Source organism: Lepidochelys olivacea (genome assembly GCF_965140295.1).
Source record: "Lepidochelys olivacea isolate rLepOli2 genome assembly, chromosome: 1".
Lineage (NCBI taxonomy): Eukaryota > Metazoa > Chordata > Testudines > Cheloniidae > Lepidochelys > Lepidochelys olivacea.
In genome coordinates this window covers 252,161,166-252,220,245 of record NC_140411.1, presented here as the reverse complement: position 1 = coordinate 252,220,245, position 59,080 = coordinate 252,161,166, and the positions used below count along the sequence as shown (strand labels likewise).

Below are 59,080 nucleotides of genomic sequence, written 5' to 3'. Positions count from 1 at the left end.
CTATTTTAGATATCTATTTTTCTATTTTAGAAGATTAAATGAGGTGTGATACAAAAAATAGGGAAGGGGGAATCTTGATCTATCCAGTAAGTTAGAAAGCAACTATCTGGCACATAAGTTAAGAATTGGATCAGTGCCCACAGCACTACACAACTGGAATAGACTGTGATGAAATTACAGGACCAGATCAAAGATTTAAGCAAGAATAGAGAAAAAAATGGCTTATCCCACAACTAAAAGATATGGAAGATAAAGGCCTAGTTTAGCCTGATGAAATGTTGATCCCTGAAAATTTAAATTTATTTGGAAAAAATAAAATTAAAACAAGCTCATCACATACTTTCTCCTTGGCTGGACAGTTCCCAGAATATGAGAGATGTTAACAGTTCACTTCTGTAACCTCAAAGACTTATATAGACAGTGCTGAGGACTGCTTGGAAAATGAACATAATTAAATATCAGGACTGGAGAATTTTATTTTTCCAAGATTTTTCACAGCAAAAATTCATAGATTTTTTGAGGCCAGAATGGGTCATTATGATAATCTAGTCTGACCACCTGCATAAGAAAGGCCATAGAATGTCACCCCAAAATTTCTGCATGAAACCCATAACTTCTGCTTGAGCTAGACCAGTGTTTCTCAAGCCTTTCAGGGTGTCAATCCCTTATTTGATGTTAAACATTGTTGTGACCTCCTTACATTTACTATAAAAGTAAGAGTAAAAATGTACCAATGATAACCATAATAAGCCTATATAATTTATTTGTGTGCAGATTTCGACAGGTTGACAGAGAATACTTGACGTTAGAGGGGAAAAGGACATAAGAAGTGGGAGAGTGAGATTTTCTTTGCTTTAGATTGCATTAAAATTTGCAGCACCTTGTGATTTCTCTGAGTGTCTTTCTTGAGCCCTATGGGGGACATAGCCCACCAGTTGAGAAACAGTAAGCCATAACATATCTTTTAAAGAGACATCCAATCCTCATTTAAAGACTTCAAGTGATGGAAGAGCTACTGCATTCTTAGGTAAATTGTTCCAAGGGTTAGTTACCACCACTCTTTAATGGTGGTGTTCCTTATTTCATTTGAATTTGTCTATCTTTAGCTTCCATTGGATCTTAGTATAACTTTGCTAGATTAAAAAACCATCCACTATCAGAAATCTCTTACTCATGTAGGTACTGGTAGACCAAGATTAAGTCACTGCTTAACCATCTTTTAGATAAACTAAACAGATTGAACTTCTTAAGTCTCTTATTGTAAGGCAGGTTTTCCAGGCTTTAGATCATTCTTATTGCTCTTTTCTGAACCCTTTTCAATATCCTTATATAGACACCAAAATTGGATGGACTTTTCCAGTAATGGTCTCACCAATGCCATACATAGAGGTAATGCCTCTTCTCTGCTTCTACTCAATACTTCCTTGTTCAAATATCAAAGGATTGTGTTAGCCACAGTGTTACACTAGGAGCTCATGTTCAGCTGGGTATCTAAATCCTTTACAAAGTCACTGCTTTTCAGGACCTAACCTCAACCCTCTTTGCTCCAGTTTCTGTAGAAGTTCTATGGGGAAAAAATTAATCAATAGTCTACAATTTCAAGCTTCCAGCATTTGGAGATGCCAAACCCTTGAGCATTCATAATCATTTTTGAAAGACACACTGGGTACGTAACACAAAAGTAGCTCAATATATTTGACAAATATAAACACTGGGTGACTAGTCTCATATAAAGAAAAACTTATCAAGGGTGAGTCTTTATTTTTAAAATCTGTACAGTCTTATAACTATTTCTAGAAGTGGGGTCAGCTCACCTGAATGTCCTATACTGTGCATCATTAAACATTAATCTTGAGATAGTAAAGTCAATCTTCTGAATTTGTGGGTGTGGTCAGACGCAAAGAGTTTGTATAGAGGTATGCTGCTGCTATTCCCAATGCACCAAAACATTTACATATGTGCTTAAGTCCTTTCTATTCAGCAAAGCAACTGAGCAACTTAATCTTAAAAGTGTGATTGTATCCTGTTGAGGTCAATGGGATTTAAACATGGGCCTACAGTTTATTATGTGATTAAGTGCTTTGCTGAATAGGGATGGACTGCTGCATAGGGGCCTGGGTGCCTTTCCCCCACCCCACTTCACTTAAAAAAGCCTACTGTGCAGAATTACTCAGTCCCTTGTACTTGTGTGGTATTTACGTAGCTGGAGTTATAGCTCTGTGAAGGACTATGGGATTTTATTTATTTGGTTTATGCTCTTAAAGTTAATGTTATGGTTTTCAAAAAGTTATTATTCAGTCAAGATAATTAACAGTAAGCATCAGAATGGTCTTGCTCGATTATGGAGGTGTCATATATCTGTTATCAGTCCAAGATTTCAGAGAAATGCTGAAGAAACTAAGTATCTCTCTTGGAACGTTTGTGGGTAGTCCATCAGTTTGACAATGACATTTTCATGCTCTCTCTTTTTGTGGATTCTGGAGTGATTCCGAAGTCCAAAGCATGACACACAGGCTTGTGAGCAGATCGAGTAAAGTCCTTGGTGAGCATCTTGGTAGCTATAGCAGTAGTATGACACCTTTCCCTTGCAGCTATCAATTATTTCTGTCCTCTTCAAAGGTTTGGAGAGCTTGGAGTGTTGTATGTCACCATGCTGATCTATTTAACGCAGCCTTCTCAAGATCATCTGGTTTTATTGCACCGAAGTGTGTGCTCTTCTTGATGCTGTCCTTGTTGCGCTTTCTGGGGCAGCCTCGATTCCGATGTCCTTGTGCCAATTCTTCATAGAAAATTTTCCTGGGGAGTTAATATTCAGGCATCCTAATGATGTGTCCAACCCAGCATAGTTAGGCTTTTATCAGCATGACCTTGATGCTTATTGCATTTGACTTTTGGAGAACCTCCAGGTTCGTAATTTTGTCCTGCCAGCGGATCCTCATAATGGCACGCAGAGATCGCATATGGAAGGTCTCTAGATGTTTGATATACCATTTGTATGGTGTCCAGGTCTCACAGCCATAGAAGAGAGATGTGAGCACAAAAGCATTATAAAGTTTTATTTTTGTTGAGAGGGTTATGTTGTGGGATTTCAGGACTTTGTTACGTAGCTTTCCTAATAACTGAGAAGCTTTCTGTATCCTGTTTGTGATCTCTTTGTTAAGAGATCCATCACTGGATCCATCCATTCCACTAATGGATATTTGAGGGGATATGGCACAAAGCAGTGAAGATGATTGGTGCAACACCACAGTTTTCTCCAGGCTGATTGTGAGGCCAAACAATTTTGATGCTTCAGCGAAGTAATCTACGATGCACTGATGATCTCCCTTAGGAGGGCACAATCATCCGCAAAGAGTGCTTCTCATATTAGTAGTTCTGTTACTTTTGTTTTTGCATTAAGCTTTGTAAGATTGAACACTGAGCTGTTGTGTCTCTATCTGATGTATATGTCTCAGTTGAGCCCATTTGTAGCATGGGCCAAGATTCTGGAGAAATGCTGAAGAAACCAAGTAAGTCTCTTGGAATATAAAAGTATTAAATAATGCAAGCCTTGTGAAGTGTGATTATCATAGCGTTGCCAGCTTTCTAATCGCACAAAACTGAACACCCTAGCCCCACCCCACCCCAAAGTCATGCCCCTGCCACTCCCATTCCCCGAGGCCCTGCCCCCCCCCACTACATTCCCCCTCCCTCAGTGTCTCATTCTCACCTACCCTCACTCGCTTTCACTGGGCTGGGGCAGGTGGTTGGGGTGCAGGAGGGGGTGAGGACTCTAACTGGGGGTGCAGGCTCCAGGGTGGGGCCGGGGATGAGGGGTTTGGAGTGCAGGAGGGGGCTCCAGGCTGGGGGGTGGAGCAGAGCGGTTCAGGGCATGGGAGGGGGCTCTGGGCTGGGGCAGAGGGGGCAGAGGGCGAGGGTGCAGGCTCAGAGCTGGGGCAGAAGGTTGGGGTGTGGGCTTACCTCAAGTGGCTCCCGGTCAGCAGCACAGCGGGAGAGCTAAGGCAGGCTTCCTGCCTGTCCTGACTCTATGCTGCGCCCCAGAAGCGGCCAGCAGGTCCGGCTCCTAGGAGAAGGCACATCAGGTGGTTCTGTGCGCAGCTCTTGGCCGCAGGCACACCCCTTCCCCCCACAGCTCCCATTGGCCACGGTTCCCAGCCAATGGGAGTGCAGAGATGGTGCTTGGGATGGGGACAGTGCGCAGAGCCCTGTGGCCCCCCCACCTAGGAGACGGACCTGCTGGCCATTTCCAGGGCTCAGCGCAGAGCAAGGACAGGTAGGCGTTAGCCTGCCTTAGCGCCGCAGCACCACTGACCGGACTTTTAACGGCCCGGTCAGCGGTGCTGATCAGAGCCACCAGGATCACAGTGGTCCAGCCAATAACTGGACACTTCGTCACCCTAGGTCATCGCCCCTGTGACAGCTACTCTGGCGGTGTTGGAGGAGGCTTGTTTTGCTACAAAAGGGAACTGGAATAAAATTGGAAGTGGTGGCGGTGCGTCCCCTGGGCTCACGGATCCCCCGCTACCCACAACATGTGCAGGCTAGGGCGTGGGAGGGCCCGGGGGAAGGCCAGAGAGGGTTGGGAGGGGCATGTATCCGAGGCCTCCCCTCCGGCCGGCGCCTCTAGCCACGCCCTGGCCGAGCACGGGCTGAGAAGCCCAACCTAGCGTCAGAGCCGCCCCGCTGGGCGCTGTCTTACAACAGCCACTGCCGCCCCGCCAGGGCCCCATCGAACTACAACTCCCATGATGCACTGGGGCGACCGAGTGTCTTCCGCGTTCTCCCCTTGCCTGTGCACATGCGCCGGAACACCGGTCCACTCTAGCGGCGTCCGGGCGTGCCCCCCCCCCCCCAGAGCCGGTTTTGTATCCGGGGGCAGAGGTTAATTTTGGTACGGAGTGCCGGAGACTTCCGGGCTTGGGTCTGGTGGGGGGAAGTGGTGGTTTTGTTTAGCCATCCCCCTCCCCCCCGGACCGCTGACTCTGGCCGCTGGGGATGGATGAGGATGGGTTGCCCCTCGTGGGCTCTGGCATCGACCTGACCAAGGTACGGCCTCACCCCTCCCCCACTTCCCTGTATGGGGGGCAATTGCTGCCTTCCCCCTTCACCTCAGCTTCCCCGGCGCGGGGGCTGGGAGAGCCCCTCCCCCGGGGCCTGCTCCCCTCTGCCTGGCGTGTGATCCTCGCTAGCCCCCTGCCCAGCCCCACCAGCGGAGCGCTCCGGGGCGGGGGCTGAGTTTGACGGGTCGATGGTGGTTTCTCTTCTCTCACTCCCCGCACACCGAGGAGTGTTTCCCTTTCCGGGGGGAGAGTTGAGCCTTAGTTGTAAAGCAGGAGCCTGCGAGTCACCTCGAGCGAGTCGCTGGTGTTTTCTCTCCTCCCCCCCGCCTCGAGGTGTATGTGAGGTGAAAGTCCGTCATATACGTGAAAGTCTTTGAAATCTTACGTTAGGGAACTGTGTTTGCACTTCTGTGCAGGACTCTTCTGCACACTGTACTTCAGCAGGTATGTAGTGTGCCATGCCAGTGAAGTAATATTGACCTCAAACTATGTATTTCCTGATGGCAATCTCCTGTATTGGTTTGCATCTGGTCATTAAACTCTGTGGCAAATAACTGTAGCAGCAAACTATTTGGGGAGCACAACTTCACAGTGTCCTGTGTCATTGCTCCATGCTCATTCCTAGCTAAAAACTGTGAGGTGAAGCAGATCCTCCCCAACTAGCAGTATCAGGCCATTTCTGTTCTTTTTGCTCCTTCACTTTGGTATCCAGTGTATTTCTGTGTGATATCTAATTCATGTTCTTGGACCATTAATAATGTGTCTAAACAAACTTTGTAAAGCTTAGTTTTGTTATAAACAAATGAAATTCCATTATAAACACTCAGTGTCTTTTTAAGGGCAATTTAAGCCCAGCTGCTGAGTCACATACAGGTGAGGCAGCTTATCTCACTATAGAGATACTGTACACGGGGTCACAATATTGCACTGTCTTAAGACTTGCTATTTTAGGTCCCAAACCCAAGAGAAAACATGGGTGAGAAATCAGTGGCCATTCAAAAAATCTTGTGTGTTGAGTATTCAGGGCTGTAAAGTAGATTCTATACAACCCCATTCAGAAGCCGGGAATGTGTTTCTAATGATGTACGTAGCATTTGTTTCTTGCTCTGTGAAATACAGGATGTTAAAATCGCATTGTTCCAATTATCTTCATGCCTCTTTTCCTGCATCTAGTTAGTGTCTAACACGATCTTTAATGTCATGCTATTGGAGCTAAAGCTAATGCTGGATACCATCTCAAATCTAAACACTTAGCTTTCTCTAATGCTAGGAGTTATGAGAACATTGGCCGATCTGTTGAGTATAAAATCATAGAAATGTAGGGCTCGAAGGGACCTCAAAGTCCTCAAGTCTAGTGCCCTGCACTGAAACAGGATCAAGTAAACCAAGACCATCCCTGACAGGTGTTTGTCTATACTGTTCTTAAAAACCTCTTATGATGGGAATTCCACAACCTCCGCTGGAAGCCTATTTCTTAGCTTAACTACCCATATATTTAGAAAGTTTTTCCTACTGTTTAATCCAGTGGTTCTCAAACTTCATTGCATCATGACCCTCTTCTGACAACAAAAATTACTACATGACCCCAGGAGTGGGGACTGAAGCCTGAGCCCTCCCTGGGCAAGGGGGTGGGAGGAGAGGGGCAAAGCTGAAGCCCAAGGGCTTCTGCCTTGGGCAGGGGGCATGTAACCTTAGCCCCCCTTCCCAGGGCTGAAGCCTTTGGGCTTCAGCCCTGGGAGGTGGGGCTCAGGCTTCGGCCTCAGCCTCGCATCTAGGCCCCAGCAAGTCTAACACCAGCCGTGGCCCACTTTGGGGTCCTGATCCACAGTTTGAGACTACCTAATCTAAGGTTTCAGAGTAACAGCCGTGTTAGTCTGTATTCGCAAAAAGAAAAGGAGGACTTGTGGCACCTTAGAGACTAACCAATTTATTAGAGCATAAGCTTTCGTGAGCTACAGCTCACTTCCTCAGATGCATATCGTGGAAACTGCAGCAGGCTTTATATATACACAGAGAATATGAAACAATACCTATTCCCACCCCACTGTCCTGCTGGTAATAGCTTATCTAAAGTGATTTCCAGCACAAATCCAGGTTTTCTCACCCTCCACCCCCCCACACACAAATTCACTCTCCTGCTGGTAATAGCTCATCCAAACTGACCACTCTTCAAGTTAAAATCCAAGTTAAACCAGAACATCTGGGGGGGGGGTAGGAAAAAACATCTGGGGGGGGGTAGCCTGTTTCCTCTTGTTTTTTCCTACCCCCCCCCCCAGATGTTCTGGTTTAACTTGGATTTTAACTTGAAGAGTGGTCAGTTTGGATGAGCTATTACCAGCAGGAGAGTGAGTTTGTGTGTGTATGGGGGTGGGGGGGATGTGAGAACCTGGATTTATGCAGGAAATAGCCCAGCTTGATTGTCATGCACATTGTGTAAAGAGTTGTCACTTTGGATGGGCTATCACCAGCAGGAGAGTGAATTTGTGTGGGGGGGTGGAGGGTGAGAAAACCTGGATTTGTGCTGGAAATCACTTTAGATAAGCTATTACCAGCAGGACAGTGGGGTGGGAATAGGTATTGTTTCATATTCTCTGTGTATATATAAAGCCTGCTGCAGTTTCCACGATATGCATCTGAGGAAGTCAGCTGTAGCTCACGAAAGCTTATGCTCTAATAAATTGGTTAGTCTCTAAGGTGCCACAAGTCCTCCTTTTCTTTTTACCTAATCTAAATCTCCCTTGCTGCAGATTAAGCCCATGACTTTTTTTGTCCTGTCTTCAGTGTACACAACAAGCAATTGATCAGTTCTGTTGTAACAGCCCTTAACAGTCTTCAAATATGTTATCATGTCCCCCCTCGCTCTTCTTTTCTCAAGACTCAACATGTCCCATTTTTTTAATCTTTCCTCATAGGTCAGGTTTTCTAAACGTTTTATCACTTTTGGTCCTGTCCTCTGGACTCTCTCCGATTTGTCCACATCCCCTAAAGCTGATACCCAGATTTGGATGCAGTACTCAAGTTGAGTGTGTGTTCCCAGTGCCAAGTAGAGTGGGACAGTTACCTCCTGTGTCTTCCATACAACATTCCTGTTAATGTTAGCTTTTTCATAACTGCATCACTTTGACTCATTCAGTTGGCAATCCACTATAACCTGCACATCTTTCAGCAGTACTACCACCTACCCAGTTATTTCCCACTTCGTAATTTTGCATTTAATTATTCCTTACAAAGTGAAGTACTTTGCACTTGTCGTCTTTGAATTTCATCTTCTTGTTACAGGTTCCAGCTATTCAGCAGAAAAGAACTGTGGCATTTCTAAACCAGTTTGTGGTTCACACAGTGCAGTTTCTCAACCGCTTTTCTACTGTTTGTGAAGAGGTATGTTCATATTGCATCACTTTGCATCTGTCTTCACATGGATGAACATATACTAGTATAGTATTCTGATTTCGGCATCTTTCAGTGCCAGTTGACCATGCATATTAGTTGGAGTTAAAAGAATTAGTTCACTGTCCACTTAAGGTTTCGGCTGAGTAAGTGGACTAGTGCAGATTTCTTCATCTGTGTATGAGAAACCTCTAATTTTACTAAGCCAATAGCCCATTTTTATTAAGTCTTGAAGTTTGGACATTTTACATGATTTGACAGTCTTAGAGACTGTTGTCTTCCACAAAGCAGGTATGATATAAATGGCAGCAGTGCAAGTTCTCCTACCTTATCAATGTGTTTCAACCATGAAGTAGAGAGACCAGCACAGGTTGAGAGGGTACTTCATTCTCCATGCCGATTCAGTTCCATTTTCTTTTGGCAGAAACTGCCAGCAGAATTACCTGTTAAACATTGGTGGTGGTGGTTGTGTGGAGTTGTGAAATAAATATCTCAGTCCATTTAATCTCAATCAAAAGTCTAATAAAAAGCCATCAGATTAGGTTTTTTTGGTGTCATTATATGCTTTACTGGGGGCTTGTTTTGGTTTTTTTTGGTCTTCCAAGTACTGGGAGTTTGAGGATAGTGTAGGATTAGACGTACGCATAGTACATTACCAAGAAACTGGGAGTAAGGAGGAAGGTGATAACGTTTCAGCATTACCTCCTTCAGCATGGCTCAGCCATTAAACATTTGCTGTGGCTTATTTGAAGCTGGGGAACTGGGTCCATTTCATAAATCTGATCCTACTTCATAGCTGGATAATGTAACTATCCAGTATCAACAAACTATCCAACTTTTGACTTCTCTCTCTTGCTCCTTCTGACTCTTTTTTTAAAGAGGGTAATGATTTAAGATGCTTTTTTGTCCTATAGCTTTAAAATGAGTAATGATGAAAAAAATTGACATGTAGTTCATAATGTGAGCCAGTTTTTAGTTTCTGTTCTTTCAAACTGCTAAAGTCAGCCGACAGTGACGGGTTTTCAAAGTGAATTTAGTGCCTATGAAAATGTTGTATATTGACAGCACAAGAAAGTCTTCTGGTTAGCCACAAGCAGCACCATGCAAGCTGTCTTCCTTCTGAAAGGGCTTCTTCTGAAGTTGGGCTGTTAGTTTGGTCTCAGTGTACTTTCTTGCCTCATCATTTTTGCTGAGGGTGTCAGTAGTAGCTTTTTTGTGATTGTCCTTTAGCTTGCTTTAGAATACCAAACGGTCATATCCAGTGCTAACGATTTAGTCAAATTGTATTTGACAATATAGATATGAAAGATTCTGTTATCTGTTAATGCTGCCTTGAGTCATCCTCCTGACTCTTAAATGTAATATTTGGCTATTGTGCCAGCATAAAGGGTTGAGGAGGAGAAACTAAACATAATTCTGGATTTTTAGCAGAGGAAGATCTTGGTATTTGTGTCAGCTTGACTACCTCACTAGAATTTTTGTCAGTACTCCAAAATCTGGGAGACTTCTGTGAAGCCATAGGACCGCAATATCTCCTTAGGAAGCCTATTAAACACACACTTTCCAAAACAGAACTATATATTTAATCAGAACACACAAACACTGTTAAGTCTCATGCTCAAACTACATATTTTAAACCATGGGTAAATATTAATTTTGTGAAACATAATAAAATGAATTTAAGTACAAAAACTATATTAAATGTAAAGCCCCTGACTTAAATTGACAAAAGCCAGGAAATTCAGAGTTGAGTCTGACACGGACCTCATTTTGAATTTCCTGGCTTTTGTCAAATTAAACAAGACATATAATATTATGCAGCTGAATTTGTATGTACCCCCAAGTGGCGCTTTTTTTTTTTATAAACAACAACAAAAACACACCAGCAGATTAACTTATTGTAAAGGACAAATCATGTCTTACTAATTTGAGTTCTTTGAAGGGGTCAACAAACATGTGGACAAGGGGGATCCAGTGGACATAGTGTACTTAGATTTCCAGAAAGCCTTTGACAAGGTCCCTCACCAAAGGCTCTTATGTAAATTAAGTTGTCATGGGATAAGAGGGAAGATCCTTTCATGGATCGAGAACTGGTTAAAAGACAGGGAACAAAGGATAGGAATAACTGGTAAATTTTCAGAATGGAGAGGGGTAACTAGTGGTGTTCCCCAAGGGTTAGTCCTAGGACCAATCCTATTTAACTTAATCATAAATGATCTGGAGAAAGGGGTAAACAGTGAGGTAGCAAAGTTTGCAGATGATACTAAACTGCTCAAGATAGTTAAGAGCAAAGCAGACTGTGAAGAATTTCAAAAAGATCTCACAAAAACTAGGTGATTGGGCAACAAAATGGCAAACGAAATGTAATGTGGATAAATGTAAAGTAATGCACACTGGAAAAAATAACCCCAGCTATACATACAATATGATGGGGGCTAATTTAACTACAACTAATCAGGAGAAAGATCTTGGAGTCATCATGGATAGTTCTCTGTAAATGTCCATGGAGTGTGCAGTGGCGGTCAAAAAAGCAAATGGGATGTTGGGAATCATTAAAAAAGGGATAGAGAATAAGATGGAGAATATCTTATTGCTCTTATATAAATCCATGGTACACCTACATCTTGAATACTGTGTACAGATGTGGTCGCCTCACCTCAAAAAAGATATACTGGCATTAGAAAAGGTTCAGAGAAGGGCAACTAAAATGATTAGGGGTTTGGAACGGGTCCCATATGAGGAGAGATTAAAGAGGCTAGGACTTTTCAGCTTGGAAAAGAGGAGACTAAGAGGGCATATGATAGAGGTATATAAAATCATGAGTGGTGTGGAGAAAGTGAATAAGGAAAAGATGTTATGGGAACAAGTAAATAAAAGAACTAGGGGTCACCAAATGAAATTAATGGGCAGCAGGTTTAAAACAAATAAAAGGAAGAAGTTCTCCACACAGCGCACAGTCAACCTGTAGAACTCCTTGCTTGAGGAGGTTGTGAAGGCTAGGACTGTAACAGGGTTTAAAAGAGAACCTCCATGAATTTATCTAGTTAAGTCCATTAATAGCTATTAGCCAGGATGGGTAAGGAATGGTGTCCCTAGCCTCTGTTTGTCAGAGGGTGGAGATGGACAGCAGGAGAGAGATCACTTGATCGTTACCTATTAGGTTCACTCCCTCTGGGGCACCTGGCATTGACCACGGTCGGCAGACAGGATACTGGGCTGGATGGACCTTTGGTCTGACCCAGTATGGCCATTCTTGTCTTCTTACAAAGACTCCTCTGTAAACAAGTCCAAAGACTGTAATTTTTGTGATACTCTGTCCCTCTTATTTCTCTAAAATGTTGGCAAGGATTGCCATTTTCTGAGGTTTTAAAGTTCTGCTTATGAGCTGGGCAGAATCTTGCTAGCATGCCAGAAGGCAGTCAAAATGCTACATACTGCTACCCGACTTTACTGGGATGGTCTGGCTAGATATAGCAATGGTTAGATAAAGCAGTGACAGTTCCTGTGGATTAATTTTTTTAAAATATGTTACATTTTAAAAGAACTTTATACAAAATTTGCTTGTGAGATGGAACTGGAGCATGGTAAGGTTTTAGTTTGTTCTGGCTTACCAACAGTTTTGACTGTAAATGACTCCCATTCACTTTCCTGTATTCTTTCTGATTTGTGTCTCCTCCTCTAGTCCCTCCTCATATGTCATTTACTTCTCACCTTTCATCTTTCACATTTTTTGATAGAAGTTCTTTGAAACAGGTAACTCCGAGGATACAGTATGTCTAACTTCATTACCCAATACCTTGAGTAAGATTCATTAACTGTTGTACTCATTTGCGTGTAGTCTCTCTCTATACCCATTACTGCCTTTTGGCAGCATTGCTATTAATGAAGAAAGAGCTGTAGGTAATGAAATTACTTTAAATGCCAACAAATGCTATATAGGAATCAACATGAAGCAGTGTCTCTTGGTGTATAGTTAGCACACTTTGGTCTTGTTCTAACAAGGGTTGCCATGTCACTTATTTTGCATCTTCAATAGGCTGAGGACATAAGTATATTTCTTGTTTGTCTACATGTTCCTTGATTTACCATTGCCAGTTTTGGATTTTAAAAGGGCACTGAACAGTGCTGTCATGTCTTAATTCTTTTTCTCTCCTAGAAGTTGTCAGCTCTATCTCTCCGTATCCAACAAATTGAAACAACGCTTAACATTTTGGATGCAAAGGTGTGTATGTATATATAGATGTGTTTTGGTGGTTTTTGTTTACAATGCTCAAAGTCAGATTTCCTTATAATTAGCAGACTTTTGCACTGAAGTACAATTGTCATCAGAACTGTGCTGTAATGGAATTTAATGTATTAAAATAAACTGTCAGTATGACAACTTTAAATTACAGCTCAGGCTAAATCAAAACTTGCTGCAAACTCTTCTTTCTCATGCTTTACCACTTAATGTACAGTTTAAACAGCCATGGAGCATGGAACAAAGGAGCAGGCAGCATGTAGTAGAAGGTGATGTTGGTTTTATCCTTAGTATTGTCTTCTGTTAAGTTTTTTGTTTGGAGGAGGGAAAGATTAAATACAGCTTTATCCTTATTACAATACGTAATTTGCTCCAAAACTGCATGTACCACACTAACTCTGTTAACTGTTATATCTACTTTAAAGTAAAGGTCTTGGGGTTAATGTCACTAGACCTTGGTGGATTAATTTGTTTATGGTTGGGTGTGTTTCCACCAACTTCCACATAAAGTAAAAAGTTATTTTTAAGAACTAGATGGCTTATACAGCTTTAATTAAAAGTATAGCCTAAACTATGTCAAATTGAAGACAGATATATAATTTGGATGAAAAAATGTATCCTGTATGACCAAAAGATACAGCTTTGAAGTCATCTACTTACAAATATATTTTAATTAATTAGAAAAAAACAATATAAAACTTAGACCCAATCTTGCTTCCGGTGACATTAGTAACAACACCCCCTTGATTTCACTAGAAGCAGGCCCTCTGTTTGGAATTAACTCAAACTTTGGAGTGCAAAAGTTTAAGTATAATCAGAAGGTTTCCATATGTGTGTGTATCTATCTATCATCTAGCTAGCTAGCTAATCTTTCTTGAAGGTTGTAAAATAGAAGCATTGAAAAATCCTGCTTATACAGACTGAATAGGAGGATTGTCCTGGATGAATATCCAATGCTGTCAACATCTGCAGAATCTAAGCAATCATGAATGACTACAAATTGCGATTTATAAATGATACTGAGTAGTTATTGGTCCAAGGAAAGAGAACCAGAATGACTCTGTAGCCTGGCAATTAGTGTATTCACTTAGGATGTTCAAGTCCTTTCTTCAGTGTGTGTTTATACATAGTGGAACAGTTTCAATAGGAGACACAGAGACTGGCCTCAGAATATCTTGTAGCATAGTGGCTCAGGCACTCTCCTGTAATGGAGAATCCTGTTCAAATCCTCTCTCCCCATCGGGCAGAGGGGCAAATTGAACTTGAGTCTCCCACATTTCAGATGACTACTTTAACCACTAAGTCCTGAAAAATATTTTTGGGGCCAAAACAATCGTGAACTTGATATGGATTCACCATAATTTTGAGTCAAGTGAAACACACTTTTTGCGAATTAACTATTTGCCTAAAAAATTTCACGCAACTCTAGTAGACCAGGCCTGAATGAGGAAACGGCAAACTATTGTCTTCCTTACATGGGTACTATCAATTGATTTCCTTGCTAGACTGGTATATGTGCTGACTTCTAGGTGATAGGAATGCATGTTATCGGTTAAACTTAAGATGTTACACTCAGAGTTTACTTGAAAATTGTCTTCTGCATTCAGTTGTCATCTATTCCCGGCTTAGAAGATGTCAAATTTGAAGTGTCCAGTGCAAATATGAACAGTGTTACAAATGGTCCAGTTCCACAAGCCACTACAGATCAGCACTCAGTATCTGTATCTCCTCAGTCAGAAGTAAGTATCAAAGTTTAAAAAATATACTTCTTCCCAGAAAGTGTTTCCTCTTGGTTGAACAAGATGGAGTGAACAAGCATGTGTAAGGAAAAAATCAGACCAAACTTTAACACTATAATACATTTTCCATTTCATGTTTGTGTTTTTTTTTTAAAAAAAAGCTTCTTACACTTTTTTGTTAAATTATGTTTGAATAAAAATATTATACTGAAAAATTATTTCCTACATTTTATTAAATTCCACTGAAAGGTCAGCTTGAACTAGGTAGGTAAGGGGGTCAGGGACATAAAGTCATGCATGAGATTAAAATTTCAAATCCCACCATTCCAGTTCTACTGGTGTTTTTAGAATCTGAGCTTTCAGCTGAAACCAACAAATTTCTAGCACTTTCTATTGCAAATGCATGCTTGCTCTATTAAATCCTCTGTTTATTAGAGGAGCACTTTTATACTAAATGATTATCAGCATAAAGGAGGCTAGATATGCTTTAAACACACTCTCAGTTTATTAAGAATTAGCATTCCTGTTGGCCACTTCACAAAGCAAGACTCTCTTGCCTTATTTTTGAGATAGAGAAGTGATGTATTTTCCTGATCATTTCACCCTCAGTCTCCCACTCTTCTCTGTTTTATAGCAATTATAGTGTAATAGTTTACCTCAGCCCAGAGCATGGGTAAAGTCTGAAACTTGGCAGGAGTTGCTGTGAAGTGACAATGGCTGCACTATTGAAAATCCAACAGATTGTTGCTCTTCCTGGCTTATTAATGCTTGGTAACTGTAGATTCATCTGCAGAATTATGATATGAAAAAAAATCTGTCTCACTTTTAGACACATTCTGCTCATTTACACTGACCCCAAAGGGGAATAGCAAAGTAGAAGCAAAGGTGGAGAGTTTCTTAGGCAGTACTGTACAATGTCAGTCATATCAGTCAATAATTAGCAGTTCTTCTTTTTAACTTTTCTCTGAAAACTTCCACTGGCTCTGCATTTTAAAGCAATATTACATATTTCTGAAAGTGGGCTTCAGGTTCATATCTTCAGATGGACAATTTAACAACAAAGCCTGGTAGAATGAGTTTAATAGCTTAAACTTTTTCTGTCCTCCCAAGTCCAAATATTGGAGATCAAAATGGTAGATGATGGAAACATTAGTGCAAAAAGATAATGTTCTAATTATATTAGCAAAAGTACTTCCTGTAATCTTTTGTATTTTTTCATAACTTTAAGTGAGAACGCTCAGTTTATATGGGGAATAAGTTAGGACTAACATGAGTCATTTGGGAGTTATTGGTGTGTTAGTATAAAAGAATATTTTTAATTTGTGCCAATGTTCATGATTTTAAAATCTAGTCAAATATAATTGAAATTCGTTCTCTCTACATATTCTGCCTACAAACAAAACAATCTGCTTGACTCAAGCTTTTTTTTTTAAGATTTTGAATTTAGTATTGTGGGTTTTGTATTCATCTCAGTATGTGTAGTGGATATTATTGTTAAGATTCCTTATGTTTAACTGAAGCAATACATATTAAATGTTGAACAGATATATCAATGAAATTTTACAAACAGTTTTAAAATTTCTGACACAACTAATTAAATTTCTTTAAAAGCTAGTTTTGTCCAGTGTCTATAACTGACAACATAAGAGAATCTTTGATTCTCTAGTATGTAGGGTCTCTTGCTGATAACATGACTTTGGAACACTTGGCACAGGGCTTGAAAAAAGGAAAAGGTAGTTTATACAGGTTTCAGAGTAACAGCCGTGTTAGTCTGTATTCGCAAAAAGAAAAGGAGTACTTGTGGCACCTTAGAGACTAACCAATTTATTAGAGCATAAGCTTTCGTGAGCTACAGCTCACTTCCTCAGATGGATATCGTGGAAACTGCAGCAGGCTTTATATATACACAGAGAATATGAAACAATACCTCCTCCTACCCCACTGTCCTGCTGGTAATAGCTTATCTAAAGTGATCATCAGGTGGGCCATTTCCAGCACAAATCCAGGTTTTCTCACCCTCCACCCCACCACACAAATTCACTCTCCTGCTGGTGATAGCCCATCCAAAGTGACAACTCTTTACCCATAACTACTTCACATTTGGGGGCAATGTATACCTTCAGATCAGCGGCACTGCTATGGGTACCCGCATGGCCCCACAGTATGCCAACATTTTTATGGCTGATTTAGAACAACGCTTCCTCAGCTCTCGTCCCCTAAAGCCCCTACTCTACTTGCGCTATATTGATGACATCTTCATCATCTGGACCCATGGAAAAGAAGCCCTTGAGGAATTCCACCATGATTTCAACAACTTCCATCCCACCACCAACCTCAGCCTGGTCCAGTCCACACAAGAGATCCACTTCCTGGACACTACAGTGCTAATAAACAATGGTCACATAAACACCACCCTATACCGGAAACCTACTGACCGCTATTCCTACCTGCATGCCTCCAGCTTTCACCCTGACCACACCACACGATCCATCGTCTACAGCCAAGCTCTGCGATACAACCGCATTTGCTCCAACCCCTCAGACAGAGACAAACACCTACAAGATCTCTGTCAAGCTTTCTTACAACTACAATACCCACCTGCAGAAGTAAAGAAACAGATTGATAGAGCCAGAAGAGTTCCCAGAAGTTACCTACTACAGGACAGGCCTAACAAAGAAAATAACAGAACACCACTAGCCGTCACCTTCAGCCCCCAACTAAAACCCCTCCAACGCATTATTAAGGATCTACAACCTATCCTAAAGGATGACCCAACACTCTCACAAATCTTGGGAGACAGGCCAGTCCTTGCCTACAGACAGCCCCGCAACCTGAAGCAAATACTCACCAACAACCACATACCACACAACAGAACCACTAACCCAGGAACTTGTCCTTGCAACAAAGCCCGTTGCCAATTGTGCCCACATATCTATTCAGGGGACACCATCACAGGGCCTAATAACATCAGCCACACTATCAGAGGCTCGTTCACCTGCACATCCACCAATGTGATATATGCCATCATGTGCCAGCAATGCCCCTCTGCCATATACATTGGTCAAACTGGACAGTCTCTACGTAAAAGAATAAATGCACACAAATCAGATGTCAAGAATTATAACATTCATAAACCAGTCGGAGAACACTTCAATCTCTCTGGTCACGCAATCACAGACATGAAGGTCACTATCTTAAAACAAAAAAACTTCAAATCCAGACTCCAGCGAGAAACTGCTGAATTGGAATTCATTTGCAAATTGGATACTATTAATTTAGGCTTAAATAGAGACTGGGAGTGGCTAAGTCATTATGCAAGGTAGCCTGTTTCCTCTTGTTTTTTCCTAGCCCCCGCCCCCAGATGTTCTGGTTTAACTTGGATTTAAACTTGAAGAGTGGTCAGTTTGGATGAGCTATTACCAGCAGGAGAGTGAGTTTGTGTGTGTATGGGGGTGGGGGGGATGTGAGAAAACCTGGATTTGTGCAGGAAATAGCCCAACTTGATTGTCATGCACATTGTGTAAAGAGTTGTCACTTTGGATGGGCTATCACCAGCAGGAGAGTGAATTTGTGTGGTGGGGTGGAGGGTGAGAAAACCTGGATTTGTGCTGGAAATGGCCCACCTGATGATCACTTTAGATAAGCTATTACCAGCAGGACAGTGGGGTAGGAGGAGGTATTGTTTCATATTCTCTGTGTATTTATAAAGCCTGCTGCAGTTGCCACGATATGCATCTGAGGAAGTGAGCTGTAGCTCACGAAAGCTTATGCTCTAATAAATTGGTTAGTCTCTAAGGTGCCACAAGTACTCCTTTTCTTTTTGTAGTTTATACATTTTACCACTAGAGGGTGCTATGCAGATTACTCAAATAGCAATTAAAATGTTTTACCTAAGGTAAAAATTTACTATGTTAGTCTTATCCATTAAAGGTAAAAAGTACAACATGGGGAAATTATGAGCTAGATAAATATCTCAGGATTCTGATTATGAGCCACTGCCACTTTGGCGGTGGTATCAGAGCCAAGTAATAAAAGTTCAAGGGGTAGCATCAAGTAGGCATCTGGCAACTGAAAATGTCATCTTAATGCCCTGTAATTAGAGCTAAGGATGGAATGAATTTTACAAGTAACCTTAGTCCAAATTGACTGACATTACTTGTAAAATTTGTTCTGTGCTTGAAATTGACTAGCCAAGTTTATTTTTTGTACTAAAAAGTTTGTAGACATTTGCTTTTAAATTATTTTTTAAAGATGATAGTTTGGGGTCATTTTCACAATTTCTGTGCCACCTGTGAAATTGTGATTTCTATAATGTAAAAAGAAAAGGAGGACTTGTGGCACCTTAGAGACTAACCAATTTATTAGAGCATAAGCTTTCGTGAGCTACAGCTGACTTCCTCAGATGCATATCGTGGAAACTGCAGCAGGCTTTATATATACACAGAGAATATGAAACAATACCTATTCCCACCCCACTGTCCTGCTGGTAATAGCTTATCTAAAGTGATTTCCAGCACAAATCCAGGTTTTCTCACCCTCCACCCCCCCACACAAATTCACTCTCCTGCTGGTGATAGCCCATCCAAAGTGACAACTCTTTACACAATGTGCATGACAATCAAGCTGGGCTATTTCCTGCATAAATCCAGGTTCTCACATCCCCCCCACCCCCATACACACACAAACTCACTCTCCTGCTGGTAATAGCTCATCCAAACTGACCACTCTTCAAGTTAAAATCCAAGTTAAACCAGAACATCTGGGGGGGGGGGTAGGAAAAAACAAGAGGAAACAGGCTACCTTGCATAATGACTTAGCCACTCCAAGTCTCTATTTAAGCCTAAATTAATAGTATCCAATTTGCAAATGAATTCCAATTCAGCAGTTTCTCGCTGGAGTCTGGATTTGTAGTTTTTTTGTTTTAAGATAGCGACCTTCATGTCTGTGATTGCGTGACCAGAGAGATTGAAGTGTTCTCCGACTGGTTTATGAATGTTATAATTCTTGACATCTGATTTGTGTCCATTTATTCTTTTACGTAGAGACTGTCCAGTTTGACCAATGTACATGGCAGAGGGGCATTGCTGGCACATGATGGCATATATCACATTGGTGGATGTGCAGGTGAACGAGCCTCTGATAGTGTGGCTGATGTTATTAGGCCCTGTGATGGTGTCCCCTGAATAGATATGTGGGCACAATTGGCAACGGGCTTTGTTGCAAGGATAAGTTCCTGGGTTAGTGGTTCTGTTGTGTGGTATGTGGTTGTTGGTGAGTATTTGCTTCAGGTTGCGGGGCTGTCTGTAGGCAAGGACTGGCCTGTCTCCCAAGATTTGTGAGAGTGTTGGGTCATCCTTTAGGATAGGTTGTAGATCCTTAATAATGCGTTGGAGGGGTTTTAGTTGGGGGCTGAAGGTGACGGCTAGTGGCGTTCTGTTATTTTCTTTGTTAGGCCTGTCCTGTAGTAGGTAACTTCTGGGAACTCTTCTGGCTCTATCAATCTGTTTCTTTACTTCTGCAGGTGGGTATTGTAGTTGTAAGAAAGCTTGACAGAGATCTTGTAGGTGTTTGTCTCTGTCTGAGGGGTTGGAGCAAATGCGGTTGTATCGCAGAGCTTGGCTGTAGACGATGGATCGTGTGGTGTGGTCAGGGTGAAAGCTGGAGGCATGCAGGTAGGAATAGCGGTCAGTAGGTTTCCGGTATAGGGTGGTGTTTATGTGACCATTGTTTATTAGCACTGTAGTGTCCAGGAAGTGGATCTCTTGTGTGGACTGGACCAGGCTGAGGTTGGTGGTGGGATGGAAATTGTTGAAATCATGGTGGAATTCCTCAAGGGCTTCTTTTCCATGGGTCCAGATGATGAAGATGTCATCAATATAGCGCAAGTAGAGTAGGGGCTTTAGGGGACGAGAGCTGAGGAAGCGTTGTTCTAAATCAGCCATAAAAATGTTGGCATACTGTGGGGCCATGCGGGTACCCATAGCAGTGCCGCTGATCTGAAGGTATACATTGTCCCCAAATGTGAAGTAGTTATGGGTAAGGACAAAGTCACAAAGTCACAAAACTACAAATCCAGACTCCAGCGAGAAACTGCTGAATTGGAATTCATTTGCAAATTGGATACTATTAATTTAGGCTTAAATAGAGACTTGGAGTGGCTAAGTCATTATGCAAGGTAGCCTGTTTCCTCTTGTTTTTTCCTACCCCCCCCCCCCCAGATGTTCTGGTTTAACTTGGATTTTAACTTGAAGAGTGGTCAGTTTGGATGAGCTATTACCAGCAGGAGAGTGAGTTTGTGTGTGTATGGGGGTGGGGGGGATGTGAGAACCTGGATTTATGCAGGAAATAGCCCAGCTTGATTGTCATGCACATTGTGTAAAGAGTTGTCACTTTGGATGGGCTATCACCAGCAGGAGAGTGAATTTGTGTGGGGGGGTGGAGGGTGAGAAAACCTGGATTTGTGCTGGAAATCACTTTAGATAAGCTATTACCAGCAGGACAGTGGGGTGGGAATAGGTATTGTTTCATATTCTCTGTGTATATATAAAGCCTGCTGCAGTTTCCACGATATGCATCTGAGGAAGTGAGCTGTAGCTCACGAAAGCTTATGCTCTAATAAATTGGTTAGTCTCTAAGGTGCCACAAGTCCTCCTTTTCTTTTTGCGAATACAGACTAACACGGCTGTTACTCTGAAATCTATAATGTAAGCTTCTCAGAAACTTGTGTAGCTTTGTTCTTGATTCAGACTGTGACAAAGTGACTCATCAGCCAGTGCACCCATCTTGTGGCTGGATGTGGTGGTGTCAAGGTTTTCCTCTCCATAGCCTTGTTGACCCACCCACCGTTCAGGTCTTCATAGGGATTTAAAAAACCCATGACTTGTCTGGGTCAGCTGCCGTTAGGTCCCAAGCCTCAGGTTCTGGAGCTGTGAAGCTGAGGTTTAGACGTTCGGGATCAAACTGGAGCCCAAGCTCTGGGACTATGTCGGGTGGTTGGTCCAAGAGTTCAGGCTCAAGCCTGAACATGTACACAGCAATCTTTAGCCCTGCGAGTCAGTTAGCTGACCTGGGCCAGCCGTGCCCATGCCGTGCATCTTTCATCCCTGTGCAGATATACCCCCAGTCAGCCTGCTTTGTTTTGTGACTCTGCCCTCCAGCCAGGTCACTTATTAGTCTCATCCCTTTGAGGTAGAATTGAGTCCAGTTCAGTAATAGTCCAGCAGCTACGTGCTAGGACTAAAGTGAGATTCTAGACCCACTAGATCTCATGAACCTTGCCTAGTGAAAGCCCTGGACCTTTTGTTGTTGGCCTGAAGGGGAACCCAGTCTCCTCCTACCCTGGGTTCCAGAGTTTTCCCTAATTTTTCCCACCCATGGGAATTTTGTTATGTGCACTAATATGGAGGTGATGTGATTCATCACCTCCATATTAGTGCCCATAATAAAATTAATGTGGCAGGCTGAGGCCAAGGGATGTGGAGTATGGGAGGGGACTCAGGGCTGGAGCAGAGGGTTAGGGTGTGGGGCGTGGTGAGGGTTCTGGCTGGGGTGCAGGCTTGTGTGGAGCCAGGGATGAGGGGCTCAGGAATGCGACAGAGGGTTGGGGTGCAGGGGGTGAGGGCTCCAGCTGGGGGTGCAGGCTCTGGGATGGGGCTGGGGATGAGGGGTTTGGGGTGCAGTGGGACTCCCTGGGGCTACGGTGGACAGTTCTCTCTCTCCCTGCAGCAGCACCTGGGCACCCCAGCCTCAGTAGATCCCGGACAGGGGAGGGGTGCCTGTCCCCTGGCTGCGGCAGGTTTTGGACTGGGCTGCGGGAGGGGCACTTGTCCCCCGGCCGTGTACATCACACGGATGCAACACAGGTACTACTACATGGTATACTTTATAGGAAGGCAAGTTTGAAAATACAATCAAATTGCAAAACAGTAGAAAATAGACATAAATACCTAAAAAGTAGTTAATAGATAATGTCCTTTATGAATGACCTGTTCAGGATAAGTGTACAATTTAAAGCAACACGATCAGTCTTTTTTAAGACTTTGTTTTTAGAAATGTGAGTATTACTCTGACATAGGCAAATGAAACACTTGAAAAATCATAGCTTTTTTGGTATAGTACTTTGAATCAACTGAATGATATGTAATAAAGCTGTCTGAGTGAAGCAGAATTGCTTTTGATCATCAGCCTGACAGCTTTTTCATGACTTCTTTAACACACAAACTTTGAATATAATTAAATTATTTATGCTATTCAAAATAGTTTCTCTTACAAAAATATATTGTGACAAACACTAATGAAAGTAATTCCAAGTGGCAATGTGTGTACATGCAGACGTCTATAGTCTGTCCATTGGGGCAAAGAGGAGCTAATTTTACCCTACTCCCAAATCTTATTAGCTGAACTCTCCTTATGTACTCCTGGTCCATGTTGTTACTCAAGATTTACATACAGTGTTCTCTGTATACAGCAGAATAGCATACATGAGGTAGGACAACAGAAAACAGAAGCAGCAGCAGAAAATGTCATGACTGTAGCCAAGGATCCAAGATATGCCAGATATCTCAAAATGGTTCAAGTGGTAAGTCTGTTTGTTCTTTCTCTAGTTTCATTTGAAATTCCTTTACATTTTTTATGATGAAACTGTTTTGTAGCCATATATGAATATAACTGATTTCCTAATTTACACAAACTTATTATTATGGTAAGTTCTGACTGTTGCACCTATCTGAAGGGCAGATAAGATATCACAAATTAAGTTGGGAAAATATGCAGCACTTCAGACTGAGGGTTCTCAAACATTGTTTTAAGGTGGGCCGCTTCTAAATAGAGTATCTTGTAGACCATCACCTCTGTTATTCACTTCTCCCATTCATGCAAGATCTGATAGCTACAGTAGCATTAAGTGTGAAGGTAATAGGAAAATGTATATCTTTTAACTATTATGATATCTTTTTGGGGAGGGGGGAGGGGAATCAGTCTACTTTTGCTCTTTCTGTCCCTCACCCATTCCGTTCCTCTCTTCTCTTGTTTGTTTTTCCTTCTCCCTTTACCGTGGACATACATACTGCTTTGCAGCTGGGTTCTCTTTATCCTGGGGTATTTCTCTCAACATGTGGCAGCTCCTGTCTCACTGATAGCTCCAGTTTCCTCTTCCCCTTAAGTAGCATTGATTCCATGTGAAGGCAACTAGACTGGCTGTTGCTCCATGTTTTCAGCCCCATCTATCAAGTGGTCTGTCCAGGCTGTTCTTAGTAATGAAAAGACTTGAAACAAAGAGGAGCCAGCACTATTTGACCTGTAAGTGATCCACTGAGCACCAGTGGCCCCATTTGAAAACCACCATCTTAGATTATTTATATAATAGATTAATTATTCTTAAATTTAAGAAAATGATGCTATAGTGAAAGGAAAAGTATATTCCTGTTCTTACATTCCTCCCTCCCAGAGAACACTTCACTGGTCTCCATTATTTTTCTAACAATTGTAACTCAAGTGCTCCTCATGACTTTAACTTGCAGAAAACTGTTATAATTAATTGAATATTCATATGTATTACATTTGCTGTGACATAAGCCTCTTAGCTCAATTTATACCTTTATAAAAGCTAGAGTAAATCTTATGATCTCAGGCAAAGTAAAGTGTAACACTAGATCTAGTTATGGATCCAAAACTGCTAGACTATTTACTTGTCTATTCAGATATCAGCCATGTGCACGGGAGCACATTTCTGCTTAATTTCTTGTTAGTGGTATCATTAATATACCCGATCACACGGATGCAACACAGGTACCACTACATCAGAGATTTTATGGGTAGGCAAGTTTAAAAAAATCAATCAAATTGCAAAACTGTAGAAGATCGGCACCCCCAATTTTATATTTTATCGGTGTTAAACCTAAAATCAGAAGCCCTATTTTTGTTGGCACTTCATGTATAAATAGGGCATGAACAACGCTTAGATTTTTTTTTCCTCTACTTATTTACATTTGAAATATCTAATGTAAATCTGGTTTTTTCCTGTTTTGCTGGAGATCCTAGAGATATGAATTACAGAACCAACCACATAATTCATCCCTTCTTCCCTGCAATTGAATTAATGGCAAGCAAAGCACTCAAGGTTCAAACTTGGTGCAGTTTTTGGGATCTACCACCAGACCTCGGTGCTGTCCCAGAAATTTTCTTTTAATTTTTTTTTTGTGTAACAAATTGGCAGCTTATGGCTAGTTTATTACAAACTATTTGGAACACTTTGGGGTCAGTAGTACTGCTGGGAGGAGAACACTACGTTAACTTGTTGCTTTAATGCTTGATTTATTAATAGTAGGGTGCCCAAGTCTTTTATACATAGTTACATTGATTTTAGTAACTGAATGAGATCTCACTTTCCACATTTATCCTTTGTACTGGCAGTCCTGGTGACTCCATTGCCAGCAATAAATGGTGTGGTAGGAAAGTCAAACTTCCATGCTAAAAGTGAACATGCTTTTTATTTGTATTTGCCAAGACATTCTGTTCAAACAAATATTTTTAAAGTTACTCTCTCCTGATTAATGAATTATCTCAGTTCATGTAGCTGTTGCCAGCAGTGATTGTAGTACTAGGTAAGTTCTATCATCGGGTGACCAGATGTCCCAATTTTACAGGGACAGTCCAGATATGTGGGGCTTTTTCTTACATAGGTGCCTATTACCCCTCACCCTCTGTCCTGATTTTTCACACCTTGCTATCTGGTCACCCTATTCTATCATGAGAAGATGATTATAAACTACTAAGCAATATGTTCATTAAGTAGCAAAGCTGTTATGAGGATAGCTGTTCTCTAAAACAATAAAATAGCTAGCTTGTAGGCCTGGTTTGATCAGGTAATGTTTATACATTTACTGGATGTACACTGGTAAAACTGCAGTGATCCCCTGCAAAGCAATGTAATATTGGCTACATTAGATTGTCAAGAGCTTCCTTGTACAATGTGTCACATTTTACGGTTTAATGTGTTCTTACACTGCTTCTAAAGCATTAATATTTCACATAAACTTGTTTTGCAAGGCACAAATACTCTTTTCATGAATTATAAACAGTAAACATGTAATTACAAGATAAATACACTTTATTTCTACCATCCAATTCATTCTACATGTTCAATGGTAATTACCATTTTGACTTAGCATAACTACCCAGTAATATTCTTCTACATGTACAGTGTTAGGCTGGGATTTTCAAAGAAGCTGAAGGAGTTAGGTGCCCAAATTCTGTTGAAAGACACCCAAATCCCATTGAATTTCAATTGCATCTGGATACCTAACTCGCTTTGGTTCCTTTTGAAAATCCCAGTCTAAAACCTGTGAAGAATACAGTAATGTCACAAATACGTAGTATGTGTTACTAAACTTAGAATAAGATACAGGTTTACTTGTTCCCTATAACAGTTTTAATATACAATGTTCATAGTATTTAAAATTAATTAGGTTTAAGACTAGCTTTGTAGATGAAGTAACATTTTGGAGGTGTTGGTTTGCTACAACATTTGTGGTTTACCCTGGAGATTAGCCTAAATAAAATTGATATTTAATCTTAAACATTAAAATGCCTTAATCATATGATTATCGCATGCAATTGCTACTAGGGAGAGTTAGTCATTTGGGTGCCTCAACTGTACATTTCTTGCCTGAACATATTTTGGATTTCTTTTAAATGTAACCTTAACTCTGAATTTCCAAGCATTAAAGAAACCCAGGTTTTGGGAAAATAACATCCCTGTAATGCTTTTACCTTTAAATTACTAATACGTGCACTCAACTATGACTCCATCTTGACATAGTTCTTAGTTTAGGAATTTTCATTAGACTTCAGCAGAACTTAAACACTTGGATAAATAAAATATTTCATACTTTGTATACAATTGCTACATTTGCCTACATGAAGACAATCTTGAAAGTGCCAGATTGAAGGCAATGAAAACTAAGGTACTCTATTCAGTTTAGGTGCCGCATAGTTAGTGCAAGTGCAGATTTCCCTGCCATCTTGTCATAACTGTGTGGAGGGACTGCTTCCTGAGATAGAAAGAATGGTTCATTTCTATGCCTGTTCAGTCATTTACTTTTCTAATGCTGTAAGCAAGTGTGCTACTTGTGTTGGTGATTCTTTCTCATGCTCCTGTGAACATCTGCCCATCAGGTTCTGGACTGAAATCACCAATTTATTTTACCTGGCCCACTAAACATCTCTCGCGGGTAGAGAGACTGGTGGTAAATGCTGACCTGGCCTAGACAAAAATGGATGTAAATAAAAATTCTATCATTCTAAGCCATCCATGCACACTGCAGCTTCTATTTGTATTACATTTCTGTAGTAATGAGGACACTGTTTGAATCATAATTAACCATAAAGTTCCTGTTTATGAACACAGAGGTCATTCACTTATTTTAGGAAACATTTAGCAAATATATTAGAGACAGAAAAAACTCTTGGGCAGAGAATTACTTGGAAAGTTTTGTTGTTTTAAGTTCAAATATGTTTTTACTGATCTATAAAAGAAGCATCTGTAGTGGTGGGTAGATCAAATACAGCACTCGGATTAAAAATAAATTTATCTTAAATTTTAGAAGGAACACAACTACCTTGCAATAAGTCTTAAAAAAAAAAAAAAAAAAACTGGTCGTGAATGGAAATATTTTTCAAATCTGACAACTTATTCACAAAACTCCAAACTAGTAGTTCATATTTTCTGAGGAACACTCAGTTTGGTATGGTCTTAAATTCCCCTCACGTTGGCCATTAGACGCATTGTTTTTACTTGATTTATAAATCTAGTGTTTGGTGTGTTAAATTAGAATATTGGCAAATAAAGACTTTTCACTATATCAAAGGATGTGTGTTTTCATCTTAACCACTTCCAATTTCTCATGAGATTGATGGAAGCTGTGGGTGAAGACTATCCTTAACATTGTTTTTATAATACAGGATTCTTAGAAATTCTGAAACATAAAATTCTGGAAGAAAATATTCTTCCAAATAAGAAATAAAAATGCCTTTACAGAGACAAGGTGGGTGATGCAATATCTCTTATTTGACCAACTTCTCTTGGTGAAAGAGACAGGCTTTCGAACTATGCAGAACTCTTCTTAGAAGTTGGTTCGATAAAAGATATTACCTTACTTACCTTGTCTTTCTAATATCCTGGGACCAACAGAGCTGCAACAACACTACAAACAAAAATTCCTTGGGCACTTATCAGAACCCGTCCTTACTGGATTTATGTACAAAATCTTTGTTGATATATCAAAACAGATAAAATACTATATAGGTTTTGCCATATCTGATCAGACCAGTAAGTCTGGTATTTTTGTTCAGTCTGAGCCAATATTTAAGTATTCAGAAAGTGAGTATGGGTTCCCATTTCACTTGCCTAGGCTAGGAACCCTAGAAGTAGCTGAGCCTACACACAAGGTTTAGGCTAGGGATATTGGTAGTATTTTGGAATTACCTGCTAATAAAAAAAAATCCCAGGATAAGTGAATTTTTTACTTGTGTAAAGCTTTTTGTTTAGAATTGGATAGGAACATCACAGGCTTACACCTTTTATGTATTTTCATCACAGATAACAAATTCATGTAGAAGCTGACAAGTCTGATGTTTTCTGAAACTGCTATAACACAAGTGCAAAAGATTTAATTGTTCTGTTTTTCTAATTTAGTTGTTAAAACAATTAGCTTCCAGGACTTTTGAATTCTAAAATTCAGGAGAGAATTTTAGAGATTTTGTAGTTGTGTATCACTCCAAAGGGTTTATGCATTTAAAAAACCACCACCACCTTTGGGTTGAAGTTTCAATGTGGCAGATGGCAACAGAGCTGTGAGACACCCAGTAATAAAAGTAAATTAATCGATATCTGACACTATATTACAAACTCCTGAGCTTAATTGTTTGTTGAAAGTGATCACTTATATATAAAATTAGAATTGTGATTTTTTTTTTCAGTGCAAGCACACACAGGAAAATACTAATCACAGTAACAAAATTAGCATTGCTATCCTTTCACCAGACTGGGCACTTTATGTTCTGTCTCCTGTGATGGTAGTACAGACATGATTCTCTAATCCATCAGTCATGGCTGCCTGCTCTTTTTTTTTTTTTTTTACTTACCTTGGACAAACAGTATTTGTTCAGTGCCAGAAAATCCCACACTGCTGTTCATTTACCTTTTGAGGTCTCCCATGTCCTTTTTAGACCACCAGAAGCTCAGTCCCTTGGAGATCAGAAACTAGACACTTTCTTTTTGGCATGCAGTCATCCAGATGGTGTTTCTTGACCTCTGCAGCAGAGGATGGCAAAGCAACAAGTTTTCTTTGAGCAGTACTAGTGGAAACACAGGAGCAGATACTGTTGGAACATTCCTTTCAAAATGTTGTGGGCCAAACTGTTCTAGGGTATCCTGTCCAGAAGGAGAATGTTTAGGTGTTGCTGAATAAGCATATAAGCTGTTGAAGGGTTTGCAATGAAAGGAAGGCATTTTTCTCTCTAAATCTTAACATATGTATAATTGACCGCTTACATTCCAGTGCACACTCAGGCTTGAATTTATATATTGCTATTATATTCAGAGGAGTCATTTTAAATTGTGCTTCCATTCTTATGTCCTCTTTCCTGCTGCATCTGTTAACTATTTTCCCATTCTAATTGTTCCTTGAAATGTTCCGGATTAATAGTTATCCTTTCCTGCCTCTCTGGCCATACTTTCAGTGTATCTTTTAGGAGGTCCTCCTTTTCTGCCGGCCTTTCTCATTTTGTCCTCTTCTCAGTAATAACGGCTCACATGACTTCAACTTGCCATCTTACACTGTTGACTTGCAAATCTACCTGTCCACTCCCAACTTTCCTCCTCTCGCTTAGTCTTACTCATCCTCTCTTTTTGGATGTATTGCCATAAGCTTAACATGGCCCAAACTGAACTGATGTTTCCTCCCAAACTCTTTCTGCTCCCTCTTTCTCTGCGACCACTGTCAACACCACAGTCCTCCTTGTCACCCATTCTCACAACTGGCAGGTTTAGGAAGGGAGTCCTCTCCAACAGCCTATTTGGTTTTTCAGATCCTGCCTGTGTCTAAATCTTGCCACTCCTTCTTGTATAATTTCCAACACTTTTTTTTTTCCCCTCCAGTTCCTGCTAAAACTCTCATTCAGACTCTCACTTCTTGCCTTTATGATTGAAATATTCTCCTGTCTGCTCTTCCTGGTAACCTTATTCTGTGCCTCCCAATTCATACAAAACACAACTGCTAAAATAATCTTTCTTACCTGTTATCTGACCAGTGTCGCACACACCCCGCCCCTTGAATCCTTTCACTTCTACTCTCCTCCACTACATCAAGTTTAGGCTTCTTGCCCTTGCTTTCAAGGCCGTATGTAAATCACCCTTTCTTGCTTTCCCACTTTTTCCTGTTGCTTTAGTCACATCCACTCCACTGATGGTGCCTGCCTCAACACATTTCTCTGCTTCTCCCACAACTGTTCCCAAGCTCTCTTACATCTGGAATGCCCTTCATGAGTTGCAGGACTGCATGGTCTCTCTATGCTTTCAGCATTCTAATATTTCCTGAAGACCCACTTCTGCCATGACACACATGAGTAGCCAGTTAATAAATTAGATAATGTGATGGAAAGAACATAAGAATGGCCATACTGGGTCAGATCAATGGTCCATCTAGCCGAGTAGCCTGTCTTCCAACAGTGGCTGGTGTCAAAGGCATTAGAGGGAATGAACAGGACAGTGCAATTTCAAGTGATTCATTCCCTGTCATCCAGTCCCTGGGCTGGACACCCAGAGCATGGAGTTGTGTCCTTGACCATCTTGGCTAATAGCCTTTGATGATGGACCTATCCTCCATGAACCCAGTTACACTTCTGGCCTTCACAACATCTCCTGGCAATGTGTTCAAGTTGACTGTGCTATGTCTGAGGAAGTACTTCCTTATGTTGTTTTAAACCTGCTGCCTATTAATTTCATTGAGTGACTCCTGGTTCATGTGTTATGTGAAGGAGTAAATAATACTTCCTTATTCACTTTTTCCACACCATTCATGATTTTATAGACCTCTCTCATATCCTCCTTTAGTCGTCTCTTTTCTAAACTGAAAAGTGCGAGTCTTTTTAATCTCTCCTCATATGGAAGCTGTTCCATGCCCCTAATCTTTTTTGTTGCCTTTCTCTGCCTTTCCAATTCTAATATCTTTTTTTGAGATGGGGAGATCAGAACTGCACACAATATTCAAGGTTGGACACACTCTGGATTTACATAGTGGGATTGATATTTTTTGTCATATCTGTTCCTTTCAGAATGGTTTCTAACATTGCTAGCTTTTTTGACTGCCACTACAGATTGAGTAGATGTTTTCAGAAAATTGACGATGATTCCAAGATCATTCTTGAGTGGTAACAGCTAATTTAGACCATATCATTTTGTATGTATAGTTGGGATTTTTTTTTCAATGTGCATTACTTTGCATTTATAAACATTGAATTTCATCTGCCAGTTTCTTGCCCAGTTTTCTGAGATCCCTTTGAATGTCATCGCAGTCAGCTTTGGCCTTAACTATCTTGAGTAATTTTGTATCTTCTTTTTACCACCTCACTGTTTACTCCTTTTTTCCAGATCACTTACAGAGGTTGAACAGCACTAGTCCAGTACAAATCCTTAAGGGATCCTGCTATTTACTTCTCTCTCTTGTGAAAACTGACCATTTATTCCTACCTTGTTTCCTATCTTTTAACCATTTACTGATCCATGAGAGGACCTTCCCTCTTAACCCATGATTGCTTAATTTGCTTAAAAGCTGTTGGTGTGGTACTTTGTCAAAGGCTTTCTGAAAGTCTCAAGTGGATCATCCTTGTGCATGTGTTTGCTGACACCATCAAAGAATTCTAATAGATTAGTGAGGCATGATTTCCCCATATAAAAGCCATGTTGACTTTCCCCAGCATGCCATGTTCATCTATGTGTCTGATAATTGTGCTCTTTCCTAGAGTTTCAGCCAACTTGCCTGGTACTGAAGTTAGGCTTACTGGCCTTTAATTGCCAGGATCACCTCTGGAGTCTTTTTTAAAAGTCAGTGTCCTATTAGCTATCCTCCAGTCATAAGGTACAGAGATTGATAAATTAAACAGTAACAAATCACCAGGACCAGATGGTACTCACTTGAGAGTTGTGAAGGAACTCAAATATGAAATTGCAGAACTACTAACTGTGATATGCAACCTGTTGCTTAAATCATTTTGTTCCAAAACCACCTCTATGGACACCTCAGTCTTGGACAGTTCTTCAGATTAGTCACCTGAAAAGAATGCCTCAGGTGTGGGAATCTCCCTCACATCCTCTGCAGTGAGGATCAGTGCAAAGAATTTATTTAGCTTCTCCTCAATGGCCTTCACTTCCTTGAGAGCTCCTTTATCACTTTGTAGCCCTTCTGATTGTTTGGTGGGCTTTCTGCTTCTGAGATACTTGAACATTTTTTTTTTGCTCTTAGTTTGTCTGTTTTGCTCTTTGCTCTTCAAATGCTTTTTTGGCCTGTCTCATTGTACTTTTACACTTGCCAGAGTTTATGTTCCTTTCTGTTTTCTTCAGTATAATTTGACTTCCAATTTTTAAAGGATGCCTTTTTGTCTCTAGCCACCTCTTTTACTCTGTTTAGCCGTGGTGGCCTTTTTTATTTTGTTTGGTCCTCTTGCCCCTCCCCCCCCTTTTTTTTTTAAATTTGGGGTTACATTTAGTTTGAGCCTCTGTTACGGTGTTTTTAAATAGCTTCCATTCATCTTGTGTACATTTCATTTTTGTGACTCTTTTTAATTTCCATTTAACTAGCTTCCTCATTTTTTATGTAGTTGCACTTCTTGAGGTTAAATGATACTGTCGTTGGTTTCACTGGTATTTTTCTGCTCCCATAAGGATGTTAAATTTTATTACATTATGGTTGCTATTACTGAGTGATTCAGCCATTCACCTCTTGAACCAGATCCTGTGGTCCACTTAGGACTAAATCAAGAAGTGCCTCTCCACTTCTGGGTTCCAGGACTAGCTGTTCCAAGAAGCAGTCATTAATGGTGTCAGAATTTTCTCGGCATTCCATCCTGAGGTGACATGAATCCAGTCAACATGAGGATAGTTGAAATCCCCCATTATTATTGGATTTTCTGGTTTTGTAGCCTTCTAATCACCCTGAGCATTTCACAGTCACCATCACTATCCTGGTAAGGAGATCAGTAGTATATTCCTACTGCTATACTCTTATTATTCAAATATGGGATTTCTATCCATAGAGTTTCTGTGGTACAGTTTGATTTATTTAAGATTTTTACTGTATTTGACTCTGTTCTTTCACATACAGTGTCACTCCCCCACAAGCAAGACCTACTCTATCATTCCTATATATTTTGTACCCTGGTATTACTGTGTCCCATTGATGATGATCATCATCATTCCACCAAATTTCTGTGATGCCTATTATATTAATATCCTCATTTAATACCAGGTGCTCAAGTTCATCCATCTTAGTATTTAGACTTCTAGCATTTGTGTACAAGCACTTATAAAATCTGTCAATATTTAGTTGTCTGCCTTCATGTGATGTAATTGAATGGGATACTTTTTTGTTTTTGACTGTTTCACTTTAGTTCCTAACTGTACTTTATCAACTTCTATCCTCTTCTCTTTACAAGGATATAGAGTATCCCCTTTAATAAATCCTTCCCAGAGGGGTGGCTCTGTCCAAACGATGTGCTCCTCTGTATGTCAGCTTTCCCCAACTCTTTTTAGTTTAGAAATTCCTCTACAACTTTTTAATTTTACATGCCAGCAATCTGGTTCTGTTTTGGTTTAGGTAGACCCCATCCTTTCTGTCTAGGCTCCTCCTTTTCCGAAAGGTGTCCCACTTCCTAATAAACCAAAATCCTTCCTCTGAACACCCTTGTCTCATCCATTCATTGCAGCCATGCAGTTCTTCCTGTCTAAGTGGCCCTATGTGGAAATGGAAGCAGTTCGGAGCATGCTTCCCATGGACGTCCTGGACTTGAATCTCTTACCTAGCAGCCTAAATTTGGCCTCCAGGATCTCTCTCCTACCTTTCCCTGTCATTGGTACCTATGTGTGACCATCCATATATGTCTATCAAGACATCTTGAGAGGTCTTCACCATGCAGTTCTCCTGGTCATCTTCTGGAATCCACCATTTCTATTACTTGTCTCTTCCTAATAACTGGGTTCCCCTCCCCTAGGGGGTAGACTTAATGTGAGATGAGACCATGACATCATCTGGAAGAATTGTCCAAACTATGGGATTGTTTCCTTCTGCTCCAGTTTGATGTTCTCCTTCCTCCAGATTTTCATCCTCCTTAACAGCACGGAGACAATCGGACTGCGGGGTGGAACTGCTTTACTGTGTCCCTGAAAGTCTCATCTATATACCTCTGTCTTTCTTAGCTCCTCCAGTTCAGCCATTCTGATTTAAAGAGCCTGTACTTGGTCTCTTAGGCTCATGAGTTGCTTGCACTGAATGCACACGTACACCACCTGTCCATGAGACAGGTAATTATACATGCTGCATTCAGTGCAATAAACTAGAAGCCCCCACATCTGCACCCTGTCTGCTCTAGGGCTTCCTCTATTGACATCCAGTCCAGTTTTCCTGCTTTTTCAACTCCCAATTTGTTTGTTAATTTTGAGTGAACTAGTCATTAAACTGAAATGAAGAAATAAGCTCTCTGTACCTACAGAGGAGGCCACTGCTGTCCAAAGCTGGTTAAACACTTCAGCAAACTCTGGGTGCTTCACCAGTAGCTTCCACCCATTCAGTGGTTTGACTTTCTTTAAAACTTAGGAGCAAATATGTACTAAATATTTAATTTTAATAGATTTTAGTAAATGTAGGTCTTAACATTGACAACCTGTCATATTTAATTTAATAGTTTAAAAAAAAACACCTTTAATTTTAAATAAAAAATCCTTTAAAGTTTGTTCATCTTTTTTTTTTTAATCCCCTCCTGACTGGCTACATAAAGGCAGAAAGGATGTGTGTTCAGTTATCGGGTTCAGTCCCACTTCTTGCACTGTTAAGCAGTCGAATGTTTGTTACTCTTGGCATTGTAACATGTAATTGCTAACTTCACTTTTAAGTCATTAAACACAAACAAATCTAGTTTCATCTTGTGTACCAAATAGTTTGCCCTTTTTTGTAGACTATAACCTATTAGAATACCTCATTTTAAAGCATATGGAAAATATTGATGGAGCAGTGTCTTTATGAATTAAATAACCTTGGATTGTTACTCTCTTCCTGACTTCTTAATTTTTTGTAAGATAGAAAATACTTGAACATCTGCTGTAAATTAAGAATGAATACTGTATTAGGGACTAAAGTTAAACATGCATGTGCATAATTTTATTGTGAGTAGTTACACATATGTAAGGTCAAAGCCTTAGAGTACTAGGCACTTCAGTAATGGTAAAATGACTGACTCTGCCCAAACGGGGTTACAATCTTAAACAGACAATATACAGATGATGAAGGGGATGTGGCAAAAAGCAAATGGTTGAACAATGAAGTTTAGAAAGTGCAACAGTTTTGGTTTTGAACATATATTATATTAATGGTGTCAGCTGTATTGCTGATGCCTACAATTGTAAATACAGATCACCCTCTCTATTCCTTGTTTAAGCAGAGAAATCCCTCCGAAGCTTAAAATGATAAACATTTGCCCTGTTGCTCCAGGTGCCACCATAGCTAAAGAGTTTCCATATACTTATTCAACAGCAGTGATATGGTTCAGTCAGCACAGAAAAGCATTGCACATGATCTGTGCCTAAAAGCAACTGTGGAGTCTATTTGTTCCAGTAGATTTTCACTTTTTGGTTAGTAGTAGTAGTATACCACTTAAACACTTTTTTTTTTCCCCTCCCTCGCAGGGTGTTCCTGTAATGGCAATAAGAAACAAAATGCTTTCTGAGGGGCTAGACCCAGATCTCCTTGAGTAAGTAATACTTCTATCTTTATACTAGAGTTGGAGTGCTATGCACTTAAAGGCTTCAGTTATGCTGTCTGGAGTGGATAATGACCGAGAGTGCCTATTTCAGGGCAGGTACCTCAAACAGGTAGTATGTTCTACAGTTAGATTTTACCAAGCTGGCAATGAATGTGAACTCCTGGATCACTAGAACAGTCTTACCATGGAGTCACAGACAGTCCCCTTGTACTCTCCAGTCTATCGTACCACCCCAACAAACTGGATTTAGTGATAAATGGTCACTTACACCAAAAATTCAGGTTGCTTTCAGTCCCAGGAGACTAGTCACTTACCTCAGATCAATTGGAACCCTAGATCTTACACCAAAGACTATGCATGTAGCCAATCCTATAATAACCTATCTGAAGGTTTATTAACTAGGAAAAATAAATGTGTGTTAAAGCAAGCAAACACATACACCTAAATGAGTTATCTAAATCCTAAGTGACAAAGTTGTTTTCTACTGAAAGGAAGGAACCCATGGTAGTTTTGAATTGGGGGATCTAGATATATTGCCAGCCAGTAGTGCTGCTTCTGATTGATTCGTTGGAGATGGTGATTTTTGCAGAAGAGTAAACAGCATTACTTTCACCAGCGATTTCCCAATGATGTCACCCTGTTCCTGGAAGTTGGTCTACTTCTGTCTCTATTCTCTTGCCAGCAGGCAAAGCAAGGGAATTACTTGGCTGATTCAGTCATCAACCTTCCTTAACACCTTTGTGGCCTCATCCAAGTGCTATAGGATTCTGTTAGCTTCTTCATGAGCAGCCAGTGGAAGGGAGCCAAATGGAGTCTGGTATCTGGCTGTGCTAGCCTGGGCCCAGAGGTGTAGAATGCTACCATTGCTTCTTTCTGGTCATAGAGATTTTCTATCATGTAAAAGGTGGAGTTCCTCTGGTGATCACCTGCTTCATCTAGTGACATGGCATTTTGTGTCTCCTGCAGCTCTCTATGATTGTGGCGTGCTTCACGGGATAGCTGAAGTGGTCATAGAGCTTTCTAGTTGTTGACAGCAGTGCCAGCAACTTTGCATTCCCATCCAGAAATTCCATCACAATCAGCCTGAGGTGGTGAGCAATGCAAGGGACATGTGAAGCCACCATCATGCTCTGCTTTTTTGATGCTCACTCCATTATCTCTTGCCACAAACCCAGCAAAGAGATTGAGGGGCTGTAGGCATCCTAGACAGTACACAGTTTGTCCAAGATGTTTGGGGATTTATGCTGTTTATCAAATCCAGATACGCAAAGCGTGGCATTCCATCGATTGAAGATGTTCATGTTGTTGGTGCTATGGTTAGTCTTTCCATTCTCCTCCAGTGGACTGTAAGACATGTAGTTGTCTGATCACTAGTCCACATATCCATGATTAGGTTCATGCTCCCACCTTCACAATTAACCAGTCCAAGCTGTACTGCACTTCTCACAGCACCACCAAGGTCTGGCGCTGCCTTTTACACAAAATAAGAGCAGCTAGGGATCTGCCACCTGGGGGCAACTGCAGCCACAAAGCATCTGAAGCCCTCACCCTCCATGTGGGAAGAAGGAAGCATGTCCATGGCCAGCATTCTCACACATAATCTGGTCAGTTTCACTGTTGCATTCATATTTTTGCCCCCGTACTCCATTAGGGTCTGTTGAGTGGTACTGCAGGGCTTAGCTGACAAAGTTGTGGAAAGCATTGGTGGTGTCACAGTCAACATCTGCTCTTTCGTAGTTAGAGTGCCTTTTAGCTTTCCTCCAAGTCCTGAGCTTGCTCAATCACAGCTTAGTCTCTCCCTCTTTTTGCAGAGCTGGCAAATAGCACTGGTAATGTCCACAGTGTCAATTTTGGAATGTTCCCAAACCTGCAATGCAGTTGCTTATTTGCATTTTCAGGAAGGGATTGGAGGATTATAGCTCGTGATGACTCTCTTGCTGCTGAGAAAAATGCACAACCTCCCCCCCCCCCCCCGGAGTTTCCACCAGAGCTATATCGAGCAGAGATGGAGGCGGGTTCCTCTTTCCCCATCTCCCCCCTGCCCCCACACTGCACCTGAGAGCTGAGACTACCAATACCAACCACATCCTTTCTGGAAGTGAAATAGTGGAACAGAGTGTTTAGAGGGAGCTGATGGTCTCTGGCCAGTGGCCTGCTGCTGTCTCTCAGCTTTTACAAGAACAACTTCATGTGATGCTGGATTAAGTGGAGGCTTGCCACTAATCTCACCAGCAACAGCACCACCCCCATGCTGAGTGGTCAGCTGTGCCACAGGGAAATATTCCTGTTCAGAGGAGCTGTGTGCCTCGGGCAAAGTGGATATTGGTGGTTCCCATACCTTCACTTCCAGCTGTGTGTGCTGCAGAGCTTCTCCACTCTGGACCACTTTTGGAAGCTTGCTTATTTAGCACTCAAAAGTGCACCATGCAAGAACGCTATTTGCAAGCAGCCACATGCTGCAGTCTCCTGGATCCACTGAAAAAGATTGGTTTCAGAGTAGCAGCCGTGTTAGTCTGTATTTGCAAAAAGAAAAGGAGTACTTGTGGCACCTTAGAGACTAACAAATTTATTTGAGCATAAGCCTTTGTGAGCTAGAGCTCACTTCATCGGATGCATTCAGTGGAAAATACAGTGGGGAGATAGAGAACATGAAACAATGGGTGTTACCATACACACCGTAAGGAGAGTGATCACTTAAGGTGAGCTATTACCAGCAGGAGAGCATGGGGTGGCGGGGCAGGAGCCCTTTGTAGTGATAATCGAGGTGGGCCATTTCCAGCAGTTGACAAGAACGTCTGAGGAACAGTTGGGGGAGCGGGGGGGTGGGGAATAAACATGGGGAAATAGTTGTCCTTTGTGTAATGACCCATCCACTCCCAGTCTTTATTCAAGCCTAAGTTAATTGTATCCAGTTTGCAAATTAATTCCAATTCAGCAGTCTCTCTTTGGAGTCTGTTTTTGAAGTTTTTTTGTTGAAGTATTGCCACTTTTAGGTCTGTAATCGAGTGACCAGAGAGATTGAAGTGTTCTCCAACTGGTTTTTGAATGTTCTAATTCTTGACGTCTGATTTGTGTCCATTTAGTCTTTTACGTAGAGACTGTCCGGTTTGACCAATGTACATGGCAGAGGGGCATTGCTGGCACATGATGGCAGATATCACATTGGTAGATGTGCAGGTGAACGAGCCTCTGATAGGCTTGAACCATGGCAGGGTTAGGTGAAATCAATTAATTAAATAAGGCTGCCTCTTACAGCAATAGAACCACCCCAGGTACAGGGCTCAGAGAGAGAACCTGTAATCTACTAGGCTGGGAGAATCTTCTCAAAAAGATGCTGATGCAGAAAGCAGGCTGCTTTCTCTTCTTGCAGGCATGGCATCACGCAAACAAAATCAAACCCTCGGTCACAAGGGTGAACCAATCTGAAACTGTGTAGTCAGCCAATCAGTGAACACACAGGGCATCATGTGACCAACTACAAGAAAAGTTGGAACAAAATAGAAAACTCAGAATAATGCTCATTGGAACAAAATGGTAAAACCAAAACAAAATGAAATTCTCAACCTTTTAATCATCCTTTTTATGAATTTTTTTCATAAAAATAGTTTCAGAAAATTTTTCAGTTTTAACAAAACTACATGTTTTTTGGCAAAAATTTCAACCAGCTGTAGTACATACCTTGTTTTGAACAGCCTATTCTGAAACAAGCACTTTCTTTTAATAAGATAAAGATTGTGTCTTTAGGAATAACTACTAAAATACTATACACTAGTCTGATCAGTAAGACTGTTTTTAAAAACCCCATACAGTGGAAATGCAAGGTAGAAGGTAGTCAGCAAAACCTTGTTTGAAAATCCTAGGCACTTTTTGTCTCTTAAAATGTTACCATTTGTTACTAATTTTTTGTAAATGTCCCTCTTTTATGTCTAGGTGTATAAGGCAGGATTCTAACAGTGAAACTAAACCAGAAAAGGCTGCTCATTAGAAGTTGAAACATGTTCCTTATTTTAAAATGTCGCAGATATTGGCTTGTAAATGCTGGGAAGGAATTATACGTCATTTGGGATCATCCTCAACCCCTTTTAAGATTCTGCAAAGTACTAACATTCAGGCAGATGGTCTTAAAATTGTTGATATGGAAATCTCTACGTAGATAACTTACCTGTACAATGCAAACTAATTGTTTGGCAAAGTGTGTATTTGCTTTTAAATCTGCAAGCAAAAACTTGAAGGATTCCTCCTGGCGAAAATTTGTTTTGAAAAACAGATACAACTTGAAAGCATTTTGGTACCAAAACAGGCAGTCTTCCCTTCTTTCCCAACCCTTCCATTTGCCCTGCAAAAAGGGGTTAGAGAAGGGAGGCCCATTTCCAGGGCCATAGAAATCTAACTGTCCTCCTGCATGGCAGTCACACTGTCGCTAGATCTTTAGCTTGGCCTGGCCATTCTTCTATTCCCTTTTCCCCTTTTTAAAAAGGTACTATGGCACTTTCTTCAGTTTTCATACCAGAAATCAGGTGATCTAGTCTCTCCCTGGTGCTTCCCAGTGTCTGAAGTGACTTTTCTGAAGGCAGCACTTTCTCTGACTGGAAAGAAATGCTGTTTCTAGTGGAATGTAGTTTCTCTTCCTTCTCTATCGTCTTTCCTCTCCACTATTGGCTTGTGACTTTTAAAATTCCATATTGACCTTAGCTCTGAGTCTTTCCACCCTTCCTTCCCCCATGTTTCCTTATTTTTTATTTTTCTTACACATCCTATTTTGTCCTCACCTGTACTTTTGAACTTCAGGGATTAACCACTGTTGCCCTAATCTTGTCTGCGGGTCTCTACAGATCAAATTGCTGCAGTGCCATGGTAATAAGGAATAATCCTGAAGGGTGCTGTTCGTATGGGATATGCATGGGAAAGCAGAACCTTTGTTGTGTGTTCTCATAGGGCTATAACACATCAAGTGACTCAGTGTAGGCACTTCAGGCATCTAAATCAAACGAATTCAAGTGGATTTAATATGTGCAAAATTGAGGCTGGAAAGCACCTCTGTGGCAGGTATTAGGAGATGACCATTAGATATGGGATACTATGGCATGATTGACTTGGCAGTTATGATATCTGATTCTATATTAATGTATCTTGCAGGTGGTAATTAACTATGAACTGAGAAGTTGGTTTTCATTCATTTGAACCCTCCACTACTCTCAAATATAGGTACCTTCCATCCCTATGTACACACTTAATGTCAAATTGTACCAGGACTGATGTCCCATCCGGCACTTACCTTTGTCACATTTCACAAACTAAGCAGGATTGAGCCTGGGAAATACTTGGCTGGGGGACTTCCAAGAAAAAACAGGTTCTGCAGGAAGTGATACTGGTGATTCATTAGGTGGCACGCTTTCCCCAGAGTTTACACAGAACAAACGTTCTGGCATGGTATTAGCATATCTAAGAATACACTACTTCCTGTATTTCAGAGTAAATGCAAGAAGCTTGACCGCTTGTAGTCATTGAAGACTTTCTGCAAGTCAGATTTTCAGTCCTGGTATCCTAGCCAAATTCCAGTCTGAGTGATTAATTGTTCTTGCCTACCTAAAACTATCCTACTGTTTTAGTTATGTACTGTATTCACTTCCTGTCATGTACTGTTTTCACTGCTTAATGGTGCACAGCATGTTCCATTCTCTAATGGTCCTAGAACTCCTGAAGATTATACAAGAATTTGGATTAATCAATAGTGTCTGCTTTCAGCTTTCTCTTCAGGTGCCAGTCAAACTTCTTTTAGTGACTAAGGAATTTTCTGGTGATCTCTTAATGTGTCTCCAATCTGAACTCTACTGGGTCTTCAGAGCTTGCAGTCCACTGGATTTTAAGTTACACATCAGTTGAAAATGAAGTGGTTCTAACCCAATATATTTTTATATCTTAGATTGTAAACTTGGGTTTTGTTTTTAAAATGCTGTGTAAATTTATGGCGAAAGCTGCTAAATAAACCAAGCTATTAGTAGCATTTTGATCATATTTTTTTTTCCCCTGGAATTTAACGAAGTGTAATCTTTCCCTTCACTTTTAGAACACCAGATGCCTTAGTGCCTGCCTGGGGAGATGAAGTGAATGCAGAAGAAAGTTCTGACAGTGAATCTTCATTTAGTGACTAAAGAGACTGATTTCTGCCTTAGAACTTCTGATAAGTGCTATATATTCCATGCTTTTTATATTATAGCAGGAGAATAGTAAATAATTATTCATATGGCTCAAACAAAACCAAACACCTTTTTTGGTGCTGTGGTCCTCATGTTCTCTTCCAGGAAGTTTTGACAGACAGACAGACACATTCAACCTGAACTAAGAGCCCAATCAGTATAGCTCATAATGCATTATCACAAGCTGAGAAGGCCTTATACAAGATTCTTCTGTCTTTCAGAAGTAAAAAATACTATTTATATATTAAACTGTCATTTGTGAAACTATAATAAAGACTTTTGTCTGATATGATTAGACTTGTAATTTAACATTTTGTTTATCTAAATTCATTCTTCCTATCCCATAGCTTGCAGGCTAGGCTTTTCAAATTGGAATGGCCTAATTTCAGACTGATGCACTGTAATGTTCCTTATGCTATGATTTTATACTTAAATGATGCAGCAAGAAATACAAAAGTTAGCTATTTTATAATGAACACAATGAGTTCTGTATTGCAAACTGATCAAAAAATCAGATATTCAGAAAAATTAACTCTAACTTTCAAAGTGTAAACTGGTTTTCTGGCTTCAGACTAAATTTGATATAAAGTTTGATAAAGAAATTTCTGTGTTTTAAAAAAAATGAATCTGTATAAATCCAGATTAGACTGGAGTACAAGGCTACACAACTCCAGTGAGTTGTTCTGAAAATGGCATTGTGAAGGAAATGGGTTACTGGAAGATTATTAACGGAATACTGAAGCCTGTCACCACTTAGTCACTGTGACACAGGTCAGTAATAACCAAAAGTAGAAACCATCCTCTGACAGCTGTTTGGCTCATTTGAAGTGATCTGTGGTCTTAGTCCATCTTCTGTTGGACAAGAAACCCCCTTATAATTGGTGTCCTTTTTGATAGTTTCAGCAGAGAAGCCAAGGATTCATTTTACCCAGATAATAAACCATCCTCTCACCTCTGGAGTTGATGTCTTTGAACCAGCGTAAAGCTACGTGGTGGGGGGGAGGAGGTATGAGGAAACCCATTCTGTGCCTGACTTATCCACAGAGCGAATATCTTTTTCTAAAACACTTAATTCACTGTATGGACCAAACAGCTTGAAATTCTGTAAGACTTGTATGATACCATGTATTTTACATCAAATTCTTCAGTGTACTTGGTCTCAGTGGGTCTCAATTGAATTCCTACACTGAAATGTTAGGCTGAGTGCAGCAGAACTACTAGATTGGCTGGATCTTTTAAATAACATCTTTTCACGTTCATCTTAAAACACAGAGGGAAGACTAGAACTGCAGCTTTGATTATGAGCAAACATATCAGGTTTTATTAGAGAGCTCATTACATCCTCCTGCCTTGAGCAGTGCTTCAGATAAAGGCTTTGCTCCAGCAAGTCATCTGCTCATTCTGTAACTTTTAAGGACAGCTCTTATATAAGCACAATGGGAAGAGAGAAACTCTGGCCTGGTCTATGCTTAAAAATTAGATTGGCGACGCATGTCACATAGGGGATGTGAAAAAATTCACAGCCCTGAGCACTGTAGTTGAGCCGCCTTATGCCCCAATATAGACACAGCTAGGTTGACAGAAGAATTCTTCCAAAAACCCCTTCCATCGCTATAGAAAATTTCTACACTATGGCATTACAGTGGCAAAGCTGCAGTGCTGTATCTGTGCTGCTGTAGCTTCTGTAGTGTGGACATAGCCTCTCTGTATAACCTCTACATTTAAAATATCTATAACCCATATGAAAGCCTATGTGCACTAAAGAATAACTAGTGAGTATTAATAGATGAAGTTTAAGCTAGCATTTGCTCAAGTAATAAGTATTAAGATATGTTAGCAATAAATAGTTATTTCAGAACTTAAATGTTTATTATTATTTCACATATAGTAAGACACTGGTACTTCATGAAGTCTATTTGAAACTGATTGAAGCACGTGTATATAATTAAAGCTATGTTTTGTAAACAAGTTGTGACTGTTCATTGTATAACCAATATGAAAATCTTTGCTCTGACTGTTTCACAGAATTGTCATAATCTTATTTAAAACAAGTTAACATTTTTACATTTCATTTTCTTATTGGTGGAGTTGCACAGTGATCACTTTACACTGTTACATAAGGCTAACTGTGGAGGATTTGTAATCGTCTCTAAAGGTAAATTTTATTTTTCTACATATCTTGATTCTGAATGTGCTAAAGTAGTGATAGTCTTGTGGGGAGGGGAGGGGGCAAGATTTTTAAAAAGAGGAGCAAATAGACTTCTCAGTCCATATTTAGGCAACTAAATAAGTGACCTGACTCTCAAAACTGCTGAGGATCCAGCAGCTCCCACTGAAATCCCAGTAGTGACCTGCATTCTTGCTTTAAGTTGATGGTGGCTGCTGGGTGCTCAGCACTTTTGAAAGCCAAGTCCTGTCTTCTGCCTCTTTTTCCATTGTAGATACAGCCTAAGTGAGCAGAGGATGGGCTCCTATCAAGGGCAACTTCATGTTGTTAAGCCCTGGCAAGAGAAACTGCTTTGCAGAACCTTGTCTCTTCTTATGGATTCCAAGGCCAGAAGAGACCATTGTGATCATCTGGTTGGACCCCTTGTGTAACACAGGCCATAGAACTTTCCCAAAATAATTCCTAGAACAGATCTTTGGCTGTATTTCTAAATCTTGATTTAAAAATTTTCAATGATGGGGAATCCACCATATCTTTGGCAGATTGTTCTGACCTTGCTCACATAAAGGGTCACCTAAAGGGTGGGGTTAGTGGATAATCTTTTTAAAATTGTTACTCACCAAACATAAGATACAACATATGTAACTCAGATATAGCAGAGATTATTCCTCAAGAAGAATTTAGCAAGACCATTCAGAGGTTGTTTTAATTTGTTTTTGTAATGCCACTTTTAAATTAATGTGAATTGAGTCCATTTTAAACTAAACGATTTTTTCTCTGGTCACTAATAATCGAACAGCTGAATTTCTTCATTTACTTCAAAAAACATGGATTAAAATGTTTGTTTTTAATGGTGGCATTTCAGACACTTACAACTGACAAGCCTTAAATGGAAGCTTTTATGTGACCATAACTAGTATTTGCTATTGGGCATGCTGGAATCATTTGGCTTTTTCGGGTACCATTTCTGCGCAGGGGGAGAGGTCAGTTCTTTTGTATGGTTTACACAAATCTTGCTGCCATCTGCACTTCAGTTATTGTTCCTACTTCAGTGGAAATATAACTTAACCTTGAAAATCCTAAACATGCCTGTTGGTTTTAAACTGAAGTGTAGAAGCTGAAATAACGATCCCGTCCCTCTTAGCTTCAGTGAGAGATTCCCCCTTACCCCTGCTCAACCTCTTTAGATCCTCTGTTGAATATGTGAAGTCTTGCCCTCTCCACCTGAATTACCTGAGCTGCCAATCATAATCCTGCTCCTGTGGTGTCAGGAATGTGCTGTTCCCACCTGGCCTCCAGCCTCAACTTCATCTGCATGCTACTACCATCTCCTTGCTGAGGGAGGGGCTGTGACTCTGCCAGGAAGGGGAAGGGAAGCACAGTGCACCTGCTGAAACAATGAGTACTAAGTATGGGAGATTGGTTTGGACTAGATAGTTTCAAAATTGTTTTCCCAGCCCTCTTTCCTATCCAAGAATCCTCTAGTTACCTGGTTCTAACTCTGGTTTGTCCTTAAACGCTTCCTGCAGGCTAAACCTATTCCATTCAGTAAGCATTCACTGTCTTCTCCATGTCTAGTTGGCAGCCAGTATCAAACAGAGTGCCCCAAGGGTCGGTCCTGGGGCTGGTTTTGTTCAATATCTTCTTTAATGATCTGGAGGATGGCGTGGATTGCACCCTCAGCAAGTTTGCAGATGACACTAAACTGGGAGGAGTTGTAGATATGGTGGAAGGTAGGGATAGGATACAGAGGGACCTAGACAAATTAGAGGATTGGGTCAAAAGAGTTCTGATGAGGTTCAACAAGGACAAGTGCAGAGTCCTGCACTTAGGACGGAAGAATCCCATGCACTGCTACAGACTAGGGACCGAGTGGCTAGGCAGCAGTTCTGCAGAAAAGGACCTAGGGGTTACAGTGGACGAGAAGCTGGATATGAGTCAACAGTGTGTCCTTGTTGCCAAGAAGGCTAACGCCATTTTGGGCTGTATAAGTAGGAGCATTGCCAGCAGATTGAGGGACGTGATCATTCCCCCATACGACATTGGTGAGGCCTCATCTAGAGTACTGTGTCCAGTTTTGGGCCCCACACTACAAGAAGGATGTGGAAAAATTGGAAAGAGTCCAGTGAAGGGCAACAAAAATTATTAGGGGGCTGGAGCACATGACTTATGAGGAGAGGCTGAGGGAGCTGGGATTGTTTAGTCTGCAGAAGAGAAGAATGAGGGGGGATTTGATAGCTGCTTTCAACTACGTGAAGGGGGGTTCCAAAGAGGATGGATCTAGACTGTTCTCAGTGGTACCAGATGACAGAACAAGGAGTAATGGTCTCAAGTTGCAGTGGGGGCGGTTTAGGTTGGATGTTAGGAAAAGCTTTTTCACTAGGAGGGTGGTGAAGCCCTGGAATGGGTTACCTAGGGAGGTGGTAGAATCTCCCTCCTTAGAAGTTTTCAAGGTCAGGCTTGACAAAGCCCTGGCTGGGATGATTTAGTTGGGGATTGGTCCTGCTTTGAGCAGGGGGTTGGACTAGATGACCTTCTGAGGTCCCTTCCAACCCTGATATTTCTGTTATTCTGTGCAATGCAAAACAGTGCGAGAGAGTGGTTCATCTTGGGTCCATGCTAGTTTCACATAATGTTTCATTCAACAGAAAGGCCAGCTTTCCAGGTAAGCCTGCTGCTGGCAACTTCTTTTTAAAGCAATTTATTGCTAAAAGATGCAGTAGAGAATAAATGAGGTGAAAGACATTCAGATAAAAATACACCTTTCTGCAGCCAAGTCTTAGATATTTTTAAATTTCTATGTAGGGCAATGCTACATTTTACAGGCCTGAGGGCTATTTCAGTTTATAGCTGGAATAACTCTTCAAGGTACTTACAAAACCTCCATTGCTGCAATATCTGAGTGATCCCAATCTTTATTATTTATCTTCACAACATCCCTGTGAGGTAAGTAAGTGTTGTTATCCCTAGTGTGCCTCAGTTCCCCATCTGTATTTAGTGGCTTGCTCAAGGTCATATAGGAAGTCTATGGCAGATCAGCAAATTGAACCTGGGTCTCCCAAAGTCCTAGTCTAGCACCCAAACCACTGGGCTGTCCTTCCACTCAATTCCCCTGATCAGCTGCAGATTGAAAAGAAGTTTCATGGTCGTCCTTGCAAGCTGACATTATTTGTTTTTGATTTTTAAATATCTGGTGACGGGTGCAAGGATAGGGATACTTAGTTACGCACTGATATGAGATGCTTCAAGCTCACAGCAACATTTTAACCTTTGTGCAGTTGCCCCTTTTAATATGTTTCTATCGCTGACTGACTTGTTTGTTCTGGATATCAGGCCGGGAAAATCCCATTGCTGCAGTTGAGTTTTACAGTCAGTGCCTAATGAAAGGAAAAGATAACCATGCTCTCTGGGGATTTTTTTCCCGTTTTGTGAATAAATGAAATAAATAGTTCTTCACTTCACTTCATGGTCTGCTGCTTTGTCAATGAAGTAATAAGAACTTCATAGGCAATATAATACTTGGTCACTAGGATCAGCATCAACACTCCTTTGCAGTCTAGTACATTTACTGAAATCAGTTTTGCTTTTTATAGTGATGGCATGGCAGAGCATTGTAAAGTAAATCACAGGCTTAAGTTTCATCTGGAATCTAGCCTCCAAATTCATCTTGGAATTTCTGTATATAGCTTTATCTGCAGAACAATGTACACATGGTTCTTTTACTTATTTCCACCAAATTTGGGATTTTGATTGCAGGTCTCATGTCTCATGTCTAAAATATCGTGCTATTAATACTTAACATGTATGTAGTGCTTTATATGTTCAAAGCACTATATAGGAACTTAGGAATTGCCATACTGGATCAAACGTGGTCCACCTAATCCAATATCTTGCCTGACAGTGGACAACACTGGATATTTCAGAAAAGGTGCTTCAGAGGAAGGTGCCCTGCATATGAAGGTCTCATCCTAATCCCTAAAAGAGATTAATTTAAACCCTGAAGTATGAGGGCTTCAACCTTTCCAAATTCTTTTGCATTAACTGTTATACCTCTGGATATTCTTGATGTTTGTATAAATATCCAATCCCTCTAACTAATAAAATATTCCTTTAAGGAGGATATGTAAGTTATTTTGTTGATAGGGAAACTGCAGCAGAGAGGTGAAGTAATTTGTCTGACTACTTGGAGTGTGAGTGACAGAACTAAAACTGGAAGTTGAGACATTCTCAACCAACTCTGTACATTCATGATTTAAGAATAGTCACTTAAACCAGTGGCATTCAAACTTTCCAGACTACTGTACCCCTTTTAGGAGTCTGATTTATCTTGCGCATCATCCCAAATTTCACCTCACTTAAAACCTACTTGCTTACAAAATCAGACATGGAAATACAAAAGTGTCACAGCACACAATTGCTGAAAAATGGCTGACTTTCTCATTTTTACCATATAATTAAAAAATAAGTCAATTGGAGTGTAAATATTGTACTTACATTTCAGTGTGTAGTATATAGAGAAGTATAAACAAGTCATTGACTGTATGAAATTTTAATTTGTACTGACTTTGCTAGTGCTTTGTATGTAGCAAATGTCTAAATGAGTTGATGTCCCCCTGGAAGACCTCTGTGTACCACTAGGGGTACATGTACTGAGAACTACTGGCTTAAACCACTATTTAAAAATACTGCTCTAATTTAAATCCAAAACTAGACCATGAGTATGGACAAAATTCATCAGGACAACTGTATATTTAGTTTAAGGTGTTTTTTTTTAACTTCATATCTGAACATCCTCACACTTGGGGAAAGTATGGATCTTTGCTGTTCTGCCCTTTCTCTATATAAATGACAGAGGAACTTTTAGTTGGAAGTTGTAATACACTCCATCTGAGGATATGTGCTGTTTTGTTTAGCTTGATGGTCCTTTTTTCTTCCTGAATATATCTTTCTCTATGTCTGTGAAGCCAAAAGCCCTAGTAAAATGGTTCATGATCTTGGAAGCAGCCTCTTATTGGAGAATTGCAGGCTTATAAAGCGAAGAAAATGAATGGAAAAACAGTACACAGAGAGGAAGAGATGGAGATCAAATATTTTTGTACATACATATGGATTAGTACTTGGTCTTGTTTATCAAAATCTGGTCTGAATAAATCATAACTCGTATAAACTTTTCTGTATCAGCAGCTCTGTAGTAACAGTGGCTTTACCACATGGTCACATGAAATTTTGCAGCACAGTGAGAAACTGAGTATTGAATGATCCTACCATCACACTACTGCCAAGAGAGATGCTATGGAATGTTTTAGAAGACCTATCATAAATGATAAATCTAGCAAAGGATGCATTCTTCCTCTCTGCTTTCACATGTGTGCTCTCGAATAGTTTGTTTACTTCATTCTCCAACAACTTTATGCCTTATTCCCACCATGAGTCTTCCCAAATGCTTAGTTATGTTCTCAAAGTAAAGTCTCAAGTTTATACTAGTTTTGAGAACCAATAGGAATCTTTCCTTGATGTAGGAAACTAAACATGCACAGTTAATGTTTTAACCAGTTGTAGATCATATATCCCCCTGCTTTCCAAATGAACATGTGGTCTTTGCTGTATCCAGTGCGTCTGTTTAACAAGAAGAGGAGTGTGGCACGGGGGAGAGTGGAAGAACACTGAAAGAGTTTCTGCTTTCCTCAGTTGCTGCATCCTGTGCTATTTGTTCAGTGCCGTGATTCAGTGAGTGCCAGAGGATGACATTGGAGGACTTTGCCAAGAACCCTTGAGCAATGCTAGATTGTTTACCCCAGACTAATGCTGGCATTATCAGTGGCAAGAGATGAAGCTCCGGGATCCATCGTTAACAGCCATTATCTGCATATTCTTTGATTAGAGTGGTAATGGCTCATAGTACCATTGACCTATGTTCAGTTTAGTTTATAGAACAGACATTGTATACAAGAGGCTGGCATGCTCACCAAATTACAAACATATTGAAAAGATTACTTCCAAGCAGCTGAACGCATTTAAAAATGTCAGTTTTCTTATTGCAACTTGTGTTCACCTTCTGGTTTGGCATTAGCATTCTCATTACCATTCATTCTAAATTCCAGCCTTTTATCCAGACGTACTGCAATTCTCACCCACAAGACATCAGTGTTGTTGATACAGTATCTTGCCTTACGAGAGCCCAATCCTTTTTCATGTTAGCTAATCATCCTCCACTTATTGTCCTACTCCAAGATGTATTTTGTACAGTATTTTGCTATTTTCAGAAAGGATTTGGTTCAATATACTTTTATTGCAAGACACTTAGCCGTCAGAGCAGCACAGAGTTTGGTTTCTCTTATTAGCACTTAGATTGAAGCTTCAGCAGAGGTGAGGGGGGAAGGGATAGAAATTCAGTAGATATAATGAGGGGCTTAGTGCTTGCTGCAGGTTTCAGAAAAGCTTCTGTTCTAAACCCCTCTTTTCACACACCTAACTTCCCAAAATATTTATCTTTTTTAGTTCAGTTTTTCTAAGTCCAAACAAATCCCTTCAGCTGTTTTTGAATTATAAGAGAGATGGGGAAAAAATTCTTTCCCATTTAAAAAAAAATCCAACCATACTTTATTTTTGTTACATAGAACTATAGTGAAAACAGATGACATTTTAAACTTGGCACTGAAACAGTCTTCTCTCCATCCTCCACAGGCAATCAGACACTCCCTCTGCACACCTCTTTCCAACAATCCCTTACTAAGGAATCCCTCCCCTCTGATGCTCCAGGTAAATTAGCATAATTCCAGGAGTGAAATCCTTTATGCTAAGAAAATGACCTGTTGTCTACAATGACCCCAAATAACTCCCCTCAGTGGGATCTCTTTCCCTGAAAACCTTCAAGCCTTTATTTCATAAAGAAGTAAAACAGGGTGCAGATGTGCTTTTTTAGTTACATTTTTACATTTGTTTTTGTCTTATTTTCATTAGTTTTTAAATTTTTGATAACTGCAGTGGAACCAGAAACTCAGCTGGTGTAAAATGGTATAGCCCCCAGTGCAGTCAAAAATGTACAAAACCAATCCACTATGATTAACTATTAGTCTTGGGCCATGGCAATTCCAAAGTACACCCAGCATTATTTAAAAGAAAGTTGATTTATTTGCAAATAACAAAAGTAGGGTATCAAGGCTCAGCTATACTGGTGACATTAAATTAGCAGATGCTGCCTGTGCTTTCCATAATCTGCATTCTTTACAAAATGGCTGTAACACATCAAAATGTTCAGCTTGCTTTCATAGCTGGAGTAAATTGTAAACAAATGGTAACCACATGTTATTTACAGCAGAATAATTTTGCTTTGTTTGGTTTCATTTGTGCAACCTCGGTGACCTACATACGGTTTTGGATCTACTGGGTATACTTTTTTTTTCTTTTCTTTTTTTTTTTTTTTGGAAAAGCCAAAGAATTAACAAAACTGAGTATGCAGCAGGATTTGTTTTTAACCATACTAGGTGGTAGTTTGATCGAGTAGCAAGAACATTTCTAGTGACTGAAAATTAGTAACAAAAATTTCTTCTGTCTTAAGAGCATTTGAAAGTATGCTGTTAGTGACACATGTTATTTTTCTGCAGTTACTCAGGACCAATGCTGAATGCCCTCAGCTCTCATTGAAGTCAATGAGGGTTGAGAATATTCAGCACCTGAGCCCTGATTCAGCAAAAGACTTAAGCAATTGCTGGGATTTAGTATGCGCTTAAAGTAAAATATGTGATTAAGTGCATCCTCGCAGGATTGGGACCCAAATGATTTGCTTCTTGAAAATAATTTTAATTGACATTGTGCAGTTTCAATTATATTAATAGTTTGTTATATTAGGAAAAATATCATTTGTAAATTAAGCATGTTATAGTCATCTCATCAAAGTAGAATCAAGAAATCTGCAACCTCATTTTACTAATAATCTGGTCAATATTTAATACAACCCAAACCAGATTCAGACTATAATGGGGCATATGGGCCCTGTAAGAATAGAGCTGGCCAGAAGACTCGGTTCTAGGGGGCTGAAATGAACAAAGGCCCAGGAAATGGCCTGGTAGTGGAAGAGAGGAAGTGATCCCAAGGAATTAGGAGTTGGATTTGGAGGGTAGGGAGGACTCCAGGACACAGGTTTGTTTGTTTTTAAGGCCAGGGAGCAGAGCCTTGTAGTGTAAGGTTGGGCAGGACTCCCCTCTCTTCCAGCCAATCGGGAGGAACTCTCTGGAAAATATATCGAACAGGGGCGGTAGAGGCTTTGGCTGACAGGTTTGGCAGAGAGAGGTGGAAGAAATAACGTTTATTTATTTCATTTGTTAATGAACTGACCTTGAGAGAGCAACCAGTATACAAGGCCGACCGCCAGCAGGCTTAAGTGTTGTGGTTTTGGGGGTTTGTGAAGATCAGAAGCCTCAAGAAGCGGCCAGAACCGCAGCAACTGCAGCAGCATCCTAAGAAGATTCCAGAAAAGGCAGCAGCAGAACTCTGAAGGTCACCATAGCAATGGCTTCCGTAACAACCAAGCAACTACCTGCAGCCAGCAACCATCGCCACCACAGCTTCTGAAGTAGCAGCTGCAGTTCAGCGTGCCACCTTTATCTTCCGCTTGTGTAACATCTTACTGACAGAACAGAAGGCCCATCAGACGTAACAGAGGGAATTGAAGAAGGAAGAGTGTAAGTCTGGTTTTTTTTTCTATTACTAAGGAATGATTGAGTCTCTGTCAATAAAGCTGGATGCCTGTGTTTGAGTGAAGTCTACCCCACCCCATTCTGCGACTGGCTGATCACCGCGCACAGAATGGTAATATTTAAATGTAATTACATTGTCATTATTGTATCCTCTAGATGTGATATAGGAGTATTCCACATAATCTGTCTTTTATTTTGGTGCGCCGCTTTTCTTATACGTATATGATGCTTTAAATGTAATTCTATCGCGTTTTACTCTGTTTTATGTATTCTCCCTTGCTTTTTTAAATACATTGGAACCACTCATTTTTTTAAAAAATAAATAATTATTTTGTTTTCAAAGAATTACTGCTTGTGTCAATTCTTGAGCAGAAGTCTGTATCCATGTCCTTTCAGGGGTTAGCAAGACTAGCTGGCTCTGGGGAACCCTCTGCAAGTCGGAGACAAGCCTCCTGGTAACACCCTGACAATTCCTTTAGGGCAGGCCACAACCTTGTTACCCTTTTGTTAAATTAGAGGCGCTAACATAATTAGTAGTAATAATAAGTAGGCTAACATAATTTGCAGACTTGTGCTCAAGAAGCTAAGAGCCCCACACAAATTTGTAGGTAACAGTGTGTTGGGCTTATATAATGAAAAGCCCCAGCATAACAGATCTATGCAAAGGCACAGAGAGTTTGGAATGGTGAGGGAGAACAGCGATGGATCAGGATGCTTGTGAAGGGGTCAGAGTGAGGAGCCTCACTCGTGAATTTCCTGACTTTTGTGGCTTTTTATCTCAGCCTTAAAGTTTCATTGTTTGGAGGGGCTGGGTTACTGATTTTGCAGATCTTTATGCAAACTTATTCTGTTACTGAGGCTATTAGCAATGCTTTTTTTTTTTTTAAAGCCTCATTTAGTGGACAAACGTGAGTACAATATTATTATAGGCTGAGCTGGTAATGCTACCTATTAAGGTTGGCTAACACTTCTCATTACAAGACCCTGTTTGCTTTAATAACATTGCCAAACTTTAACCATTTTGTCTGAAACTTTCTAGGACAAGATGGCTGAATTTTTTTCTGGAAAATGTCAGTCAAAACAGTTCAGCCATTTTCAAGGGCTAGATTAGAGAATATGTTGTTCTGACCATGGTAAAAAAATAAATAATTTTTCTTTGGAGAAGCTTTGGTACCTGCATGCTTTGGGACAGGCACTTGAAATTTGGAAGGAAGGTGACCTTTCTATTAGGGATGTGGCTTTTTGCCTTGCCTGTGGAAAATCCAGTCAATTTTGACCCTGTTATAAGCCTATGAAAAATCATAGCTCATATATGCTTAGTAGAGACTTACTAGAGCTTCACAGCTACATTTCCCAGTCAGTCTGCACTTGGCATGCTTTCCTTATAATGGCTGCTCCTGGCCAGGCTTGGGCTGGGCACCAGAGCTGAGAGCAGGGGGCCTCTCTCTCTTGTGCTCTCAATGAGCCCCCTGGTGGGCCCAGGCAGTGGAGGAGGAAGCTACCTGATTCAGATGCGGGGGGAACGAGAGCTGAACCTGGGAAGGTGGGGAATAGATTTGGACATAGAGCCTGAGGGAAGGAGTAGACTGCGACTAGAGCAGAGTGGAGGTGGAAACTGGGACTGGTATATGTGGGGAGACTGGGACTGTTTGGGCAAGGAGACTGAGAGCTTGGAAGGGAAATAGGGGGACAGGAAGCCAGTGGAGGAAAGAGGACTGGGAGCAACTGAGGAGACTTGTATGGTGAGAAGGCTAAGACCAGCTGGGCAAGGAGACTGGAACTGATAACTGGTAGAGGTGGGCAGGGCAGGCAGATGTGATAAGGAATTGGAGTGCAGGGGGATAACTGCCATAGGCTAGGCAAAGAGACTTGAACTGGGAACAGGGGAGGATCAGGGGAATATGAGCGGGGCAATGACTGGAGGCTCAGGGAATGAGACAGATCAGGCAAGGAGCTGGAAGTGTGGAATTTGGACTCAGAGCAGGGTGGGACTGGAGTGGCGAGTCCAAAAGGGTGAAACGAACTTACTGGGAAAGGAGACGGGGGACTAAGATAAGTCTGAGGAGAGGAGACTGGGGCTGGGATAAGGAACTGTAGATGGGAGTGGAATGGGGATGGGGCAGAAGAGGTCAAGTTTAGGGGGAACAGGCAGAAGAGTCTGTGCCCAGTAGAGCGCACATCCAAAAATCTTGGGTTCTATTCCATGCTCTGCAAGTATGTCACCATTCCTCTGCTGGTAACAAATGTCTGTGAAACCCATTGGGGAAAGTGCCCCATTCCCCCCCATAGTTCAGGTCCACATAGATGATAACTTACTACTACTATCTTTTAAACCATTAGCTCTAGTAGCAGAGATCTATGTGCTGGATTTAAAAGTTCTAACCTTCCTGATAACCCATGTGAGTGTCAATATGGTGCCACATCATGGAATTTGTTTTTTCAGTTTGCTTTTTTAAAACCTTGGAAAATATACATTAACTTTCTTTGAACATAGTTTATTAAGTTGCGTAGTCAAGCAATCAAAAGTTAGGAATTGCCAGAATTAAGGTTGCCTGTTCAACTTTAATGCAGTCCACTTATGCAAATACATTATGTTCTAGGCTTTAATGGCATAAATCACATACTGGTTTTTTTCAACAGACCCCTGCTTCAGTCAATGCACAGAATGGACCGGCTCCAAGGATGAATTAGGGTTGTGTGATGGAGGCTGTTTTCAGTAGGACCCCTTCCTCATTTGTTGCAGACGTTGGAAGGTGTGTCATGGATGAGGCAGGGGACTGTGGTAAAAGAGACGATCTTATGATTAAGGCAGTTGAGTGCCACTCAGGAGAATTGGATTCTATCCCTGCCTCTACCATGATTGGTGAAACAGACAGGAGCTCAGAATCCAGGATGATGGATGTGGCATACGAATCTACATACACCTGGATAGAATGGAAAAGCCCCAAGAGAGTAATGCATGCCATTCCAAACTCATGTTGGTAAAACCTTTATACTGTATCACGTGTATTATTTGCATTAAAAAGTGTGGGGGATTGTATAAAGAGAGGACTATCCCAAAATTTTGCTTGGTGTCCTCTCTTTTAACAGGAGCACCAAAACAACAAGTATATTACTGTATAAAACTGTCACAACTGGGCAGGCATGCCAGCAAACTAGAAACTGCCCAAATAGGTTATAAAAATTCTGCAGAACTGGATATTTGTATACATCAGCCAAGCTCTCTAAAACTAATTAAAAAGAAAAAGGCATCAGAGTTTGAAAATCAGCAAGGAACAATATCCTGTTAGTAATAAAGCTCCAGTGAGAAGTAAAGATCAGACCTTTATTTCTAGCTAACTTATTTAGAGATTTTTTTAAATTCCCAGTTTTGTTTTGTTTATGTGGCCTAATTTAACAGCTTCCAGTTCCAGAGGCTGCTGGTTTGGGTACAAGTGACTCATAAATAAAAACTTAGTGTCAAAGCTCTAAGGCCAGAGCACAGTTTTCCACAGAAAAAAATCATAAGGATCTGATTCTCAGTGGTAATACAAACAAATGTGTGGGTTTCTGGGGTTTAGGTTTTTTTGTTTTAAGAAAATACACCAAAAGGTGCTATAAAATCTTCAGAGGAAAATGTATATATTATTTTTAGTATTGACATTCCTTTGTTATGGTTAGATTAATGGATATAGGCCTTGGACTAAGGGTTCAGATGGTGAAAGATACCAGGGCAAATGTTGCAGACTAGCTAATAAGGAAGAGCCACAGATAAAACAAGGGGGAACTGTAGGGGCCGGGTAAAGGAATGGCCTTGAGCCGTATTTTGCTGCTTTATGATAGACAAAGAAGATCTGAGAACTATTTTTATTTAATTTCTGTTTTTACAATAGAAGTATAATCCCTTGGGATTTAGAGAGCATGCCTTCTTTAAAACATCCTTAGGCAGAGGAAATTCTGGTTGTTCCAGGGGAGAGGAGTCAAGAGAGGGAGAGGACAGGGGTATGTAGGTGTCTGTAGCTCCAGACAAGAGGGCCAACAGCAAGCAGGCCCTCATGTCACAAAGCATCCAAGAGCCAACCTGAAGACCAGGAAGGACAGAGCAGCTGATGAGGGACATCCCAGGACAGGAACCAGGAGGAACACTGTGCCAGGAAGAATCACCTGGGAAGGACAAACCAGAGCTAGACTTAAAATCACTGTCACTCACAACTGTATGGGACTGTGAGCACAGGGGCTTGTGACCTTGCATTGGGAATAAGGAGGGAGGCTGTAGCTAGTAAAGTGGGGAAGTTGTAGTGCTACGGTTTTGTGGAGAGTTGCAGAAGAGGGCATCAGAGAGAGTGCTTAATTTTTGCCAGGACTCAGCCCCAGCACCTCTCAGCTTGGCAGTTCATAGCCCTGGCACCTCTGGGGTTGCCATGTCAGTTATGAAAGTAAAAAAATTGCTTGATCCCTGACACTTCTTTCATTACAAATTAAGCACTGGCCAGAGGGATTTGTTGGGGAAAGTTTACTGACACCAAAGACACCAGGAACACCCACGACTCACTGCCTGAATGGAACTCTGTGCAGGGTTCCTGAACTCTGAGTCTAGACAGAGTGCTCGGCATTTATTTTCTTATAGTGCGACACCACTGGGCCCATTGGTCCTCATGTTGATATAACCCTATTTTACTGCTCGCCCTGTCTTTCCCCTCTGCTGTTTTTCTCCATTCACCTATAAATAAATATTTCCCTTCCCTATTGTCATAAACATACAGCTAAGGGTAGCATAAAATCCCTCCTTTACCTATAAGGGGTTAAGAAGCTCAAATAACCTGGTTGGCACCTGACCAAAAGGACCAATAAGCGAAAAAGATCCTTTCAAATTTCTGGGGGAAGGGTTTTTTTTGTGCTCTCTTGTTTTGTCCGGGATAGAGAGGGACCAGGGCAGGAAAAAACATCTTCTAAAACCCTACCTGAAATAAGTGTCCAAGATTACAAAAATTGTAAGTAATAGCAAGGAAATGCGTTAGTTTATCCTTTGTTTTAGCTTGTGAATTTTCTTGTAGGATTTAACTACTCTGCCTCCAGGCAAAGAAAACAAAAAACTCCAGCTGCTCTCACTTTAAAAAAAAAAAAAAAAGTGTCTTTTTTTTTTTTAAAAAAAACCCTCCCTGTCTTTCAAGCAGCCAAAAGAAAAAATGTGTTCTTTTTAAAATCCTAAGGTCTGTGCTTCTGGTTCAAAATTATCCCACTGCTCTGCCACCATGTCAGGGTTCCCTCCCCACTCTGAACTCTAGGGTACAGATGTGGAGACCCTCATGAAAGACCACCTAAGCTTATTTCTACCATCTTAGGTTAAAAACTTTCCCAAGGCACAAATTCTTCGTTGTCCTTGGACGGGATTGCTGGCACCACCAAGTGAGTTAGACAAAGATTCAGGAAAAGGACCACTTAGAATTCCTGTTTCCCCAAAATATCCTCCCAAGCCTCTTCACCCCCTTTCCTGGGGAGGCTTGAGAATAATATACTAACCAAATAGGTGAACAAGGTGAGCACAGACCAGACCCTTGGGTTTTTGGGACACTAAAAACCAATCAGGTTTTTAAAAACAGAACTTTATTGTAAAGAAAAAGTAAAAGAAGCACCTCTGTAAAATCAGGATGGAAGATAATTTTACAGGGTAATAAGATTTAAAACACAGAGGATTCCCCTCTAGGCAAAACTTTAAAGTTACAAAAAAACAGGAATAAACCTCCCTCTTAACATAGGGAAAATTCACAAGCTAAAACAAAAGACAAGCTAACGCATTTCCTTGCTATTACTTACAATTTTTGTAATCTTGGATTCTTATTTCAGGTAGGGTTTTAGGAGATGTTTTTTCCTGCCCTGGTCCTGTCTGTTCTGGAGAGAACAACAAGAGAGGACACACAAAAAAAACCTTCCCCCACAGATTTGAAAGGATCTTCCTTCCTTTCCTTATTGGTCCTTTTGGTCAGGTACCAACCAGGTTATTTGAGCTTCTTAACCTCTTACAGGTAAAGGAGGGATTTTATGCTACCCTTAGCTGTATGTTTATGACACCTATATTTGTTGTGATTTTCGGGTGGGGGGAGGATGCCCATCAGAGCAGGCCAGAGCCACCCTGCAGATTGGTGCCATGCGGGTGCTATAGTTACAGAAGTTTAGGCCTTTTCTAGACTAGGAGGCTCTCTGGATTCCACATGAGGATTGTTGTTAAAAAAAAATTCCACTGTTGCTCCTCCTGATTCAGTTCCAGCAGTGGAAGGAATAGTGAGAGCCCTTGTACGGGCTGGGCACCAGGCACTGGCTGGTGTTAGAGGTGTCCTATGGTCCAACTCTGCTCAGAGGACATCTTCCTTTGAGAAACTAGATGAAATGTGCTATATCAGAGCTAAGTATTATTATATTTAATAATAAGTATTAATTAAGCTAAGTATTATTATTATTTTATTTATTATACTTAAGCCCCTTCATATTCAGTTTAAAACAATTTGTACCAAAAAATTCCAGGGTTTTACAAAAAGTATTATTCAGTTTTTTCTGATTTTCACCCTACTTTTGTGTCATTCAAATATGTAA

General features: G+C 40.8%; 1 protein-coding gene across 2 annotated transcripts; it reads left to right on the top strand.

The window, feature by feature from the left end:
- Nucleotides 1-4,883: 4,883 nt before the first annotated feature.
- WASHC3 (WASH complex subunit 3) lies at nt 4,884-41,959 on the top strand. 2 transcript variants are annotated; one of them, XM_084616858.1, is made up of 7 exons: nt 4,884-5,046; nt 8,340-8,438; nt 12,607-12,669; nt 14,295-14,426; nt 22,894-23,004; nt 35,377-35,441; nt 41,521-41,959. In XM_084616858.1, the coding sequence occupies exons 1-7, from the start codon at nt 4,996-4,998 to the stop codon at nt 41,603-41,605; spliced, it is 606 nt and encodes a 201-aa protein (XP_084472984.1). In that variant the 5' UTR covers nt 4,884-4,995; the 3' UTR covers nt 41,606-41,959. The 2 variants fall into 2 exon arrangements, with proteins under 2 accessions (XP_084472984.1, XP_084472983.1); XM_084616857.1 differs by having other exon boundaries at nt 4,885-5,046; nt 12,604-12,669.
- The last annotated feature ends 17,121 nt before the right edge of the window (nt 41,960-59,080 follow it).

Bases quoted from the DNA above. Each gene is read 5' to 3' on its own strand.
- WASHC3 (XM_084616857.1), top strand. From the start codon at position 4,996: ATGGATGAGGATGGGTTGCCCCTCGTGGGCTCTGGCATCGACCTGACC. The intron at 23,005-35,376 runs GTAAGTCTGTTT...CCTCCCTCGCAG, and splicing joins ATCTCAAAATGGTTCAAGTG to GGTGTTCCTGTAATGGCAAT. The intron at 35,442-41,520 runs GTAAGTAATACT...CTTCACTTTTAG, and splicing joins CTAGACCCAGATCTCCTTGA to AACACCAGATGCCTTAGTGC.